Source organism: Silene latifolia, chromosome 11 (genome assembly GCF_048544455.1).
Source record: "Silene latifolia isolate original U9 population chromosome 11, ASM4854445v1, whole genome shotgun sequence".
NCBI classification, from domain to species: Eukaryota; Viridiplantae; Streptophyta; class Magnoliopsida; order Caryophyllales; family Caryophyllaceae; genus Silene; species Silene latifolia.
The window spans coordinates 48,326,488-48,398,576 of NC_133536.1; the positions used below are offsets into that span (position 1 = coordinate 48,326,488).

At 40.8% G+C, this 72,089-nt stretch overlaps 3 protein-coding genes and 1 non-coding gene across 5 annotated transcripts in view; 2 read left to right on the forward strand and 2 right to left on the reverse strand.

Annotated features, from left to right (window-relative positions):
* Positions 1 to 854, forward strand: part of LOC141611603 (cyclin-D3-1) — a 6,793-nt gene extending 5,939 nt beyond the window's left edge. The window contains exon 4 of the mRNA XM_074430180.1: positions 270 to 854. Within this exon, the coding sequence (XP_074286281.1) occupies positions 270 to 611 (342 nt within the window). The 3' untranslated portion in view covers positions 612 to 854. The remainder of the gene's footprint in view (positions 1 to 269) is intronic.
* Positions 855 to 16,105: 15,251 nt separating this feature from the next.
* Positions 16,106 to 21,172, reverse strand: LOC141611604 (DNA-directed RNA polymerases II, IV and V subunit 3-like). Of its 2 annotated transcripts, XM_074430182.1 has the most exons (4): positions 20,882 to 21,141; positions 20,601 to 20,707; positions 19,359 to 19,596; positions 16,106 to 16,729 (listed from the first exon to the last, which is right to left on the reverse strand). In XM_074430182.1, exons 1-4 carry the CDS (start codon positions 21,053 to 21,055, stop codon positions 16,469 to 16,471), a joined length of 780 nt encoding a protein of 259 aa, XP_074286283.1. In that variant the 5' UTR covers positions 21,056 to 21,141; the 3' UTR covers positions 16,106 to 16,468. The 2 variants fall into 2 exon arrangements, with proteins under 2 accessions (XP_074286283.1, XP_074286282.1); XM_074430181.1 differs by having other exon boundaries at positions 20,601 to 21,172.
* A 47-nt stretch (positions 21,173 to 21,219) lies between these two features.
* Positions 21,220 to 21,290, forward strand: TRNAG-GCC (transfer RNA glycine (anticodon GCC)). The gene has a single exon. It is a non-coding gene; the product is annotated as a tRNA-Gly (tRNA).
* Positions 21,291 to 22,046: 756 nt separating this feature from the next.
* LOC141611606 (transmembrane 9 superfamily member 3) lies at positions 22,047 to 27,589 on the reverse strand. The gene is made up of 7 exons (XM_074430183.1): positions 27,112 to 27,589; positions 25,515 to 25,555; positions 24,835 to 25,420; positions 24,599 to 24,736; positions 24,041 to 24,197; positions 23,286 to 23,770; positions 22,047 to 22,443 (listed from the first exon to the last, which is right to left on the reverse strand). The coding sequence occupies exons 1-7, from the start codon at positions 27,261 to 27,263 to the stop codon at positions 22,224 to 22,226; spliced, it is 1,779 nt and encodes a 592-aa protein (XP_074286284.1). The 5' UTR covers positions 27,264 to 27,589; the 3' UTR covers positions 22,047 to 22,223.
* Between the last annotated feature and the right edge of the window lie 44,500 nt (positions 27,590 to 72,089).

The window sequence follows — 72,089 nt, forward strand, 5'->3', positions numbered from 1 at the left end:
AAGCCGGATTTACACTAATATTATTGTTGTTATGTTTGTGAATTTTTGTATTTTGTATGAAAAAGATGGTGATATTAACTCATTTTACCCTATATAAATAGTTCCTTTTTTTTTTATGACGAGGGGTTGAATCCCCGGGCCCATGCATTTCCGCACCACCACATGGACCATGTAAGTCACCCCTTCGAGAACTGCAGTGACCAAGTGATCATCGCCCCAGCTGATAGTCCTTATTACTAACATTTCATCCCCTATTATTTTGACTACAGGAGAAGGTGAATGATTGCTATGAATTGATTGTAGAGAAATTATCATGGAGCACCACCGAAAAGGGCAATCCCAGTTCCAAGAGGAAGTTTGATGAAATGACCACAATTCCAACTAGTCCAAGTGGAGTGATGGATGCATACAACTTTAGTAGTGAGAGCTCAAATGATTCATGGACAGCTAATAGTAACACCATTTCCGGGCCGTTATTGTCGGCCTCCTCGTCAGTTTCCTCCTCTCCAGTGATGAGTCAGAAGAAGGGAAGAGTTCACCAACAGCCAATGCCACTGCAATTGCCTCCTCTCTCTCGAGTTTTTGTGGATTTAATTGCAAGTCCTCGTTGAGTGAACTGTCTTCTCTCCACCCGTCTCTCTCGGTCGTCGAATTTTCGTAATGTTAAAAAACTATTAGCAGATTCGTAGATCTCTTCATTTCATTGTTATCCTAGTTTATATATATACTTTAGAAAATGAGCAAAAAAAATAAGAACTTATTATTCTAATTTCGATTAGCATTATATATAATGAAAAAAAAATGTGTACGTCGACGTATAAATCCATGAATTGGTACGTAGTACATATGAAAAATTTGTGTGTCCTTCTAAGGAACCGTAATCCCTACACCTAAGCTTTTATAATATTCTATTCAGTGAATTGCCGTATAAAGAGGACGGTATTTTCGAAGAACACAAGAATTTTTCAGTACGTACCAGTACTAGTTCTACGTATTGGTGATATGTATATGTTGGTGCATGGGGAATAATGAAATGAATAATTGAAAAGAAAGGGTTTGCCTGCCTTTAATACAAAGTTTGCAGGTGAAGAAAAGAAACATGGTGTGGGGTCAAGTGAGGATATTTGGGGGAGCAATACTTGAAAATAATCAGGTGCGAGTGTGTTATGGAGGTTTGACCTCGGAATAAGTGGGCCACCATACAATGTTTGTTTTTTATACGAGTACTCCGTAGAGAGGTGAAATAGTAACTGAAGGAGCGTAGTCAAGTCCACTCTAATTTACCTAATCCAACCTTTGTTTTTTTTTTTTTTTTTTTTTTTTGGTGCGGGCCTAATCCAACCTTTGTCGGGACCGGATTATCCGCTCTGTCGAACGTAGATTGCATCAGTTCCTCCACTTTTCACTTTTTGTTTTTCAATTAATTTTTTTTTTCGAAACACTCCCTCCATTTAACTCCACAAGGCCCTTTTCTTTTTTCACGTTTGTCAACGCGTGTTTTACGCGGTAAATATCGTTAGCTACGTATTTGCAAAAATTATAAAAGTTAGATATTTTTAATATACTCGTAAAGACGAATCAAACAAGATCTCACATGAATATATTTTCACTTGCGTATTGAGAGAAAATTGATAGTGAATGCTCACTTGTGAATAGTGTGTAAAATAGAAAAGGACTTTGTGGAGTTGAATGGAGGGAGTATTAATTTACTTAATGTAATAACTATCCAAATTTAAACTATTCAAATGTGAGGTATTTAAAATGAAACTATACTAGTATTGTTGCTCGGCCCCGTCCGAGCTACCTTTATTTAGCATTAAAAATTTTCTACGATTCTATAACTCATAAATTTATCATTAATATATTTTTCTATGACATATCTTAAAATTACGATTAAATACTTTATAAGACAATTCACTACTCCCGCTATTAATATTTTACTTAAATCGACTAGTTAGCTAATTGTTCATATATTATTATTGTTACTTGTATTACATTCGGTGTTACTACTGTTACTTTCAATACTCCCACCGTAATTATTGTTCTTTCACTACTGTCACATTAATATTAATAATTTCAATACTCCCGTTGCTACTTCTATTACTTTCACTACTCTCGTTCGCTGCTAGTATTGTTACTACAATTCTTTTCAATACTAACAGAATTAGTTTTACTATTTAGGTATGCAATTGTAAAACGTTTATATATTTATATAAATAGGTTTGGTGCCCGGCTACGCTCGCGCTACCTATATTTACCATTTAAATTTTATTTTCTATGAAATCTAATTCACTAAATTGGGTTAACACATACATTTACAATTTATATCTTAAAATTATGATAAGATGTAAAACTAATCTAACAAATTGTGAAACACGTTCACCACTCTCGCTGTTAATATTATTACTTTCACTACATCACATGATAATACTATTGCGTTCACTACTTCTTCGGTTACTATTATTTGTTTAAATATAGTCCTGCTATTTTTACGGTTAACCCGTTAGTTTTGTCAAACTCATATATTTAAATAAATTAATATTTTCGTAAAATTGAATTGTTAGTTAATTTTTCACAATCTCTCCGTTTTTCCTACTATTACTTTCATTACATCTGTTGTGACTACTATTACTTTCACTCCTCCAGCCGTCATTATTTTTTCTTTCACAACTCCCACATTTATTATTGTTAATTTCACTACTCTTGTTACTACTAGTATAACTTTCACTACTCTCGTTACTATTATTGTTGCTTTTACTACTCACATGGGGGGTTACTATCATAGTAGTTGATTATCTAGTTGTATTAGAGCTATATAGTTAAATAAATCTGAAATATTAGATTATAATATTATTTAAGAGCAATCATTATTATTTACTAATTAAATTAAAAATCTAATGAGTTATGGAATATTATATTTTTTGGAAATCTAGATAGATTTATTTATCTTTTAATAATTTCCAAAATATAACGAACTTAGATTATATTTGTGTATGTTAAATAAACAAAATCTTTATACTAATTAATACCATAATTAGGGTCTGTTTGTTTTAAGGAAACTCGCCATATTCTGGTGTTCTCTAAATTTATACTCCAACTAAAACTATATAATATTTACATTGAAGTCCTGTGTTTAGGTCCATGACACAGCACTAGAATTATTACAGTATATAGTGTAATTAATTTGTATAAATTTATTTAATTACATAGAAGTCCCTTGGTTTCTGGAATACATATATAGTATTGATTGATTGATTGATAGATTACATATATGCATTAAATCAAATCGAAATAACCATGGAATTTTTGGAAATCTAGCTTGATTTATTTACCTTTTAATAATTTCCAAAATATAACATACTTATATTATATTTGTGTATATTAAATAATTAACATCTTTATACTAATTAATATCATAAGTGGGACATGTTTATTTTAAGGAAAATCACCATATTTTGATATTCTCTAATTTTATACTTCAACCAAAACTATATAATATTGACATTGAAGTCCCTTGGTCGGGTCCACCACACAGTGCTATCGATTAAAAACTATATAGTATAATTAAGTCGTATAAATTTATTTAATTACATTAAAGTCCCTTAGTTTCTGGAATATATAATTGATTGATAAGAAATTTCGTCAGACCGTAGACTCCCATCATTAAATATTTCCTTTTATTTAGTTGTTCTACTTATAATATCCGTGCCATTAGGGATCCGTTGATCGCCGTTGACTGACCTTAGACTCATGTCTAGACTCATGTCTAGACCTCTGGAAACCCTTTTAGTTCGATCTTACATTATGTTAACTTTTGGGATTAGGAAACTCGATCTAGCATAGGCTACTCGATCAATAGCCCAATGACTCGATTGAGTAGAGACCACTCGATCAAGTAAGTCTCATACTCGATCGAGTAAGTTAATTTCAGCGGTAAAATATAAATCGTGAAGTCGTGAACCCAAAATCAGTTTTCATTTCATTTCTTCCTAAACCTAATCGTCAATACATTTCCTTTCAGCCAACCTTCACCTCTTAAGATCCTTTATGCTTGGTGACACCATGGGAGCGGAAGCTTGAGTCGAGTCACGGTCTTGTTGCAGGAATGCCGAGTATAGGTAAGTCATCGTCATCATACCTAGATTTGTTTATGGTTAGGGTTGTTAGTAATAGGGTTTTTCCTACTGTTTTGATAGTTATCTATAGTGGTTGCCTTGTCTTCGCACGACTATATGCGATGTTGATGCTGATTGCTAAAGGTAGGTTTTCCTACTCGGTATTGTCGATTGTTTGTCTTGTGTGATGTGTGGTATCATTGATTGTGATAGTGATGTGGTGTGTGTATATGGGGTGCGTCCCTGGTTGAGTGGAGTGATCTCGGGAATGACTTTCACGCCCTTGATTAGCCCCTTGTGGTTCCCACCACAAGGGGGATGTGCACATTAATGGACTTGAGTTATTCGCTTGATGGAGATGAGCGGGGCTTAAGTGGGAACGACTGCGGTCCCCCAGTGGCGGTGTGGAATACCTGTTGCGATGGGCATTTTATCTAGGCTACACACTTTAGTGTGTAGTTAGATGATTGGTGATGTGACGGTTGTAACACCCCATTCTTACCCAGCCAAGGTAATTGGGAGATGTTACCATCTCAGTTTCCCGAGGCAGTGAAATCGGAATTACAATTAAGAAACTTTATTAAATAAATAACAAGTTTAGTTATTACAAACACAAACTAATGAATAAATGAAATACAACTCGTCTATGACTATGTCATCTACCTAGTGAGTATGTATTCGACTCCAAAGTCCGTTGCGCGGCCTGAATCCCGATCACGTCAACAAGCAAACCTGTACTGAACCTGCTCCCCATATGATCGAAAATATCATATGGATCGACACAGGTCACCCTGGAAATAGGTGACAATTACACAGATAGACAAACGTCAGTTTCAATAAAAAAAATACAGTGTGACTCAACTTAAATTGTGTGAGTATGCAACATGACTAAAACATAAATGAGACGATATCAAACAACAACCTTTCCGGTACCGGAACATGCCCAGACGTACCCACAACCACCACAGTACCGGAACACGCCCAGACATACCGACAACCACACTGGTACCGAGACACGCCCAGACATACCAACAACCACAAATAGGTATCGGGACACGCCCAGACGTATCGGGTCCGGAAGCCAACCGGATCCCCTGCCAGACGTCGTTTCTCAACCACACACGTCCCTCCGTAACTCAAGCCATTAATGTGCACATTCATCTTTGAGTGGGAAGCTCCAAGGGGCGACTTAAGCGTAAGACGGTTTCCCAACCATCTTACATCTTCTCAATAGCCAAGTAACACCACCAATGATCTCCAACACAACATAACAATGACCATACATGGAAAATGCAATACAACACCAATTATATAACTCATCATGAACTCAATCCCAATATATCATGGATAAAACTTCCTCAAATACCAACACGATATCCAAATCGACTCATACTCGTAATGATGATAAAAGATATACAAATATGCACACAAAAATATTGAAACCGAGTAGGATAAACCTACCTTTTAGCATTATTTATAAGCTACTAGAATCCCAAAAGATACCATCTCGCAAGACCGTCATAATGCTATACAAATCATGTAATACCATCACCAATACATCCTAAACTAATATGCAAAACAAACCCCTTATTATTACCCACTAATTACCCATATTACATATACTAATTACTACCTAATTAACCCAAATGAAAACCTTAAAGATTAGGGTTAAGACTGAAACAAGGATGAGTGGAAATCGACTTACAAGTGTGGATGGTGAAGAATAAGGTGAGATGTTCCTTAAATCAAGCTTGGATCCATGGAGGAAGAGGTTTATGGGGGTTTTAGAGAGAAGGGAGAGGATTTGGAGTGAGAAAGAAGAAGATAGAATTAATGAGGATAAGGGGATAAGATTTCCTTATCCCGTGTTCTGATTCAGCGCCACTCGGTCGAGTGTCACTCACTCGATCGAGTGCCGAGTCCATTCGTTCGAGTGAACCTCACTCGGTTGAGTGCGACGCATTTCTCAGCAATGACCATTTTTCGTAAAACAGCCCTATCTCATTCGTTTCTAGGTCATTTTGGGCGTGTGACCTACTGTTGGAATCGTAAGAGAACAAGCTATCACCTACGATTATAATTACATTAATATCATGTCTAGATCTCAAGTTATGACGGTTTTAAGATGACCCTTCTATAGGCGGACATTATAATAACAACTCCACTAAGTCTAGTATAGGTTATACTCGGCCCACTTTATAGTCATACTTCACTCCCGAGTGATCTCTAGTCTAGTCTAAGGTTCTGTCATGCATCCCAAGGCTCTTTTCTGGGTAATACAATCTTCCCCCCTTAAAATGAACTTCGTCCCCGAAGTTCGCCTCACTCTCTCTTTTCACAATTATTCCTCAATCTTCTCTCAAGTCTCATTACCGGTTCTCATGTACTCTCTCGCCATTTTACTCTATGATAAAGTCCGTTAAGGTTCTTATTGTCATTATCACTCTTATTAACCACACATGTTTATCGTACTTATACCAAGGTTCTTTGCTCAATTCTCATTACTTCCTCACGTGTCGTACCCTTTCTTTCCTTAATTTCGAATTATTACATCCACTCCCCCTAAAAGAGAACTTCGTTCCGAAGTTCAACTATAAAACTTCATAATGTGCTCCCATATGCTCATTACCAATTCCACAAATGACCATGTTCCGGGTTCAATACTCTCTCTTAATTATTGCAATTCTGTAATCAAATCTCGTATAGTTATAATTCCATTGATTAATCCCCCATCTACAAGCCTCCCAAAGGTCAAGTGTCATGTCAAACCCATGGTTCTAATTTATAATCCCATAACTAATTCTCATTCATGTTGGTTATGTATACATATCTATCACGGGGTATAACTCGATTATTATCACGTATCTATATCACGCCAAATATCGTACATTAACATGTATGCACATCAATCACGAATATGCGGAGTCTAGGAAACGGTCAATCAATGCAAAAAAATTATTGGTTATGTGACTCAACCATATCCAACATTCCCATTTCCGAACATCATGCCACGCATGTACCGCGTCAAATCCACCACATGATCACACATGTCTTTCCATATCCGTTCTCGTCTATCATCAACACTTCCGCTCCAACGGAAGACCACAATCACAATCATGCAAACGACCATTTACTTTACTTTTACACGACAAATAAAAAAAATCATGTCGATTAACACACATCAAACAAGATTATCACATCATTTATGTCATCAATCCACTCGAATCAACAAGTTCCATTTACTTTGCAAATGCCACACCATATAGTCAAACGTAAACAATTCACAAAATATCACCCATGTAAGGTCAACATGTTCATCCAAACACCAGTCAACTAATATAAACCGTGAAACTAAGGGTATATACTCCATATTTGGTCGAATAACAGCAAAACAAGGGTCAAGGCAGACCACTCGGTCGAGTGTAGGCGGACACTCGGCCGAGTAGGTGACCACTCGCTCGAGTGCATGGGTAACTCGATCAAGTGTCACCTGGGGTAAAATGTTTTCATTCTCAACTCGGTTCCTAATTTGCCTATTTCATCACGCAAATGCTAATAGACTCCGATGGTGACTAATACATCATCAAATAACCTAATTAAAACTAACGCACGGCCATATGGCCATTATTACAACCCAACTAAAACAAAACATGATATAGCATGGTATTAATACCACCTAAAACAATAATAACATTTTAACTCAACAAAATACTACAACAAGCTCACGATGTATACCACGGACGCTTTACTTAACGATTGGGAGGCAATTTTACAAACAACATCCAAACCACCTCTCATAGGGTCAAAGTCTCACATAACTATTTTCACACTTATACTCACCTACTTAAATCAAACGGTCATACGATATAACACAAGTGATCAAAATAACCTAACCACACAAGGCCCACCTACATCACATATCGCATTCTAAATTCACAACCATGGAAACCAATTTGGTAGTGCTACACCTACAACTCTATCTCGCAAAATAACATTCCTCGAAACCCGACTCTCAATAGACAACCTCGTCTTTTATTTCACAAAGTAATGCTCCTCGAAAAATCGTCGTTGGTATAATAATATAACCATCAATTACCATATCACGCATGTACAATAACTTCTTAATAGTTTCACCATTCATTTCTTACTACGACTTTAACTAGACATCTCTCACCGTCCAATCTCATTGATCATCTCAAGTTCCACCTAGCACTCTCTTATATTCTTATTTCATAAATTCTTGTTGCCATCTTTCAATTCTCATCAATCCTTAAATTCCATTTACACATTCCTACAACTATGAACATCCCAAGTTATCATCTTATTTCACCCTTGGATACCTCAATTATTTTCTCATTGTTCCACCAAAATTTCCAAGTCATGTTCAACAATAATATTCCTTAATATGCAACCCAAAACTCATTCACTATCCATAAGTTCAAACACTCAACAAATACTCAACCTGGGTCACTCATCACTCATTATCCACAATTACCTCATACAATTATCTTACTCAATTCCAAAACACTCTACGCAAGCTAAAGTCACTTCCTACTACCCATACTTTCCAAACATGAATCATACATCTACCTACTTACACGGTCCAAATCAAACTCAAACAAAACTTACCTTAATCCCAATAAAACACATGTTTCACACTCATAACCCTCAAATACAACACCACTCATCACCAATTATTAGCATTTGCCCAACTACTCTCATCAAAACTATCACTTAACAATTATCTACGCGTCTTTACTCATCAAAACTATACAACCCGAAAGGTAAACAAGGCATTGATCCATATTTAAGCAAAACAACACATTATTAACAGACATTGCAACACTGCGAAATAATGGAACTACGTTTCAAATACCAAATTCAAAACTTAATCTTATACACCATGGTATGTATATAAAAAAAATGTTGGGAAAAATTTTAAAGTTAGATTCTCGATTTAAGACCATTCATAGCATTATTAACAAAATTGTAGGCTTACGGCACAATAAAACCAAGTATTAAGCATGAAATAAAATTTGAGCATCAATACTATAATTTTTTTTACAGATATAACCATTAACAAGGTTGGGGCACCATGAGACAATTAAGACATGTTTCAAATGTAAAAATAAACATTTAGCGATGTACACATGATATCTCAAAAAGAAATTGGTTCACTTTTAAAACGGAATTTCGATTTACACTATATTATTAAAGTGATACTCATAAAGATTATTGCATTAAAACACTGTTAAGCCAACTTTAAGATAAAAGAAAGAATCAAAATTTGGTCAAGATTTTAAGGCGGCATTACCAACTTAAGACAATACATAGCATTATTAATGGAAATTGAAGTATCATTACTCAATTAATTCAAAAAGACTTTAAAGCAAAAATTTTAAATTTTAAGACCATACCTAACATCATTAAGCCACATTTGAATCTTTACAATATAATTAGACAAAATAAACGGAGTATATAAAACTACATCAAAATCATTCATTTTTAAAATGAAATTTTAAAAGATTTTGGGCAACATCTCAAGATGAAATTTTAAATTCACGATAATATATGCCGTTACCAACAGAGAAAACCAAACTTAAGCGTGGGAAGATTCTTGAGCCTCATTAGTCAACTAAACTAAGTCTTTAAACACGAAAAATCAAAACTTACGCATGAACATTAAGGTGTCAAACTTTTTGGAACAACATTTTCAAGACACGATTTCAACCATATGACAAGAATTAGCAATAAAAATCAACTTTAGTCCTTGTTAAACAATTAACCAAGCAATAAACACAAATTAAATTATCGACTCGAGAATACATATTTTCGAATTCATAAAATTTTCGGGCAAAATTCAATACGAAAATTTACACTTGACATCATAAATGATGTTAAAATGTGATTAATGTCATGAATTAACAAAACATGGAATTAATTGACAAAATTTGAAGGGAATAGCGTGGATTTAAACAAAACCAAATTGGGGAAAATTAAGGACAATGAGAAAACCACTCAAACTGTTTAACTAGCAAGAATTAAGAGGATAAAATGGAGTATAAAGTTTAAGTCCAAGCAACAAACATCAACAATGGAGTTTAGGGAAAATTTTAAAGACATTTTGGTATTTTGTTATGAGAAATGATGAAGAAATGCAATAAATAAGGTAATAATACAAATCTTGTGAATTTCACAACCCAGAAAATGGCACTCGGTCGAGTGCTGAGTCCACTCGGCTGAGTGCCTTCTCCACTCGGTCGAGTGACTCACTTCCAGAAATTTTGAAGTTTCTGGAAATTGGTCCACTCGGTCGAGTGGTAGGGTTCACTCGGTCAAGTGACTGGTACTCGGTCAAGTGACTGGTACTCGGTCAAGTACTAGCTCGTACTCGGCTGGGTGCCTCTCTATGGTTTGCAATTTCTGACTAAGGACAACTTCTTATACTAGCGATTATTTAACTAACAACTATTACTAATCATATTCTAACTATAGCATTAGGGAAATTCAAACATATATGCGATACTAACATGCCAAAGGATGGTGTTAGTCCTCCTCACACACAATCACGTAATAACCTCTTCCAAAATATGTTACACACACTACTCTTTTCATCAAAGTTTCACATTTTAACATGTACCAAATGAGTAACTACATCATGTAAGAATCCTATCAATTATGCCATTTACGGTTTCAAACTCATCATATTCAAACACGCAACAATCATACAAACAATTCCATTTCACATGAGCTAATCCTATCAACTCGTTATATAATACATGTACTCACACCACATTTCACGTGGTTTTCACACATCGACACATAACAACCGGTCAAAAAAAAACATGCCACGCTCCTCGATTATTTCATCCAACTTCTAAACATGGTCACATTTCATTTGAGTGAGTAAATCATGCAAGATGTTCAAAAAAATTATAACACAAGCATACTCATGCAACATTTCACTTCATATTTTCCGACTCGTAACCACCCAAGTAATAACTAACGGAAATAATATGATCTAGTTTCGGAATGAGAGTTCCTTCTCACCCAAAACCGACCTCCTATTGTACTCATGGCAGGTTCATTTTATTAGACAATTCTAGATTTATTTTGGTTCATTGGTTTAGGTTCCAAAATCGTCACTCTGATACCACTTTGTCTAGAACATCATAGATTGCACAATGAAATTACATTGTATTTAAAAGTGGCCAAAATGGCAGGCTGACCCAGCTTGGTTCGACCTTTTGGTTAGGCAGTGCTATAACCCGACCTGGATTAGGGATGGCAGTCTCACCCTTACCCCGTGGATATCCATCCACCTGAAATTAAATGGGTGGATATGGATGATGAATTTTTTTCGAATTTAGGGTAGGATATGGATATGGGTGAATTTAGGGTGGGATATGGATTATCGTCTCTCACCCGCTTAACCACCCTGTGGATATCCGAAATTAATATTTATAATTAATTTTTTATTAAGTCAATAATTATTTAGCTCATTAATGATTTTCCTTCAAAAGTATATTTTTTTTATCAGAAATTTTACTAAATTTTAATATCATACTGTTATTTAGGAAAAGTAAAACTTGTGTTTATGTGGATATTGTTATTTTCACTAATCAAAGAAATTTACTTTTGTTAGTTTAATCAATAATATAATGCGTTGGTGGTTTCTTTGTAGTTGGCGTGACGTATTTGTATGGTCACTGCTTGCTTTCAAAATGACTTTGTTGTTGGATATATACTTTGGTTCTTTATTTAACTAACACATATTGTTACTTGAATTATGTATGCCTTTTAATTTTATCGCCACAATTTTTTTACGATATATTATCTTTAAATTTTATAAGCTGTGAAAATATCCAACGGGTACCCGCTCCACCCACTTCACCCGGTGAATATGGATATGGATGGATGGAAAAATATTAAATGGAAGAGGGTGATACATATTATCATCAAATTTTCATATATTTTTCTTGTAAAGTAGTAAATCATCTTCATATTTATATATATTTTTTTTTTGAAAACTATATTATCATCAAATTAAACAAACACGTAGAAGATGCCAAATCTAAGAGACAGCTGCAAAATCAGCTTTAAACATTTGCATTTAATAAAGACGTTACGTTATTTTCAACAATAGAATATCAAGATTTTGGTAGTAATGGATTTACTCTTGAAATGGTCCTTAAAAATGAGGCTGAGTCCATTCTACAATTTTAACATTATTGGTTTATGCATGACAAAGCCCTCCTTTGTGGTCCAATTCTCTCCTAACTCCTTAAATTCTTATGACACATTTGCCTCCTTGAGGTGTTTTTACATTTCAAATTTTTGGCATCATTATCTTATAATCACTAATTTTGATGCTTTAATCACAATAGCTAAAGGATGTTTGTTCTATTATACACACTTTTAGATGGACAAAGAGAATAAGGAGAGAATATCAATCAGAAAATGACTTGTCCCTCTAAGTTTGTAGCCAAAACCTCAACTCTTTAGGCGAAAATTAATGTCTCGTTTATTCTATTAGATTTGTTTACATTTGCGGTTTGAACGAGGTTATAAGAGATATACAAGCAAGTATAGATCATTATACACATGGTGGGGCGACCCTCTTAGCACATGGGATAGATTACGAAAGACTACGAGCAATTTTAGTACTTCTAGAGAAGAAAATCAACAAGCAATCGAATGAAAGGACTAAAGTGGAAAATGTAAATAATTAAAGAAATTCAAAGAGGAAAATGTATAAAAGAAATATTCAACCTAGTGATCCAAAATATCATTTCCGCGGAAAATCCAACTAAACTATTTTGGAATAGGAAAATCCAATAAAAAATTGACCATTACATAGACCTGACAAACATGTCGTGTCCTGTCAGATAGGTATGAATTTATGTTTGTGTCACCTATAAACAGGTCATCTACTCCTCAACCCTAGCCCAACCCATTTACTAAAACGGGTCATACACCTCAACCCTAACCAACCCAATTAACTTTCTTATAACCCAACCTGATCTATTTAACTTATTTTAAACAGCTTAATTTTATCTTAATCAACCAATCTAATCCAAATGATCTTTTTAACCCAAATGACATGTTCAAACTTTTTCACATGTAAGTTGACTTCATCAAAGTGTGAAAAACAAAACTAATACTTTCTTTTTTAAATATGCATAGTCTAGTAAAAATGTATGATTTCAACTTGTTGAGATATATCTTTAGCTCGGTCTAGCTCTATGATTCTGTTATTTTGGACTTAAAGTCATTAAATTTAAGTTTACTTCAGATTCTATAAGTTCAGTTCAGTTCAGATCAGATCCTATTAGTTCAATTCAGATCCTATAAGTTCGGTTCAGTTCAGACCCTATAAGTTCAGTTCAGATCCTATAAATTCAGTTCAGAAAAGTTACATACGGAGTATTATTTTTAAAATCCGATGCAAAAACATTTGACGTTAATTATTCGATACATATATACATTATTATTTATAAAACAAAATTAGCACCTCTCATTATTTTTTATCGTAATGTAATAGTAGTATAATGTATGAATAAAGCAATGTATATAAAGCGGAAAAATGTTATTATCTTACCTTGTGTTTTAGACTATATTTTCTTATCAATGTTCTCTCTTGACTGCCCACTAATTTCTTGTAAAGATTTTGTTTAATCTCAATAAAAGTTTGCATTTTTTTTATAATAATAATGATAATAATAATAACAATAACAACAACAACAATAATAATAATAATAATATTTAAGTTAAATTAATTTAAGTTAATTTAAATTCAGATCCTGTAAATTCAGTTCAGGTCCCATAAGTTCAGTTCAGTTCAAATCCCCTATCAGTTCAGTTCAGATCCTATAAGTCAGAAAAGTTCAGATCTATAAGTTAAGTTCAGTTCAATTCAAATCCTATAAGTTCAGTTCAGTTCAGATCTGTTTCAGTCCAAAAGAACAGGACCTATATATGATGTATAAGGTTATATAGGTTAAATGAGTTATTCATGTTCGGTACGTGTCGTACGACCCCAACCCTAACCAGCCGCTAACTTTGTGTCGAATTCGTGTCGTGTTATCGGGTCGGATCACTATTTGCCATCTCTACCATTACATCATTACATAAACATAAATAGTTAGGTAATCTATTATCTTTGTTCATCATACTTGAAAGTCAAAATAAATGCTCTCTTTGTGCACTCTTGAAAATGTAACCAAAGTAGACCATGAAACCATTAATTTGTGGTTAGATAAGTAATCACTGAAATAAGTGAAACAAGGAACTTTGGGGGTAGAGCCGTAGAGGTGGTCCAACTCCAAAGCAAAGGTATGTGACCATGGCCTCCCTTGGTATAATTGTGCGATAGAAGACCATACATCTCTAGAAATGGGTCACTCACACTATTACAGATATGATATGCAGCTAAAATCTTCATTTAAGTATTGCATTCACAAGTCCCTATTTCAGGTGTCAGAAGATAACGACACTTTGGTTTAATATTGACATAATCTAAGGCTATGGACTTGCCCATGTTTGTTATGCTTGTCACCATTTTCAGATACTCTACTTGCTTGCATTTATGTCACCATCTTTTGCTTCCAGGACAAACATCCCAGTGTATTCACACCCTACCCAAATTAATACTCAGTCCTCTACTTCCATTTACTACAGCTTGGACATCGTCTACTCGATATCTGATAAGATCCGTGGGATACAAATCTATGTACCCAAAAACTCCTTCCTTTCTCGAGTAGTCAAGCATAACACAAACTATATCAACGGTCCTATACGAGTGACAAGCCAAATTGTCTCGTAAAAGACTTGCTTAACAAAATGGCAGCTTTAAAATCATTGTCTTACATGTGAGATTGTCTCCTACAAAATCACTAAACTAGACCTGGCAAACGGGTCGGATTTGGGATGTTCAGGTTTGCAATACTAGGGGCGCGCTGGGTTTTTATTGGGTGGGTTGTTATCAAGTTATTTGGTAATAATAGTCAGCATGTAACAATAAACATTCGGGCCGAATTGAATACGGTCGAATCAATTCAGGTTTCAGGTCAGAAACAAGTCCTCAATTCGGTGTGGGTTAAGTTCGGGTGGGGTTATTCAGGTCGGGTCAGTTTTGCCAAGTCTAAGTACAACATTAGTAACATTACAGTGCCTAACACATCTAAGAATTGCCGCAGCAAAGTAGCACAGGTACAGGTTAGCTAGGCAGCCTACTAAAGAGCTACAAGCAAAAGTGGTTGAGAACTCTCAAGTGACCAAAATACAAGTATACAACTATGAAGCTTGTCTTTGGTTAAAAGACACAATAATTGAAGATGTCATAGTTAAACAAGGACAAGCCTTGGCACCTAAATCTGGGGATTAATTGGACCACCTCCTTATTTTCACAGAGTACCCTCGTGACTGGCACCACAAACTACATACACTTATTAGAGTTGGCCTTGGCCTATAACACCAAATTTACTCGTCAGGAACTGGGGTATGACTCTTCCTTGCCTGACACTGTGGTACTCACACCTTTATTATGCTACAACGAGCGGGAAGTTTTTTTTTTTTTTTTTTTGAATTGATGAAAAACAGCTCATTCAGTATACGGAAAATCAATGGTGCTTCGTAAGTATATCCACAGAATACACACACTAAATAACAACAGCCAAAACCAACAAAATGCCACAACCTATGTTACTCTACACTTCGTATCACTTCCATGTACCTTATGAGACCAAGGCAAAGGCCACCGTCTCAAACCCCGCCCTTGAATTAGGCTGGGAAAGCCAGCAGAGATGCTGGGTCAATTCCATGCCCTAAACTCAACACTCGGATATAGGTTTACTTAAAGACGCTCCATCTCAGTCCAAAAGCATAGAGGTGTTAATATGCGTGTCTAATACATCTATCTCTGACTGATTAACATAGGCCGCAACATGAACGATACCACCATAATTATCTAAACAATTATGACACATCAATTTGTAAACCATCAAAGGAAAATCTAATCACACAATTTCCATACACAAGGTACAAAACATCACTATCCTTCATATGGGGATGTGAATTTAGGCGAACAAGTAAAACAAGAAGATGACTAAGTAGAAGATGTACATTGCACATTATACAGGTTGCGCATAATAGCAGTGGTCTATGCCAAGTGATTGTTAGCTAAAGTCAAAACGCAGGCCACCTCTTAAAAACTAAGATCAGCATTACATTATCTAAAGTTGAACATTTCCAACGAATGAAACAGGTTAGAATTATACTGCCATGGTCATATATTAGGATTGATGGAGATTAGCACATTAAGAAAGTTACCAGTTAATCATCAATCATCATCCTCACATATGAGCACCTAAGGCTCCCAAATCATCAGCATCCATCGCGTCCTCAGCCAAGCGAACAGCATCCAGCTTTTGCTTCAGAATTTCAATTGCATTAAGCACCAGTTGAGATGCCTTGATTCCACCCGTAGACTCAACGGTGAATATGAAAGAGTCCTCTCTAGGATAAATCTCAACAAGTCCCGGCTTTCCCATAGCTTCTGCTTTCTTAATCACCTCATCATCATACGTATAGGCCTCAGGATCAACCACCACAACCTGACATGAAGGAAACAAATAAATATTTAGTCCAACTGTCCACATATATATCACATTACTCAAAAGTAAACTTGGAAAAGGCAACATATACATGTATCGGAAAAAAATTAGTCATGTTCGTATAGAAAGTAGCTGAATATATGGGCTGAGACATCAACACAAATATGTTGGACATACCGATTTCAGTAGCACGTATGACGATTATAAGAATATCTCACAAACATTGGAGACTTATTTAATCGCAATCAAATTTCTGACACCAGTTCTGTTTTAATGTAAGTGCATTGTCTCTTTTAAGGGTAATACCTCATAATCATCCTCCCTCAGTCCTATAAGATTGGTCACCTCTCCAGTTTCGCTTGTCCCATAATGAACCACTTTAAAAGGTTAAAGTGATAATAAATCATATTTTATCCTCAATGAAAATAATTACACTGAAATGAGTAAAATGCAAGGATAATCTTCCATAGGAGTGTAGAAATGTTTAGTCTTTCCCCTATATTCTTCAAAATAAGCAAATAGGGAAGAACCCAACGATCCACACTTGCAAGAGTCTAAACTCTGAATCAAAAGTGATCAATATTTTTGGTACTTGTGGAGCATTTTTAATCAGGCCCTCCCTCCACAGCCATTCCCAAAGCATGACTAATTGCAAATTATCAGTAAAATTGGTGTACCAGCACCCTCGTTCAGAATAGTCTATTACTTGATGAATTTTGGTTAAACAGATCAGTTCAGAGACATTTATAGACTATATTCACTGGTTAAAGTCATTCAAAAACGTTTAACAGACTTTATATTGTCCTATCCCTGCCATGTATCCTGGATTGGAAAAAAATTGACACGAAGTGACTCGCAAAATCCTGAAGTGACACGATGCAACGGGATTTGAAAAGGCTATGCACCTAGGTTCCGGAATTTATAGCAACAATAACAACTGAAAAGACGACATGTCGACATCTATATCAGACTCCATCCTTTTCTATACTTCCCACTTTCCCTTTGAGGAAGTTGATTATTTTCTACCCACTTCTCTCTCTTTTGATCAGGTTTTTTGAATCTGTCCTAACCTATTCATTAAAGTTTACTAATCTCATTAGTATTTATCTATATTTTTTTAAAATTTGGTTCACTTAACTACAGTCACGCTAACCCCATATGATTAATCCTATCAACTCCCAAACCAATATCAATGACTAATTCTTCCACCTTCTACTTCCTTCGTAATCCCCTTCTCACCAAAAAAACACCTTCTCCATCCAGATTGGCAGCCTTTTTCTCCAATCACTGTCCTCCCTCTCCGATGGTGCACATGATCACAATGCAGAAGTAGAGGGCATCGACGACAGGATGCTCTCTCCATGCCTAAGAACTTGTCCCTGTTGAGTCTGTACACCAGCACTCCCGAAATCAGGGACACATTCAAAAGCAGCGTAGCTTGATTCACCATATCCTGTACATTGGATTTCAACTTAATACAAATTTCTTCGGCGTTGTCGTCATCGGCTAGCTCGGGATCCTTGACTGCATGGGTAACTCTTTCATCCACTCTCTATCAGCACTCCCGAGGCGCTAAGGGGCCGAGGCGGAAAGCGCAAGGCGAAGGCGCGCGCCTTTTTGACGCGAGGCGCCTTGTTTTTTATATAAAATTTGTAATTTCTAAATAAAATTTTGGCACCAATAGCATTTTTAGGAGTTTTCAAGTTGGCTAACATGACAAGGAGCGAAGTTAAGAATAATGGGGAAAAGAAACGGTGAGCCTTATCTAAAAGATATGGAAAGTGCGTACTAGTTAGCCTTGTTAGGTGAGCCGTGTCTAAAAGGCGCGCCTAAAATGGACCGAGGCGTTTTGGCTAGTGCCTCATCCAAGGGCGCCTTAGGCGCAATCAAGGCGCGCTTTTTTAAACTAAGCTCATAGAATGTTAAAACAATTTGTGGCGGCAAAGTCGTATAATGGCTTGCTACGTTAGGATATAGAGGATTCGAATTCTTGGTGAGTTGGTGCCATTGCCACTAATATAAACTCATAGCCTAACTCAGAAACCGCAACAAACTTTTAAGGGAGCAGCGGATGAAGAGTTGGGATGGTGGACAGTTGTAAATGACTAGCTGTTGGGGTGGGGAAATAGAAAAGATTGAAGTTGGTATGAATAGTGTAGATTGTAGAAGATAATGGTGTCTATTGGAGAAAATGGGAGATTGAGATAAAATGGCGCATCGTCGCAGAATGATTCCTCGCAGTAGATCTGGAGAATTCCACCATTATTTCCGGTGAAGGTGGATTACAGTGTAGTTGCTCCTCGTGTAAGGGTGAAAGCAGTTATCATAGTCCTCATAGAAGACAGCTCCACCATATAAAGATTCTAATTGTAAAGATTGATTTTTGTTTTTAAATTTTATTTGTTATGTGTTGGTAACACCACAGGATATTTTTTGTATATTTTGCCTCGAGAATAGTAACTGTTCACTCTGTTCTCTAGCAGTAATAAAAAAAATACGCATATATTCTTAGCTGCAAAAGACATTTTCCTCAATTGGTCCGCAAAAAGTTGTCTATAAACAACCTATTTCATCTATTGTAGAAGAAAAGACTTACGATAACTTAGTTATAATCAGTTGTACTACAAACCTGTTGAGAATTAGGATCAATGTCAAAGACTTTCGTAGGACTGCTTTCAACCCACTCTTTTTTCTGCTCAAGATTCAAGCTTTCCATCATATCTTCATTAATATGAATCTCTGGTTCATACATAAATGTGACAGTCGCGGCAGGAGACCATTTGGCATGATCCTTCCCAATACCCTTCCTGGCTATTGCTCTCAGCCTCAATTCCTGGCCTTTACGTAACTTCACAATTATGATTCCTCTGCACGACACCAAAAACAAATTCAATCTACCAAGTTAACTATCACAGGCAGAAAGATATTGCTATAATGCGAGTTAGAGAAAAACAAAATTATCAGCTGCAGCGTTCAGCATTTGATAACCCCCAAGACCTCTGAACACAGAGAAAGGACAAAACATTTTCAAACCCGAAAACATATTACCCTATAATGCATCAAAATCTCATAACTAAAAGTCACAACTAAATTTTGACATGATATATTGCATCAAGATTAGCAACAAAAACGATCTTGCAAATAAGCCCAAACCCTAAAAAAGATCACTTTCTCACATCATTCTCTACTGCATTTCCACCTCAACACTTCTATCAATTTAATAAGCCCTAGAATGTCCATAATCTCAGATCCTGATCAAAGAAGTTACGATGTATGCTTCAGATTTTTGATACCAAACATATACAGTACAATGCAACATCTTAAACTACAAAATTTCCCAAAACATAGCATATCTAACAAAAAACTCCAAAATAAAAAGATCAAATTTGTGCATATACATTTTTTTTTTTTGGTACATAAATTTGTGCATATACATAAATATGAATCTTCTACACTCCACCAATTCAAACCGGAAACGCCCTACAGCATAACACCCTAAATCACAAAAGTATCTTCCTTTCATCCAAATGCTTCCTAAGTTCAAACAATCACTCCTCTATCCCATTTCAGTTTTCCCAATTCAACTTTGTACATCGATTTTGACCAATATTTCATCACAATACATAACAGTTGCAACTTCCAAGAACCTTAAAAGAAACTCATTACACTATCGCTTCAACGCCAAACAATTAGCCAGTGGTAGAATTAAGGAGGATAGCAGGGGTAGTGGCCTTGTAGTCAAAATTTTCGACTTTTCACAGTTTCCCTTTCACTTTCACCTCTAACTACATTTCCTAGTTTCGTCTCAGCAATCAACAAAAAAAGTACATAAAACACCAAAACAAAAACTGGAGAAAGTAAAATAATGAACCTGCCATCAGAAGCGCCATCAGTAGACGGAAAATCAGAGAAATCAACAGGAGTAACAGTATGATCAGAAGTAATCAAATCCTTGCTAGTAACATCTAGGGTTTGATCCTGAACACATTTAGCCCTAAGATAAAACTCAACAGAACAAAACTCGCATTGTCCATCACCATCGCATGCGTCACAGTCACGCGAGAATCGCATAGCCATGGCGCGTTCGCTGGTGAGAGGGATGAGACCTAGCCTATGAGCTATAAACTCGTCGTTTAACACAGATGAATTAACCTCGATTTCGACGAGGTCAATGGCGATTGTCGGAACTTCGGAGATCATGATGCGGCGTAATGCGTTAGCCATAGACGCGTCAGTGTCACGGAGCTCGAATTTCATGAAGTCGTTACGCATTTCACGGACTTTGATGCGTGGGAATCGTTGGTAGGTTGTTGCTCCGCCCTCCATTGTTGAAGAGCTTGTGGTTTCTAGGGTTTTGTGGAGGTTTTCTTTGCCTGTCTTCTGTGGTGGAGTGAAGAGTGTTAAACCTTTATGAAGTTAGGTTTGAGGGGAGGAAGTTGTAGTAGGTAAACTATGAATAAATTGAAATATTTGAATGGCAATATCAAATAGCACCAGTGGTCTAGTGGTAGAATAGTACCCTGCCACGGTACAGACCCGGGTTCGATTCCCGGCTGGTGCATTTTTTTTCCTTTTTTTATTCTTTTTTCCCAGAAATAATTTCTTGTTAAAAAGGACCAAGGAATATGTCAGGTATGAACTCATATGCGCATTGCGGAGTAAAATTTATCTCAGGTAGTTACACCGGGAGAATAAATAACAAAACGAAGGTGAACATGATTGACTACTCCCGTAATTATAGTTCTAAAAACTTTGCTCAGATTTTCCTTATTTTGTTACAGCGAAAATAAATCTCACTATTTTAAGGTGTAGACGAGTGAGACTGTGCTTGATAGATGAAGCATACAGCCGGAAAACATCCATGGTTTGATATCTGGTCTCAACACCAAATAGACACTAATAAAGATCCCTAAGGTGTCCCTTCGGGGACATCCGATAAAGAACCCTAAGGTTTTCATAATTACTTTTGTAAACTGTTTAAGCAGCACAACAGCTGTGAGCAAGCCCAAATGGCCAATTCCAATTGAAGAACAAATTTTCACACAATTGTCTCTCATCTCGTCTTCTGTAGACGAACGTTCTAAGTTCTAACACATCTGTGACCTACACTGCTCAAAAACCATTCACCTGAATATGATCACACTTTCAAACATAAGTCAAGGAAATAAACAAAGAAGATTGATTGGAGATGAGATACCGCCACTCATGATCTGCACTGGCCAATTACCAGACTTAAACTAGTACGAAGTATCTAATTCCATGACCACATCTATCTAGAAATTGAACAAGGGCTACCAAATGATTGGAACAACAAAACTGGATCTCAAATTCTCAACAGATATTGCAGTAAATTAATTCAAAGAATATCTGAAAAATGATATACTAGTACTACATAACATGGCGTAATTCCCTAAGCTCAGAATTTTATCCTCTATCTTCCTGTTCTGACAGAGGATGTCATTACCGTACACAACAATATTGTAGAGCCTTCTATCTACTCACATTTGATTGATCGGTAGATATGGCGAACGAAAAGTAGCGATGCACGGAAACCAACAGTCCCGAGCATGAGGAAGAAGCCGTAGCAAATGCAAGCCATGTAGCCAAAGAAAAAGGATGTTTGCATGAAACCTGACATATCTGAGCGTGCATAGTAGTAATATAAGCAATAGCCATAGATGAACAACCCCGTGGAACCACCGCATAGGAACGACCTGGCATTTTAATAATTAAACAAGTTAGATTGATAAATTTATGTTACTCAGATTAGGTTAGAATAATCAGAGATGCGTTTGTGTGCCCAAGTATTCCACCCAATTATTTTAGGTGCCCAAGTATTCCACCCAATTATTTTAGGGAAAAACATCGGATGTTTTTAACCAACCATGAAGTTTTCAAGTGTCACACACCCTAACCCATGTTTGACTGTTTGAGTACCAAGAATCATACAAAAGTACAAGAGGTAATATGAAGAGACGGAGCAACATATATAGGTGAGAAAGGAGGTGAGTAGAACATGTTGCAAACAAGAAAAGTATGTTGATTGAAATGTGTTCTCACGTTCAAGTCAGGAACATTGTCCACAAGCACAAACCCTCAGTGCTGAATCTTATCCCAAAAACCAGGAAATATTCCAAAATCAAAACCAGACAAGTGAAACTAGTCTTTTGTAGCAATCCACTACTTACTTTTCACAATTAAACAAGTGTTTTTCAGAGTAACACATCAACGCCTTGGAAATTTATCAATTCAACATTCCATCAAAAAGACCCGGTAACCATGCTGAAGAACAAAAAAATGAACACCGCCCTCATGGCCTCATTGAGACAAGAACAGAAGATGAGAAACTAAAAGTTTGTCTAAGAATAAAGTGGGTAAGAGCTCAATACACAAGTCATCAATATCACCACCCAATAATTTGGCTAGTTGCTAAGGGCGTGTAATAGACAAATAAAAAAAACAACTGAAGGCAAACTGACATGACATACTTAAAAGGCAGAGTAAGGATTTATTTTAGAATTAAAAAAAAAAAAAAAAAAAAAAGTTTAGTGCATACCTCCACCACCATTCATGATCTTCAGCAGCAAGTTGGAAGTATGTCAACGCCACAGTAATGAAAGCAGTAACTATAATCAATATAATAAAGACGATGAACAAGATGCTGTATATAGTGTAAATCCTGTGACCCCAGACACTGGCAAATATATAGTAAAGTTCTATGTATATTGCACTGAATGGCAGAAAACCAGCCATTGCCATCTGAGGAAGGCTTCCCCTGTACCATGGGAGAGGGGGGATTTCTCTAGGGTATTTTGTAGTACGACAAGGAGCTTGGAACTCAGCCTTGCTGTTCTTTCCAGCAATTCCACCCAATACAAGTAATGGCGATGTCACTAGAGTCCAGATAAGTAAAATCACGACTATTGTTCCAAAAGGCAGAGCAGCAGTGGCATTGTATCCAATTGCAACCGTGTTTAGGAAACAGAATGTCAGAAGCAGTGGCCCACAAAACAGGCAACCTGTCAACAAGAGGTTCCTCACCTGATCAACAAAACATTAACTTAGTCAATTATCATTTCCAATATTCTCTGCAGATATATTTTCTTACAAAGTCTCTAGCAAGACGGTTTTAGACTAAGATATTGATAAAAGATTGCGCGCCATTTACCCAAGTACCCATGTTAAACAACTTTTAAGTAACTACATTTTATAGGGTATTTGGGTAAATAGCACGAGGTATTACAATGATGTACATGTAAAACCACATTTCACAAGTATTTGTGTATCTATTTATCATTCATCAGCTCGTACCCAGTTTGATCCTTCCAGCTGGCAGTAAAAGGACGTTGCTGTGTAGCCAGCGATTCCTGAGGTGAGAGCATAAATGACGACAAGGGCAGTGAACAAGGCACCTCGATTGTAAGGATAAAACACTCCAACTAGAGCAAGTAGAAATATGAACACCGTACTGACAAGCACACAAGATATATCAATGTTAGATACCAGTGGCAACAAGAACAAGAACAAGAATATTATTCCAATGCCACGAGAACTCCCCAAAACTACAAGGTAAAATGGGTCAGAGGTATGCAATTTTACGGCTGTGTTAGCAAGTACACAGAGATGAAAATTGGAGATTGGGTCGAGAATTGCATCAAATGACCGCTACTTCACGTGCAACCAGTTTAGTGAGTAATTTTGCTTTATCTCATCATAATTTATAACCAAAGAATAGAAGTTTGCGAGCCATTTTGTGTTATTCCATCATCAAATTAAAACTTTGCTTTAGATACCATTGGCATAAATGTAAATATAAAAGGTATTTTAAGAATGGATAAATAAGAAGAAACAAAAACAGAAGAAACTTACAGAGTAAATAGCTGCGTGCCAGACCCAAGAGAAGCTGCAAGCAATGACTTGTACTTTGGAAACCTAAATACATCCCCATGGATATATTTCCACCCGGTTTCTTCTTGGTCTTCAGCTGTTTCTTCATCATGTGCATACCTACATTCCTCAGGAAACAGAAGGTGACCAAAAGAACAGACAATAAAAAATATTGAGATTATTATAAACCAAGAAGAAAAAAAGCTCTCATTTCTTACTTGACAAAATCATTCTTGAGAACTCGCATCAGAATTGTGGCAAGGAATCCAGTCAAAAGTAGTACAGTGACACACGAGTTTATGATGGAGAACCAATGGATTTCTAGATGATGTGGAAGAGAAGATGACTGTGAATATTTATCCATTCTTTTGTCAAAAGGGGTGTCTGTCTCCTTCCAATTCACGGTGTACATAAATTCCACCTCAACATCTTTATCTTCAGTAATGTCCACTAAAGTGTTGGGGTCAGTCCGAACATTGATTTCAATAACACGATCCTTGTTGTAAAGTATGTCAAAATGAATATGCTTATAAAGATAATATTTGTACTCGCTTGGGTCTAGTTTGCCTTCTTTGTCAACTTTTCCTAGGAAACCCCATATTGGCAAATCATCATAATACATTTGGAAGTAGTAATCCTTTGATACTGCATCTCTAAATTTAACTACTTCTTCCTTTGATAACTTTTTCTTGCAAATGACTTCTGAATCCTTGTCAACCAGGAAGTCTAGTTTGTAAGGAGCGCTAACCAAACGATCCCCATTCAATACTTCACCGAGAGCTTCCCTTTTCTCTTTCACTTGATCTGATGGAAAGATGTCAGTTCTAGGCTGTCAAATACTTTGACTAAGAAAAAATCAAGTACAAAGCAGAAAAATCCTATCCAAGGAGAGTTATACCTGGAGAACAAAATGGCAGATCAAAATAGCGATATGTTTCACTGCAAAGAAAACCCAATACGTATTAGATTGCGTTACAAATGCGATGAGCAAAAATCAGTCCCAAAAAAAACATCACAATTCACATCTAATAGACCAATGCGTCAAACAAATGCACTTAACCCTTGTTCTCTAGGATAATTCTTGTTTCAGGAGGTTCAGATAAGAATAGCACTCACAACTTCCAACTTCCAAGTAAGTTTCAAAATGCTCAAATTAACCATGAGCACAAATGCATATCATATTATCTTCATAGATTGATACTAGTAAGTTTGAGGTTGACCTTCATTATGTACGAATGTCTGGACAAAGTTTCACCGAATTCCAGCCTTTCGCACTCAATAAGGTTTTTAATCTTATGACTACAGTGGCGACAAGCGAGATAAAAGAGAGACAAAAATTCGACTGAAGTAGGTAGCAAGGGTAAAATAAGTTAACAGCATTCAGACGGGGCTGAACACAGATCATAAGTATCACCATTCAACGACTTTATCAGACTAATCAGATGTAAAGCTATGAATGAGAAGCGTGGTAACTACGTCCACCTGACTCTATGGCCATTACGATGACGACCCAGCTCAAAATTTAAAAGGGGGGCATTTACCCTTTTATGGTATGAAATGATTCTGAGCAAAATGGAGGGGATGAAAGAAAAGGAAAATAAATCTTTAGTCTGGATAGCAAAACAAATTGGAGGGAAGTGGAGGGATTGATTATCCATCCTACTAGACAGATTAATTTCCTTGAAGTTGCTATCCGTATTCCATCCTAATGACTTCAGCCCTTCCTTGAAACCGCTATCTACTATCAGCTCCATTTTTAACCTTCAATAAGCTTCTATCTCTATTACCTCCATTTTAGAGATAGCAAGAAACAAAAGTGCTTCCTTTTGCCTCATTTCATGTATAGCCCCTTCCCTCCTTTCCCCCTCCCTCCCTTTTGCTATCTAAACAACAATCTCCAACCGCTTCTCCCATTCCCCTCCCTTCCTTACCGTCTCCTTCCTCCCTAAAAAAAAGCTCAAAGTATGCGTAACCAAACACACTCTGAAGGGCAGCTCAACTCAAATCATCCATATCCTCACAATAACAAATATATGCATAAGATCCAAGACTGCAGATCTATCGTCTCATCTCGTCTCATCATCCCACAACCTTCTCCTATTGACTGACGTCCCTTTTATGTAAATTACATAAAGCCGACAACGTGTTAAAAAGTTCATAGGACTAGACATTAGACACAGTCACAGAACATCTACTCTGAATAAAGTATGTCAAAAAGGAAGGAAAACGACATCGATAGCACAGTGTAACGATTTCAGCATTCCAACCAATCAAATCTTAAGAAACGAAAGTCGAATCTGCATCACTCCACATATTCACTAAATTAATATACTCAGCTCATAAATCAAAAACAAATCATAAATCTTATAATCAAGCAAGATCCACAAAATCAGCAAGTCAACCGACAAGAAACCATGAATCGAATCACCTAGATTAGCTAATCTAACCGAAAAAAAAAGATCAAATCTTTGAAGAAGATTAAAAAGAAAACAAACCTGGGATTGTGAAAGGGACCAACTTTATTAGCATAAAGAGGGACTTGATCTCCAGCTTTGTAACGATGATCAGAGCCATCAGATCTCACTCCAATCAGATTAACAATAACAACAACAATGGCCACCATTAATGTGGCCCTTAATTTCTCCATGATTGATTTATTAATTAAACCACCTTGTTTAATCAGGGAAATTGTGAAGTGGGTTATAATTATAAAGAGGGAAAATGTAAACGTAGAAGAGAATTAAAGGGGGAGAATAATTAATTAAAGAAGGGAGAGAAGAGGAGGAAGAAGAAGAATGAAAGAGAAGGTGTGCCTAAAACGAGATGTAATACTCCCAACCCACCGACGTTTTGGTTTGTTAGTTGCTGTGGGATTCTTCTACTACTACTACTGTTGGGTGGAAGTTCACATATCACATTTCACAAGCCTAGATCGTGAGATCCATGTTTTGAGTTTATTATCATGTACGGAGTATGTATGCATTCATGTCTAACAACGTGGGTCTAAGTTTGTGTTCATCCGCGGAAATTCAAACTCGTGATCTATTGTCACTATATTTCAGTTTTAGTTCTTAGACTAAGATCTTTTATTTATGTGTATGATATGTGATAAGTTTTTATTTTTTTATTTTTTAAGAAAGCACCTCGAGGGAACACTATATTAATAAACGATCAGCCAAAACGCCATTGTTCGCATTCGGAGGTAAGACATCCGACAACACACATCTACCAGCAACTCTAGTGGACTAAAACGTAAACTTTGAAGAAAACACACGAAATGGATGCAAATAAGGACTGAAATTTGGACAGTTTAATGATTGGAATTGAGTGAAAGATATGATTTAATCCGAACACGAAGCAATAGGCCTAAGGATTAGCCCAAGCACTAAGCAAAGGGTTCACCCAACTCCAAGCACTACGCAAAGGAGTCTCTTCAAGCACTAAGCAAAGAAGAATTAAGAATAAAGCAAACCTTCAACTTGTGTTTATAATTCATCAAATCTGATTTTTACATAAGGCCGACTTTGCTTTTATAGGTCAAGCAAAGCAATCTCCACCCTACATTCAAACACACATCTAAGGGCTCACAAAGGCCTAAAAAAACGGTACAATAACTGGTCCCAAGGTGTAATACCCGTCCTTTTAGGGACCCGTTGACCGTCGTTGACTGACCTTAGACACATGTCTAGACCTTTGGTAGCCTTACGAGTTTAGTCTTGCGACATATTTACCCTTGGAGTTTAGGATGCTCGATCTAGCGGAGGCTACTCGATCGAGTAACTCAGTCACTCAATCGAGTAGAGGCCACTCGATCTAGTAAGTTACATACTCGATCGAGTAACTAGCGTTCAACGGTAAAATATAAATCGTGGAATTGTGAAACCAAAATCATTTCGTTTCATTTTATCCTAAACCTAACTGTCGTCATACATCTCTCCTTCACCCATATTCATCCTTTTGGAGCCTTTACGAGTTGAGACATCATGGGGATGGGAAGCATGAGTCGGGTAGTGGTCTTGTCGCCGGAATGCTATGTATAGGTATGTTGTCATCATCATCATCATCGTCTTCCTTAGTTCTGTTTGTGGTTATGGTAATAGTAATAGATTGTCATGCTGTATGTATAGGTGGTTGTGGTGGTTACTTTTCGTCTTATGGTCGTATGCGGTGTTGCTGCGGATTTGCTAGAGGTAGGTTTTCCTACTCAATACTGTTGGTTGATTAGTATGTCGTTAGTAGTGTCTGATTGTATTTCGTAATGTGATTGGTAGTGTGGATTGGTTGTAGTTGGTTGTTGTATGTTTGTCTGTGGTTCGCGAGGCGCATCCTCGGCTGAGTGGAGTCACTTGCGGGAGTGGCTTCACGCCCTTGAGTTTCCCTCTGTGGAAACCGCCACATGAGGGGATGTACACATTAAGGAACTTGGGTTTTCGCTCGATGCTGATGAGCGGGGATTTGGTGGGTACGGCTGCGGTCCCCCACTGGCGGCGAGGATTACTGGTTGCGATTGGTAATCTGGCAGGACTGGTCCTTCGGATAGTCAGTGGAGTGTTGGTGATTGGAGGAGGTGCGGGGTGTATGCTTGCTGTATTTAGTTTGTGTGTTCGTTCAGTTACTAACCTTGTGTGGTGTTGTTTGTGTTTTCTTCTTGTGTTGTGTCTGCCGTGATCCATTATGGTGAGCAGTCGGTCTTATCAGGTTGATACATGGATCCTAGCTGGGTGCTTGGAGGGATGAGTCTACCACAAGTCATGGCAGAGATAGTATCACGGAGTTGTTAGATTTCACGAGTTGTTTTCTCTTATTTTGTTAATAACTTGTAAATAAACATAATTGTTGTTTTATCGACATTTGATATTTATTATTCCTCGGGGAACCGAGATGGTAACTCCCTTATCTGCTGGGGAAGGTCTTGTTAAGGCTCCTTGGTAGATGAGGGTGTTACACAAGGACCTTACACAAGTTGAAAAACATAAACTAAAAACAAGGAAAAGTAAACTAATGAGACAATGATTATTAACATAAAGTAAACTCCTTGGAAAGCCTCACAAGGACCGGCCAAGCTTAGCATAAGAGTCATAGAGCAGTAAAAAGGAGATTTGGGGTTGTCTTGGGTAGTTTAGGAAGGTTGAAAGTGACTTGAAAGCGACTTTTGTACCTTCTCTTGCAAACCGTGCTTCTCATGGACCACCCGGTTTGTTGCCCCTTTTTAATTTATGATAGGTACCTCTTCAAGACAAAAGTCCCAGACAAAAGTGCTCTAAACTCATCATAGAAGGTTCCGAAGCCGTTAAATGCCATATGTTCTTAGATGGAATTTGAGCTGGACCTCAAATTAGAGGAGGGTCCAAAACCGGGTGAAGGGCTCGTTTTTTATGGCTCATGATTTGCTTCAATCTACCCTTCATGAAAAGGAGTTGCCCTCAAATCCTCAACATTTTCATCATTTTCCTCATAATAAGGACTCAAATACCCAATGTTGAAGGTGCCATGAACTCCATATTCTCCGGGAAGATTAATCTTGTAAGCATTGGACCCAATCTTCTCAATGACTTCAAATGGACCCTCGGCTCTTGGCATGAGCTTGTTTTTCCTCTTTTGAGGAAACCTCTCCTTCCTCAAGTGTATCCAAACAAGGTCTCTGGGTTCAAAGCTCTTAGCTTGCTTAGGGCCTTTGGAACGAGCCTTGTAAGCTTCATTGGACTTCCCATGGTTGGTTAGGGATGGGTAGTGGGGTGTATGGACCCGTTTGGAAGTAGGACTTGTATTGTTGACAAGGAGCACACCTCTTGATCACATCTTGAACATCTCCAAGTATCTTAAGCCAATAGAATTGCTCTTGGAGTATGTCATCAGTATTTTGGATACCAAAGTGACCGGCAAGTCCATTGGAATGTACTTCCCTCACCAATAAGCTTCTATAAGGGCCCCTAGGTATGCATAACCGGTTTCCAAAGAACAAGAACCCCATTTTAAACCAAGTATGGGCTCCCCTTCTTGATTTAGCCGGATTGTAGTAGCTCCCATTCCTCTTTGAAATCCGGATCCTCTTCATATAGCTCTTTCATGTACTCAAACCCAAGCACTCTTTCCTCCATGTAACTTAATATAATAAACCTTCTTGACAAAGCATCGGCTACAACATTATCTTTTCCCTCTATGTACTTGCTTGAAAAATTGAATGATTGTAGGAATTCTACCCATTTAGCATGCCTATGATTGAGCTTGTGTTGGCCATTGATGTACTTGAGAGCCTCATGATCTGAATGGAGCAAAAAGGGCCTTGGTTTCAAGTAGTGACTCCAATGAGTCAAGGCTCTAACAATGGCATAGAATTCCTTGTCATAGGTGGAATAGTTGAGCTTGACACCACTTAATTTCTCACTAAAGTTAGCAATAGGCTTGCGTTCTTGCAATAACACGGCTCCAATGGCAATCGCACTAGCATCACACTCATCTTTAAACAACTTATTGAAATCGAGTAGGGCAAGTATAGGAGACTCACAGAGCATTTCCTTGATGATATTGAAGGCACTTTCGGCTTTGTCACTCCACTTGAACTCTCCTTTCTTCATACACTTGGTTATAGGAGCTATAATGGTGCTAAAATCCTTGATGAACCTCCTATGGAAAGAAGCTAGCCCATGGAAACTCTTGTGGACAGCGGGCCGCCCACGGGGGCGCTTGGTGAGAAACGAGGGACAAGCGTTTTCATTTTGTATGGAGTCGCCACCAATTTTTATGGGAAATTGGAACCGTTCGAATACCTCGTGTCATGTCAAGACACAAAGTAGTGACATGAACACTAAGCAATCGTTACCCTTAGCATTCTATGTCTAGAATGACTCTCGTGGATGCCAATGAACACGGGTGCTCACGGAGATCCGGGTAAGGGGGTGAGGGTACGTATTAGGAAGCTCTTTTGATCGAACACCTAATCCCGCCCGCCTCGATAGCGGCCTCTACTAATGATTAGGGAAGTTGTCTATACTCGATATATCGTCGGCTATATGCATGCAATGCAACATCCAAGTTTTAATCCTAGCATGTGAGAATTTAACTAAGTCGGTTAACACGTAATTAGCATACAATTGGGGTCGAAGTAGGATTTAATGTTGATTTACATGTGAAGGCAAACAAACAATAAAAGATATAAAGATTACAATGATAGAAAATTACAATAATTACAATGGAATAGGCGATTTATGTCGAAAATACCTTTAAAACGGATAATTTGATAAAAAGGAATAAAAGAATAAAAGAAAGAATTAAATAAATAACGAACAGAAATTAGCGTGATATTACGGATATTAGTTAATTAATTACGTAAGCTAAATAACTAAGTCAAGGCAGAAAGGAGTTCAGAGACAGAACTCAACTGAACAAAGCGCAGAGAGATCGCCCTGCGGAAGAGGCGCAGCGGCGATTCTTTGCGTCGTTTCCAAGGGTGAGTTCTCGGGCCGTGTGGCCGAATCGCAAATCGTTAATGTTAATTGTTAATTTTTAGGGATTGATTGATGATATTACTCGGATAGAAGTGATTTAATGTATTATTTACATATGAATGAGTCATAAAAGCAGTAAAACATGGATGAGACGGAATTATACGGATTAATTACATGAAGGGACGATGTTAATGAATGAGTAATTAGTGACATCGGTGAATAGAACAAACTAAACATGATGAATTAATAATGAACATATGAATATGGATGCAAATATACCAACAATGAATCCCAGAAACTCAATATGAACGAAATTGAATCTCTAAAACCCGGATTGAATATTAATGACGAAAACCCATAAATATTGATTACTTAAGATTTAAGTCGGAACAATGATGAATTAAGACATGTGAATTAATGATGATGAATATAATACATGTGAATTATTAGTGATGATTATCAAAGAATTGACGAAAACAAATAAGAACAAATAAGAACAACGAACTAACAGAGGACGAGGAAGAAGAAAGGAAGCGAGAATCTGCGGCGGCCTCACGAAGAGGCGCGGCGAATGCGCTCCTTCGAAGAGGCGCAGCGATTCTTTGCGTCTTTTCTCGACGTCTGTCTCTGGAAATCCGCAAAACAGGTTTTAAAGACGGTTTTTTGAAATCGGTTTTAATTAGATGTTTTCGACATAAACCTTACAACGATGAATAAATAAAATACAATAAATAAAGAGAATTATACACCCTCAGACTTACATGTTGACGAAACGAGATGAACTAAGTATCGACTAGTGAATGCTCGACGCGAATGCAATGAAAGTGCCCTCGTAAGAGGAAAACGATTGATTAATTTAGATTGATTGAGTGTAGTTGGTCAAATTGGTCGGTCATGCAACGGAGAGGTGGTACCGGAAGGATCCGAGCTTACGTGGTCGGAAGTCCAAGCACGTAGGCGCCAATTAGTAAGAACGAAGTCTAGAATGCAAAGGGAGAAGAGAAGGGCGGACACTCGCGTGAGAAATATGAGGAACGAAAGCTCCTATTTATACTAATCACACGGAGGAATAGGGTTTCGGAGACTCTTTGGAAGTGAATCTCGGAAAGATATAAAAAAGATACGTAAATCATGCAAAGAAGGGCACTGGGAAGAGGCGCAGCAGCCATCATCGTCTCTTGGAAGAGGCGCAGCAGCCCATCTGCGTCTCTTGGAAGAGGCGCAACACTGTGCGTCTATTCCCGTGAGGTTTCCTCCTGAAGAAAGATTTCCGCGTTTGAGTTATGGTAGGACGGAAATAATTCGATTATCTTTTGAATATTACGGGATATTATTTTCCAAAAGATAAAATTTGGTGAAATATGGAATAGAAATATCCTAACATTCCAAACATTCGACTCGGGATTTAACAATTATCGAAAAATGGAGACGGTTTTTGACCCGGACTCAAATGTACTCTAATTACCGCCAAAACGACCGTATCGGGACGTAGATGACAACTAAGAGGTTGACATTAATATTTGAGCAAACACTTGACGATAAACTTACGAATCTGTCACAAATCGTTCCGCGAATCAAACATGCGGCCCAATCATCACCGGGTGGTTTGCGAGGGTGCGAAACGAGGTGTCTCTGAGCCCCCACTTTGACCGAGGCTTGGACAAGGCGAAAGTCAAAGTATAGCCATCAGTCAATCGAAGATTACAACTTTGACGACTATGGCGACGCGAGGCGGCTCGGGGTCTCGAACCAAGGACCTGTCGTCGGGAACATTTTAGAGTCTGTCGACTATCGGGGAGGGTCGTTTAAAGTCCATTAGACTACGTAAGGAGGCTCGCCAGCCATAAGAAGAGACCATACCTGAGACTTCTTCTCGAGATGCTTTCGGAGTTGCATAGGAGCTAAAGTTGAGCGTAGGAGCTAAGGGTAAGACCTAAAAGGTAAATATTGTGCTAGGGTATGGGGACCCTAAAGGAAAGCATTGACGGGAAGGAGGCCAAAAGTAAGTTCAACCTAGAGGCAATTAAGGTTTGGGTATGGGAACCTCTGGAGAACGACACCCTGTCGAACTCCGCGGGGAAACACAAAATATAGTGAAAGCAGCAGGACGTCGGTAGAAACTGCTGGGGAATCCGCTTGCGTTGGTCTCAAACGAACTCTGACAAAACTTGAGGTTGAATCTGCTTGCGTCGGTCTCAAGCGAACTCTTGTTGGGGAATGACTCTGTCTGGATTGAATCATTTCTGGAAAATCTGCTCGTATCTGCTTTCGAACAAACTTCGTCTCTCGAGAAGTGCAATCGGCTGTCATGAACTCTCGCTGGGAATATACTGACGACTAGGAACACCTTGACCGTCATGGGAGAAACTTCGAGTGAGCGATCTTTGCAAAATACTACTGCTACTGGACAAAATAAATTTGAGCAATACTGCAAAATAATGCTGTGCTGGATATAAGGAATTCGGACAATACTGCAAAATACTGTCGCGGATAAAATGCGGACCAGAACGAAAGAAAACCATCGAAACGGACCAAAAGAATATAACAGCGTTGAAGAAGAGGCGCACCAAAGATGGGCCCACAAATAACGAACCCATAACGAATTTTTGAAAATTCGTATGGAGGGAACGCAAGGAAGAGGCGCAGCAAGAGCTGCGTCCCTTGGAAGAGGCGCAGCACCTGCTGCGTCTTTTCCCCAATTTGGCAATTCCTGCGTAAAAACGCGAAATCAGAAGGTTTATTTTCATTATTTCGAAACACATTTCCTTCGATTTCTCTCTCAAATCTTCACCATTTCCGTCGAGGTTGGATTCAAAAGCTTGCTTGAAATATGACTAATCGAGGTATGTATCTTAATCTTGCATTAATCATCCATATTTGCCGAATTTTGAGCCGCAAGAACTAGGGTTTTCGACCCACTTGATCGAAAATTTGGGGCTTTTCCCCCAAATGGATTTGCTTTGCCAAATTGATGCTAGAAATGGATAGTAGGCAATGTTAGGAACATAACCATGTATTTGCTTTGAATTTTCGTCGAGTTTTGAGCCCTTGAGCGAATTTTGGGACGGTTTTACAGCTGAACCGTAAATTGCTTTGAAAATAGCCTTAGGATTACCCATTGGCGGTGAAATTTGATATTTGGGACCCTTGGATGATGGGTAAACTTTCTGCCATCTCGAAATTTTGGTTTGTGACAACTTTTTCAGGGCACCTTTCTAGGGCATAATCGCATTTATAACGAAATGCTGCCGAATTTTCGACTCGAACCCGGAACTAGGCTTTGACTTGGACTTGACTTTGACCCAATTGATCACATGTGCGATTGGATTGGCGGGAATATGGCCAAAGATGGCCAGAAAGGGTAGTTTTCAGGGCTTTGGAGGCTCGAAAACTCCTTAACAAAGGCTTGTCGTCGTGTGACGCGGCCTAAATTTACTTTAACGTTGCGGGCGATGGGGCTTCTACTTCGGGAGGACTCCCATGGAGATAGACGCCATGCGATTGAGGAGGCTTTAGAGCAAAGCTTTCACCGACGCGGTCGCGGTGATGGCCACTGGAGATGAGGCGCACGAGGAGGCGGAGGAGGAGGCTCCGAGACGGGCCAACGTCGGTCGAGGAGGTCGTCGGTGAGGGGAGCTCTGCGTGGGGGCGAGACACGGGAGAGTAGGCACCTTGTGTGGGCTGCAGAGGGTCACCCGTCCTACAGACGGTGAAGAGCTTGGTAAATAAGAATTCACTACTCATTACCTATTCCCTTTCATTCTTTTTGTCCAAACTTCTTGCAAATTTCCATTCAAAACTAAAGATAGCTTTGTTTCCAATCATTATAGGAGGCCGGAACATCGGGTCGTTCTCGGGCTACACGACAAATGATGGAGCACTACGAGCGGCTGTCGGCGGAGGAGAGGGCCATGATCGAGCGCGGAGCGTTCGGTCCTCTGGTTCAGTGCCGGAGGGATATCGTGAAGAGGAAGTTGCGGGCCAACCTCGGCTGGTCCGCGCTTTCTTGGATCGATTTCGGGATACGACTTCCACGTTTCACCTGCCTTTTGGTGAGGTGGGAGTCACTCTGGAGGATTACGGCATGATTTACAGTGCAGTGCGGGACCGAGGAGATGGTGTGGCGGGAGACTCGCTATGAGAGCGGATTCGGCCGAGGCGAGGAGATTGATTGGTTGGAACCCGTCGCCGAAGGTCTGTTGCGATCTTAGGGCTTGGTACCCAGCACCTATGTCCGAGACTACTTTGCGGGGAAGACCCGAGTTGGTGACGATCGATGGGAGGGAGACTCGCTCCTCCTCCTTGTCTGGTGAGCGGAGGGCTCGTCTGTGGCTTTGGTGGTTCCTGTCTTCGATTTACCTCGGAGACAAGGGCGAGAGGCTATCGACGAAGCTTCTCCCCTTTCTTTCTGACCTGAGTTCCCTAGGGCGCTGGGACTGGGTCACTGCTGGTTTTGCGGTCCTCATCCGCTTCATGAGGGCCATGGTTCGTCCGGAGTTGATGGAGAAAGGGACTTCTCCTGGCGCTGTCGGACCTGGGCTGCTGTTGGAGGTATGAACCTTCTTAAGCAAACTCCTTTCTTTATTAAAATACGAAAGATCGTCATTGATTATTATGTTTTACAGGCATGGGCGTACTCTTACTTCCCGAGTCTTGCGCCGAAGAGGACAGAGCCGCTGGAGAAGGCCTATCCCGTGGTGAGGGATTGGGTGATATGCCGGACGAAGAGCAAGCGCTCTTCTCACAATGTCTACCGGCGGGATGTGAACGCCCTTCAGCTGAGTAGCGTGAGTATCCCACTCGTATTCATATTTTTTGTACTTTGATTTCATTTGACCATAGGAATGATCTTTGCCTTTATATTGTCGTAGTGGGTGCCCAGACCTTGGGCGGAGTACGCTGGAGCGCCTCCTTTTGTTGCTGAGGTCCTTCGACCTAGGAGTCCGAGCCGGCTGCTGTTGTGGACGTCGATGGGTCCTGTGTGGTATCTGGGCGAGCGTTTGGCTCGTCAGTGCTCTCGGGGCGCGTTGACGGTTCCCATTGATCCTCCGAGGACGATGTTCAGGGAGCCTACTGAGGCTGAGAGGGAGGCGGACCTAGCTGGTGCTCGTGGCGACGACCTTCTTCTCGCCTGGCGAGGACTACTCGCGTTCCTTTACGGGAGGTTGGCGTCGGCGCAGTGGTGAGTATCCTTTACTTTTCTTGATTTGATTTCGAGAATTACGATGAAAGATCATCGATTGATGAGAGCTATTTGTCTTTGCAGGAGGTCGAGGCGGCGGGCGTCGAGCCCCCAGTGTACCCCGAGACTCTTGAGTACACCGACGCGACTGGGAGGACGACGATCTCCGAGTTGCGTGACTTTGACGTAGGCCGTGACGGATCTTTGGCCTAGACGACCGCGATCATCGATTCGGAGGGTGAGCCTCCAGCTTATGTACCTTTCGTGTAAGAACACATTTGATTAAATTTGTTCAATTTACTGAGAATTCTTTTGAAATGTAGGTCGCGCCATCTCGGTTCGTGGCACTTTGGAGGGTGGCCAACCGGCTACGGGCTACCGCCATCGAGGCACTCGTCGGTGGCCGAGGTCGTCAGGTACGAACTTCGTTTGCTTTCTTTCGATTTTTTGATTTTCAGTTTTGTTTGAGTTGATTGTCATGAGCCAATTTCTTGTTTATTAGGGTGATCGCGAGCTGGAGCGAGAGTTGGCCCAGTTTCGGGAGGAGACGGCTCGCTTGTCGAGGGAGCTCGAGTTTCGGGACGCCGAGATTGCTGCTCTTATGGCGAGAGTTGCTGAGTTGGAGGGTGCCCAACAGTAGTTCTGCGTAGTTTTGTAGACTTGTACATCTGATTTTGAACATTTTTGGACTTATTTGGGGCGCAAGCCCCCAGTTTGCTTGGACTTTGGATTTGACTCGGGGTGCAAGCCCCCAGTTTGCTTGTACATTTGTATATATGATGGCCTGAGTGCCTTTGCTGCTGGGTTGTGTCGCTTGTACTTGCAGGTTAGTTCTTGAACAGGTTTGGTAGACAACGGTTTACGCCGTCATGCTGCCGAAATTTACATGGAAATCACGCAAAACATACATTTTATACAAATAAGGTCTTAATTAGCGTAAAAAGAGACTCAAAAGGATACAAAAAATGCAAAAATTTTGACGGAAATGACCGGACGATTTTCTCTTGAGAATTTATTTTGGGAGTTTTTATGTGGATTCACGGAGAAGAGACGGAAGAATTATATGATTTAAAGCTTCGTCGACGCTTCTATTTATACTAATTGCGGTTTCCAAAAATTCGCCAGGAGAGACAAGCTTGGGAACAGGCGCAGCTCCTGCTGCGCCTATTCAAAGCAACGCAGCTCATGCTGCGCCTCTTCCCCAGGCTCGCTCTCTGTGATTTCCGCGTTTGGATCTTTCCTAATTCTATAGCGAATAATTTCCTATTCCTACGGGATTTTATTTTGGTAAATACGAGCAGTTTACCATATTTCAAATTTCCTGAATTCGCGGGCACGCATTTCGAGGCGACGTCGACACCTTCGCCATTTTCATCGCACTTAATTCTTTTACTTTTTTTAATTCTTTTATTTATTCTTAGGAAATAAAATTTCATTTTAATTAAATTACATAAGTTACATTTCTAATTTCATTTTGTTTTTAGGAAATAATTCTCTTTTATTTTCGTTTCAACATTTTCATTTCTACACTTATAGATTTCTCTTTTCTTTTTTTTGTAGGGGTAACCCTCCCTACCGTCCGGTCATTTCCGTCAAAATTTTTGCATTTTTTGTATCCTTTTGAGTCTCTTTTTGCGCTAATTAAGACCTTATGTGTATAAAATGTATGTTTTGCGTGATTTCCATGTAAATTTCGGCAGCATGACGGCGTAAACCGTTGTCTACCAAACCTGTTCAAGAACTAACCTGCAGGTACAAGCGACACAACCAAAGAAAAAAGGCACTCAGGCCATCATATATACAAATGTACAAGCAAACTGGGGGCTTGCACCCCGAGTCAAATCCAAAGTCCAAGCAAACTGGGGGCTTGCGCCCCAAACAAGTCCGAAAATGTTCAAAATCAAATGTCCAGATGTACAAGTCTACAAAACTACGCAGAACTACTGCTGGACACCCTCCAACTCAGCAACTCTCACCATAAGAGCAGCAATCTCGGCGTCCCGAAACTCGAGCTCCCTCGACAAGCGAGCCGTCTCCTCCCGAGACTGGGCCAACTCTCGCTCCAGCTCGCGATCACCCTAATAAACAAGAAATTGGCTCATGTCAATCAACTCAAACAAAACTGAAAATCAAAAATCGAAGGGAAGCGAACGGGGCTCGTACCTGACGACCTCGACCACCGACGAGTGCCTCGATGGCGGTAGCTCGTAGCCGGTTGGCCACCCTCCAAAGTGCCACGAACCGAGATGGCGCGACCTGCATTTCAAAAGAATTCTCAGTAAATTGAACAAATTTAATCAAATGTGTTCTTACACGAAAGGTACATAAGCCGGAGGCTCACCCTCCGAATCGATCTTTCCCGATCGTCTAGGCCAAAGATCCGTCACTACGTCGTCAAAGTCACGCAACTCGGAGATCGTCGTCCTCCCAGTCGCGTCAGTGTACTCAAGAGTCTCGGGGTACACTGGGGGCTCGACGCTCGCCGCCTCGACCTCCTGCAAAGACAAATAGCTCTCATCAATCGATGATCTTTCATCGTAATTCTCGAAATCAAATCAAGAAAAGTAAAGGATACTCACCACTACGGCCGAACGCCAACCTCCCGTAAAGGAACGCGGAGTAGTCCTCGCCCAGGCCAGAAGAAGGTCGTCGCCACTAGCACCAGCTAGGTCCGCCTCCCTCTCAGCCTCGCAGGCTCCCGAACATCGTCCTCGGAGGATCAATGGGAACCGTCAACGCGCCCGAGAGCACCGACGAGCCAAACGCTCGCCCGGATACCACACAGACCCATCGACGTCCACAACAGCAGCTCGGACTCCTAGGTCGAAGGACCTCAGCAACAAAAGGAGGCGCTCCAGCGTACTCCGCCCAAGGTCTGGGCACCCACTACGACAATATAAAGGCAAAGATCATTCCTATGGTCAAATGAAAGCAAAGTACAAAAGATGTAAATACGAGTGGGATACTCACGCTACTCAGCTGAAGGGCGTTCACGTCCCGCCAGGTAGACATTGTGAGAAGAGCGCTTGCTCTTTCGTCCGACATCACCCAATCCCTCACCACAGGATAGGCCTTCTCCAGCGGCTCTGTCCTCTTCGGCGCGAGACTCGGGAAGTAAGAGTACGCCCATGCCTGTAAAACATAATAATCAATGACGATCTTTCGTATTTTAATAAAGAAAGGAGTTTGCTTAAGAAGGTTCATACCTCCAACAGCAGCCCAGGTCCGACAGCGCCAGGAGAAGTCCCTTTCTCCATCAACTCCGGACGAACCATGGCCCTCATGAAGCGGATGAGGACCGCAAAACCAAAGCAGATGATCCGATCCCGGCGCCCTAGGGAACTCGGTCGAAAGAAAGGGGAGAAGCTTCGTCGATAGCCTCTCGCCCTTGTCTCCGAGGTAAATCGAAGACAGAACCACCAAAGCCACGACGAGCCCTCTGCTCACCAGACAAGGAGGAGGAGCAGCTCCTCCCATCGATCGTCACCAACTCCGGGGTCTTCCCCGCAAAGTAGTCTCGGACATAGGTACTGGGTACCAAGCCCGATCGCAACACCTTCTTCGGCGACGATGTTTCCAACCAATCAATCTCCTCGCCTCGGCCGAATCCGCTCTCATAGCGGTCTCCGCCACACCATCTCCTTTCGGTCCCGCACGGCACTGAAATCATGCCGTAATCCTCCGAGTGACTCCCACCTCACCAAAAGGCGGGTGAAACGTGGAAGTCGTATCCCGAATCGATCCAAGAAAGCGTGGACCAGCCGAGGTTGGCCCGCAACTTCCTCTTCACGATATCCCTCCAGACCTGAACCAGAGGACCGAACGCTCCGCGCTCGATCATGGCCCTCTCCTCCGCCGACAGCCGCTCGTAGTGCTCCATCGCTGTCGTGTAGCCCGAGAACGACCTGATGTTCCCGGCCTCCTATAATAATTGGAAACAAAGCTATCTTTAGTTTTGAATGGAAATTTGCAAGAAGTTTGGACAAAAAGAATGAAAGGGAATAGGTAATGAGTAGTAAATTCTTATTTACCAAGCTCTTCACCGTCCTGTAGGACAGGTGACCCTCTGCAGCCCACACAAGGTGCCTACTCTCCCGTGTCTCAGCCACGCAGAGCTCCCCTCGACGACCTCCTCGCGACGTTGGCCCGTCTCGAGCCTCCTCCTCCGCCTCCTCGTGCGCCTCATCTCCAGTGGCCATCACCGCGTCGGTGAAAGCCTGCTCTAAAGCCTCCTCAATCGCACTGGCGTCTATCTCCATGGGAGTCCTCCCAGAAGTAGAAGCCCCATCATCTGCAACGTTAAAGTAAATTTAGGCCGCGTCACACGACGATAAGCCTTTGTTAAGGAGTTTTCGAGCCTCCAAAGCCCTGAAAACTACCCTTTCTGGCCATCTTTGGCCATATTCCCGCCAATCCAATCGCACATGTGATCAATGGGGTCAAAGTCAAGTCCAAGTCAAAGCCTAGTTCCGGGTTCGAGTCGAAAATTCGGCAGCATTTCATTATAAATGCGATTATGCCCTAGAAAGGTGCCCTGAAAAAGTTGTCACAAACCAAAATTTCGAGATGGCAGAAAGTTTACCCATCATCCAAGGGTCCCAAATATCAAATTTCACCGCCAATGGGTAATCCTAAGGCTATTTTCAAAGCAATTTACGGTTCAGCTGTAACACCGTCCCAAAATTCGCTCAAGGGCTCAAAACTCGACGAAAATTCAAAGCAAATACATGGTTATGTTCCTAACATTGCCTACTATCCATTTCTAGCATCAATTTGGCAAAGCAAATCCATTTGGGGGAAAAGCCCCAAATTTTCGATCAAGTGGGTCGAAAACCCTAGTTCTTGCGGCTCAAAATTCGACAAATATGGATGGTTAATGCAAGATTAAGATACATACCTCGATTAGTCATATTTCAAGCAAGCTTTTGAATCCAACCTCGACGGAAATGGTGAAGATTTGAGAGAGAAATCGAAGGAAATGTGTTTCGAAATAATGAAAATAAACCTTCTGATTTCGCGTTTTTACGCAGGAATTGCCAAATTGGGGAAAAGACGCAGCAGGTGCTGCGCCTCTTCCAAGGGACGCAGCTCTTGCTACGCCTCTTCCTCGTGTTCCCTCCATACGAATTTTCAAAAATTCGTTATGAGTTCGTTATTTGTGGGCCCATCTTTGGTGCGCCTCTTCTTCAACGCTGTTATATTCTTTTGGTCCGTTTCGATGGTTTTCTTTCGTTCTGGTCCGCATTTTATCCGCGACAGTATTTTGCAGTATTGTCCGAATTCCTTATATCCAAAGACACGTGTTTTTTGCGATATTGCTCAAATTTATTTTGTCCAAATAAGTAGAGTATTTTGCGATCTCGCTCACTCGAAGTTTCTCCCATGACGGTCAAGGTGTTCCTAGTCGTCGATATATATTCCCGAAAGAGAGTCATGATGGTAGATTGCACTTCTCGAGAGACGAAGTTTGTTCGAAAGCGGATCGAGCGATTTTCCGAAATGATTCTATCCAGACAGAGTCATTCCCCAACAAGAGCTCGCTTGAGACCGACGCAAGCGATTCAACCTCAAGTTTTGTCGAGTTCGTTTGAGACCAACGCAAGCGGATTCCCCCAGCTTTCTACCGACGTCCCGCTTTGCTTTCACTATATTTTGTGTTTCCCCGCGGAGTTCGACAGGGTATCGTTCTCCAGAGGTTCCCATACCCAAACCTTAGTTGCCTCTAGGTTGAACTTACTTTTGGCCTCCTTCCCGGTAATGCTTTCCTTTAGGGTCCCCAAACCCTAGCACAATATTTACCTTTTAGGTCTTACCCTTAGCTCCTACGCTCAACTTTAGCTCCTATGCAACTCCGAAAGCATCTCGAGAAGAAGTCTCAGGTATGGTCTCTTCTTATGGCTGGCGAGCCTCCTTACGTAGTCTAATGGACTTTAAACGACCCTCCCCGATAGTGGGATACTCACGCTACTCAGCTGAAGGGCGTTCACGTCCCGCCGGTAGACATTGTGAGAAGAGCGCTTGCTCTTCGTCCGGCACATCACCCAATCCCTCACCACGGGATAGGCCTTCTCCAGCGGCTCTGTCCTCTTCGGCGCGAGACTCGGGAAGTAAGAATACACCCATGCCTGTAAAACATAATAATCAATGACGATCTTTCGTATTTTAATAAAGAAAGGAGTTTGCTTAAGAAGGTTCATACCTCCAACAACAGCCCAGGTCCGACAGCGCCAGGAGAAGTCCCCTTCTCCATCAACTCCGGACGAACCATGGCCCTCATGAAGCGGATGAGGACCGCAAAACCAGCAGTGACCCAGTCCCGGCGCCCTAGGGAACTCGGTCGAAAGAAAGGGGAGAAGCTTCGTCGATAGCCTCTCGCCCTTGTCTCCGAGGTAAATCGAAGACAGGAACCACCAAAGCCACAGACGAGCCCTCTGCTCAGCTGTACTAGGAGGAGGAGCAGTTTCCCTCCCATCGATCATCACCAACTCCGGGGTCTTCCCCGCAAAGTAGTCTCGGACATAGGTATTAGGTACCAAGCCCGGCACTGCAACAGCCTTCGGCGACAGGTTCCAACCAATCAATCTCCTCGCCTCAGCCGAATCCGCTCTCATGGCAGTCTCCGGCCACACCATCTCCTCGGTCCCGCACGGCAGACCAGAAATCATGCCGTAATCCTCCAGAGTGACTCCCACCTCACCAAAAGGCAGGTGAAACGTGGAAGTCGTATCCCGAAATCGATCCAAGAAAGCGTGGACCAGGCTGAGGTTGGCCCGCAACTTCCTCTTCACGATATCCCTCCAGACCTGAACCAGAGGACCGAACGCTCCGCGCTCGATCATGGCCCTCTCCTCCGCCGACAGCCGTTCGTAGTGCTCCATCGCTGTCGTGTAACCCGAGAACGACCTGATGTTCCCGGCCTCCTATAATGATTGAAAACAAAGCTATCTTTAGTTTTGAATGGAAATTTGCAAGAAGTTTGGACAAAAAGAATGAAAGGGAATAGGTAATGGGTAGTAAATTCTTATTTACCAAGCTCTTCACCGTCCCCAGTAGGACAGTGACCCTCTGCAGCCCACACAAGGTGCCTACTCTCCCAGGTCTCAGCCCACGCAGGAGCTCCCCTCAGCTGACGACCTCCTCGCCTGACGTTGGCCCGTCTCGGAGCCTCCTCCTCCGCCTCCTCGTGCGCCTCATCTCCAGTGGCCATCACCGCGACCGCGTCGGTGAAAGCCTGCTCTAAAGCCTCCTCAATCGCACTGGCGTCTATCTCCATGGGAGTCCTCCCAGAAGTAGAAGCCCCATCGCCTGCAACGTTAAAGTAAATTTAGGCCGCGTCACACGACGACAAGCCTTTGTTAAGGAGTTTTCGAGCCTCCAAAGCCCTGAAAACTACCCTTTCTGGCCATCTTTGGCCATATTCCCGCCAATCCAACCGCACATGTGATCAATTGGGTCAAAGTCAAGTCCAAGTCAAAGCCTAGTTCCGGGTTCGAGTCGAAAATTCGGCAGCATTTCGTTATAAATGCGATTATGCCCTAGAAAGGTGCCCTGAAAAAGTTGTCACAAACCAAAATTTCGAGATGGCAGAAAGTTTACCCATCATCCAAGGGTCCCAAATATCAAATTTCACCGCCAATGGGTAATCATAAGGCTATTTTCAGAGCAATTTACGGTTCAGCTGTAAAACCGTCCCAAAATTCGCTCAAAGGGCTCAAAACTCGACGAAAATTCAAAGCAAATACATGGTTATGTTTCTAACATTGCCTACTATCCATTTCTAGCATCAATTTGGCAAAGCAAATCCATTTGGGGGAAAAGCCCCAAATTTTCGATCAAGTGGGTCGAAAACCCTAGTTCTTGCGGCTCAAAATTCGGCAAATATGGATGATTAATGCAAGATTAAGATACATACCTCGATTAGTCATATTTCAAGCAAGCTTTTGAATCCAACCTCGACGGAAATGGTGAAGATTTGAGAGAGAAATCGAAGGAAATGTGTTTCGAAATAATGAAAATAAACCTTCTGATTTCGCGTTTTTACGCAGGAATTGCCAAATTGGGGAAAAGACGTAGCAGGTACTGCGTCTCTTCCAAGGGACGCAGCTCTTGCTGCGCCTCTTCCTCGTGTTCCCTCCATACGAATTTTCAAAAATTCGTTATGAGTTCGTTATTTGTGGGCCCATCTTTGGTGCGCCTCTTCTTCAACGCTGTTATATTCTTTTGGTCCGTTTCGATGGTTTTCTTTCGTTCTGGTCCGCATTTTATCCGCGACAGTATTTTGCAGTATTGTCCGAATTCCTTATATCCAAAGACACGAGAGATTTTGCGATTGCTCAAATTTATTTTGTCCAAATAGCAGTAGTATTTTGCGATCGCTCACTCGAAGTTTCTCCCATGACGGTCAAGGTGTTCCTAGTCGTCGGTATATTCCCAATGAGAGTTCATGATGTTCGTTGCACTTCTCGAGAGACGAAGTTTGTTCGAAAGCGGTCTGACGATTTTTTCCGAAATGATTCAATCCAGACAGAGTCATTCCCAACAAGAGTTCGCTTGAGACCGACGCAAGCAGATTCAACCTCAAGTTTTGTCAGAGTTCGTTTGAGACCAACGCAAGCGGATTCCCCAGCAGTTTCTACCGACGTCCTGCTGCTTTCACTATGTTTTGTGTTTCCCCGCGGAGTTCGACAGGGTGTCGTTCTCCAGAGGTTCCCATACCCAAACCTTAGTTACCTCTAGGTTGAACTTACTTTTGGCCTCCTCCCCGTCAATGATTTCCTTTAGGGTCCCCATACCCTAGCACAATATTTACCTTTTAGGTCTTACCCTTAGCTCCTACGCTCAACTTTAGCTCCTATGCAACTCCGAAAGCATCTCGAGAAGAAGTCTCAGGTATGGTCTCTTCTTATGGCTGGCGAGCCTCCTTACGTAGTCTAATGGACTTTAAACGACCCTCCCCGATAGTCGACATACTCTAAAATGTTCCCGACGATAGGTCCTTGGTTCAGACCCCTTGAGCCGCCTCGCGTCGCCGTAGTCGTCAGGTTGTAATCTTCGATTGACCTGATGGCTATACTTTGACTTTCGTCTTGTCCAAGCCTCAGTCAAAGTGGGGGCTCTGTAGACACCTCGTTTCTGCACCCCTCGCAAACCACCCGGTGATGATTGGGCCGCATGTTTGATTCGCGGAACGATTTGTGGCAGTTCGTAAGTTTATCGTCAAGTGTTTGCTCAAACATTAATGTCAACCTCTTAGTTGTCATCTACGTCCGGATACGGTCGTTTTGGCAGTAATTAGAGTACATTCGGAGTCCGGGTCAAAAACCGTCTCCATTTTCTGATAATTGTTAAATCCCGAGTCAGAATGTTCTGGAATGTTTCGGATATTTCTATTCCATATTTCACCAAATTTTATCTTTTGGCAAATAATATCCCGTAATATTCAAAAGATAATCGAATTATTTCCGTCCTACCATAACTCAAACACGGAAATCTTTCTTCAAAGAGAGGAAACCTCCGGGAATAGACGCAAAGCAGTCTTGCGCCTCTTCCAAGAGACGCAGTGGCTGCTGCGCCTCTTCCCAGGCCCTTCTTTGCATGATTTACGTATCTTTTTTATATCTTTCCGAGATTCACTTCCAAAGAGTCTCCGAAACCCTATTCCTCCGTGTGATTAGTATAAATAGGAGCTTTCGTTCCTCATATTTCTCACGCGAGTGTCCGCCCTTCTCTTCTCCCTTTGCATTCTAGACTTCGTTCTTACTAATTGGCGCCTACGTGCTTGGACTTCCGACCACGTAAGCTCGGATCCTTCCGGGTACCAGCCTCTCCGTTGCATGACCGACCAATTTGACCAACTACACTCAATCAATCTAAATTAGTCAATCGTTTTCCTCTTACGAGGGCACTTTCATTGCATTCGCGTCGAGCATTCACTAGTCGATACTTAGTTCATCTCGTTTCGTCAACATGTAAGTCTGAGGGTGTATAATTCTCTTTATTTATTGTATTTTATTTATTCATCGTTGTAAGGTTTATGTCGAAAACATCTAATTAAAACCGATTTCAAAAAACCGTCTTTAAAAACCTGTTTTGCGGATTTCCAGTAGACAGACGTCGAGAAAAGACGCAGCAACTGCTGCGCCTCTTCGAAGGAGCGCAGTTCCTGCTGCGCCTCTTCGTGAGGCTGCCGCAGTTCCTGCTTCCTTTCTTCTTCCTCGTCCTCTGTTAGTTCGTTGTTCTTATTTGTTCTTATTTGTTTTCGTCAATTCTTTGATAATCATCACTAATAATTCACATGTATTATATTCATCATCATTAATTCACATGTCTTAATTCATCATTGTTCCGACTTAAATCCTAAGTAATCAATATTTACGGGTTTTCGTCATTAATATTCAATCCGAGTTTTAGAGATTCAATTCATTCATATTGAGTTTCTGGGATTCATTGTTGGTATATTTGCATCCATATTCATATGTTCATTATTAATTCATCATGTTTAGTTTGCTGTATTCACCGATGTCACTAATTACTCATTCATTAACATCGTCCCTTCATGTAATTAATCCGTATAATTCCGTCTCATCCATGTTTTACTGTTTTCATGACTAATTCATATGTAAATAATACATTAAATCACTTCTATCCGAGTAATATCATCAATCAAGCCCTAAAAATTAACAATTAACATTAACGATTTGCAGTTCCGGCTTCACAGCCAGAACTCACCCTTGGAACAGACGCAGCAACTGCTGCGCCTCTTCCAGAGGGCGCAGTCTCTGCTGCGCCTGTTCCAGGTTGAGTTCTGTCTCTGAACTCCTTTCTGCCTTGACTTAGTTATTTAGCTTACGTAATTAATTAACTAATATCCGTAATATCACGCTAATTTCTGTTCGTTATTTATTTAATTCTATTCTTTTATTTCTTTTATTCCTTTTTTCTCAAATCATCCGTTTTAAAGGTATTTTCGACATAAATCGCCTATTCCATTGTAATTATTGTAATTTTCTATCATTGTAATCTTTATATCTTTTATTGTTTGTTTGCCTTCACATGTAAATCAACATTAAATCCTACTTCGACCCCAATTGTATGCTAATTACGTGTCAACCGACTTAGTTAAATTCTCACATGCTGGGATTAAAACTTGGATGTTGCATTGCATGCATATAGCCGACGATATATCGAGTATAGACAACTTCCCTAATCATTAGTAGAGGCCGCTATCGAGGCGGGCGGGATTAGGTGTTCGATCAAAAGAGCTTCCTAATACGTACCCTCACCCCTTACTCCAGATCTCCGTGAGCACCCGTGTTCATTGGCATCCACGAGAGTCATTCTAGACATAGAATGCTAAGGGTAACGATTGCTTAGTGTTCATGTCACTACTTTGTGTCTTGACATGACACGAGGTATTCGAACGGTTCCAATTTCCCATAAAAATTGGTGGCGACTCCATACAAAATGCAAACGCTTGTCCCTCGTTTCTCACCAAGCGCCCCCGTGGGCGGCCCGCTGTCCACAGTTTGGCGACTCCGCTGGGGACAATGACAAAGATCTTAGATCATTTCTCCAAGTCATCGTGCCTCAAGAGGGGTCTCTTTTACAGCATACGGTGGTGAAAGAAGTCCTAGTAGACAGATGATCCATGGCTCATGCCTTGCCTTTATGTGCCTTCATCATCCTTGCAATTATTCTACCTTTGGAACCGATACGCATTGTCACCCACACTTGGCTAGGGGTTGCGCATACATAAACAAAGTCTGTCAAAGTCATCCTTGTGTCGCGTCAAACCTAAGTTAGTGTTGCGTCAGTCCAACCTACGTCTACCTTTTGCGTCCGTATAAGGTCTGTGTCATGACAAGTCCTATGTCTAAAGCCCATTTGAATATGCATAACGCATTACAAGCGATAAACTTCTTTGAACAAGTTTTAAACGACTTTTATAAAGAAACAACTTTTGCAAAGCCTATGTGTTTCCTCATTCGAGGTCCATGTGATAATTGCTTACGTGCATATATTAGATTGCATTCTTGTGTGGCTACTAACCATGCAGGTAAGTATCCAAAGACAAAGATATATTTTGCATATTGCTCAAATCCTTGTATCCAAATAAGAAGAAGATTTTTGCGATATTGCTCAAATCCTTATATCCAAATAGCAGCGATATTTTTGCAAGATATTGCTCAATTCCTTATATCCAGTAGCAGTAGTATTTTGCAAGATCTTTCTCACTCAAGATTTTTCCCATGACGATCAAGATGTTCCTAGTCGTCAATATATTCCCCAAATGAGTTCATGATGCCGATTGCACTTCTCGAGAGACGAAGTTTGTTCGAAAGCGATCTGACGATTTTCCGAAATGATTCAATCCAGACAGAGTCATTCCCCAACAAGAGTTCGCTTGAGACCGACGCAAGCAGATTCAACCTCGAGTTTTGTCAGAGTTCGTTTGAGACCAACGCAAGCGGATTCCCCAGCAGTTTCTACCGACGTCCTGCTGCTTTCACTATATTTTGTGTTTCCCCGCGGAGTTCGACAGGGTGTCGTTCTCCAGAGGTTCCCATACCCAAACCTTAGTTGCCTCTAGGTTGAACTTACTTTTGGCCTCCTTCCCGTCAATGCTTTCCTTTAGGGTCCCCATACCCTAGCACAATATTTACCTTTTAGGTCTTACCCTTAGCTCCTACGCTTAACCTTAGCTCCTATGCACCTCCGGAAGCATCTCGAGAAGAAGTCTCAGGTATGGTCTCTTCTTATGGCTGGCGAGCCTCCTTACGTAGTCTAATGGACTCTAAACGACCCTCCCCGATAGTCGACAGACTCTAAAATGTTCCCGACGACAGTCCTTGGTTCCAGACCCCTTGAGCCGCCTCGCGTCGCCATAGTCGTCAGGTTGTAATCTTCGATTGACCTGATGGCTATACTTTGACTTTCGCCTTGTCCAAGCCTCAGTCAAAGTGGGGGCTCTGTAGACACCTCGTTTCTGCACCCCTCGCAAACCACCCGGTGATGATTGGGCCGCATGTTTGGTACGCGGAACGATTTGTGACAGTTCGTAAGTTTATCGTCAAGTGTTTGCTCAAATATTAATGTCAACCTCTTAGTTGTCATCTACGTCCCGATACGGTCGTTTTGGCAGTAATTAGAGTACATTCGGAGTCCGGGTCAAAAACCGTCTCCATTTTCTGATAATTGTTAAATCCCGAGTCAGAATGTTCTGGAATGTTCCGGATATTTCTATTCCATATTTCACCAAATTTTATCTTTTGGCAAATAATATCCCGTAATATTCAAAAGATAATCGAATTATTTCCGTCCTACCATAACTCAAACGCGGAAATCTTTCTTCAACAAAGAGAGGAAACCTCCACTGGGAATAGACGCAGCAGTGTCTTTGCGCCTCTTCCAAGAGACACACGATGATCGCTGCGCCTCTTCCCGAGCCCTTCTTTGCATGATTTACGTATCTTTTTATATCTTTCCGAGATTCACTTCCAAAGAGTCTCCGAAACCCTATTCCTCCGTGTGATTAGTATAAATAGGAGCTTTCGTTCCTCATATTTCTCACGCGAGTGTCCGCCCTTCTCTTCTCCCTTTGCATTCTAGACTTCGTTCTTACTAATTGGCGCCTACGTGCTTGGACGTCCGACCACGTAAGCTCGGATCCTTCCGGGTACCAGCCTCTCCGTTGCATGACCGACCAATTTGACCAACTACACTCAATCAATCTAAATTAATCAATCGTTTTCCTCTTACGAGGGCACTTTCATTGCATTCGCGTCGAGCATTCACTAGTCGATACTTAGTTCATCTCGTTCCGTCAACATGTAAGTCTGAGGGTGTATAATTCTCTTTATTTATTGTATTTTATTTATTCACCATTGTAAGGTTTATGTCGAAAACATCTAATTAAAACCGATTTCAAAAAACCGTCTTTAAAAACCTGTTTTGCGGATTTCCGATGAGAGATGACGTCGAGAAAAGACGCAAAGAATCGCTGCGCCTCTTCGAAGGAGCGCAGTTCCTGCTGCGCCTCTTCGTGAGGCTGCCACAGTTCCTGCTTCCTTTCTTCTTCCTCGTCCTCTGTTAGTTCGTTGTTCTTATTTGTTCTTATTTGTTTTCGTCAATTCTTTGATAATCATCACTAATAATTCACATGTATATTCATCATCATTAATTCACATGTCTTAATTCGTCATAAATCCGACCTTAAATCCCAAGTAATTCATATTTGCGGGTTTTCGTCATTAATATTCAATTCGGGTTTTAGAAATTCAATTTGTTCATATTGAGTTTCTGGAATTCATCGTTGATATATTTTCATCTGTCTTTTGTCATATTTATCATTAATTCATCTTGTTCAACCTAATTAATTTGTTTAGTTGTTTATTAATCTCATTCATCATAATTTCATGTAATTAATCCGTTTAATTCCGTCTCACTCATGTTTATCGCTTTCATGACCATCATTCACATGTAATTAACCTGTTAATCACTTTCATCCGAGTAGATATTATCAATCAATCCTAAAAATTAACAATTAACATTAACGATTTGCAGTTCCGGCTTCACAGCCAGAACTCACCCTTGGAACAGACGCAGCAACTGCTGCGCCTCTTCCAGAGGGCGCAGTCTCTGCTGCGCCTGTTCCAGGTTGAGTTCTGTCTCTGAACTCCTTTCTGCCTTGACTTAGTTATTTAGTTTACGTAATTAATTAACTAATATCCGTAATATCACGCTAATTTCTGTTCGTTATTTATTTAATTCTATTCTTTTATTTCTTTTATTCCTTTTTTCTCAAATCATCCGTTTTAAAGGTGTTTTCGACATAAATCGCCTATTCCATTGTAATTATTGTAATTTTCATTATTGTAATTCATAATCTTTATATCTTTTATTGTTTGTTTGCCTTCACATGTAAATCGACATTAAATCCAACTTCGACCCAATTGTATGCTAATTAATTGTTCACCGACTTAGTTAAATTCTCACATGTTAGGGTTAATCTAATGGATGTTGCATTGCATGCATATAGCCGACGATATATCAAGTACGAATAAACTCCCTAATCATTAGTAGAGGCCGCTATCGAGGCGGGCGGGATTAGGTGTTCGATCAAAAGAGCTTCCTAATACGTACCCTCACCCCTTACTCCAGATCTCCGTGAGCACCCGTGTTCATTGGCATCCACGAGAGTCATTCTAGACATAGAATGCTAAGGGTAACGATTGCTTAGTGTTCATGTCACTACTTTGTGTCTTGACATGACACGAGGTATTCGAACGGTTCCAATTTCCCATAAAAATTGGTGGCGACTCCATACAAAATGCAAACGCTTGTCCCTCGTTTCTCACCAAGCGCCCCCGTGGGCGGCCCGCTGTCCACAGTTTGGCGACTCCGCTGGGGATAATACACTTACGTGTAGCTAGGGTGAAACTCGAACAAGGTTAGGGAATAGTTTGTACAAGACAATTGTCGGTTTTCATAACTCGGTCTTCCTAGATCGTTTAATTCGGCCTTCCTAGGCCCAACCCAACCCATTCGACCAATCGTCCCGTCTAAACGGTCCTAATTCTTATTTGGGCCTAAGGATGGATAGCGATTGACGTCATCCATACCATGATGCTTACTCTTGTTTGTATTAAGGGCCTTCACTACTTGAGGAAATGGACTAGGAATCGGCCTTACTCTTGTTTGGCACGAGCCTCTCCACAGACTTCGGGTTTGATGGTTCGGTATGGCAACCCACCCTTTAAACCAAAACCCTTCTAAATGCACTCAGCATCCCGTTATAATGCTTGTATGAATGTTTGTACCTTACGTGATCACCATTTCTAAACAAAACCATGACGATTTTGCAAAAATCAAAACCTTCTTTTAATGAAAATTTCGAAAAAAAGATAGGCCATTGATTAGCGCAAAACCCAGTCAAAACTCTGTCCATTTGTCGAGTCAAACTTCGGGCCTAAAACCCATTTCATAACTAAATAAAAAAAAACAAAAAAAAAACAAAGAAAAAAAGACAAAAAAAAGAAAAAAAAAGACAAAAAAAAATAAAATAAAAAAAAAAAAAAAAAAAAAAAAAAAAAAAAAAAAAGAAAGGTGTCTTTTACTCGTAGGATGACGGACTCCCCGAAATGGCGGATCGCGGTTGGATTTCCTATTATCCAAACCCAAGATGATCTCCCCTAAGCACAAGCAAGCTGGGCTCCTGCGCAGCTCCATTTGCTCAATAAGACCCAAAAGACGGGGATCACCTCGCAAATCCTCATCAACGTGTCCATGGAAGACATACACATGCAGCAAACAGAAGCCAAAGGCTCTCCTCCTGGCAACATAAGAGACGTGGGGTCGGCTCGTGATGAATCGGTCTACAAAAGTCCAAAGATTCTCACGCCTTTCGGGGTAACCAAGCGATCCACCTCGAGTCTAGTCAATCCAAGCAGGTCTCTGAATTTGCTCTTATACCCTTGTGAAGTGAAAGGAATAGCGGGTAAGTGCTCGGGATCCCACCCACCAATAGCGAAGAACTTCCTCCTAAAAGGACAAATGTCACCACCGGGAACGCGAAAACATGACAATTTGGGTCCCGATGAGTCAAGACAAGCATCCAAGAACGGTTTTACAACCTTAATGAGTTTCAAACTCAATAGAGACCCAAGGTTATGAGCACCCATGTCGTGCTTCTCAACATTCGAAAATTCATTAGTCCATTCCTTCAAGCGGATCTCCAGAGTGTTCATGATGACAATTTTCTCTTGAAAATTTATTTTGGGAGTTTTTATGTGGATTCACGGAGAAGAGACGGAAGAATTATATGATTTAAAGCTTCGTCGACGCTTCTATTTATACTAATTGCGGTTTCCAAAAATTCGCCAGGAGAGACAAGCTTGGGAACAGGCGCAGCTCCTGCTGCGCCTATTCAAAGCAACGCAGCTCATGCTGCGCCTCTTCCCCAGGCTCGCTCTCTGTGATTTCCGCGTTTGGATCTTTCCTAATTCTATAGCGAATAATTTCTTATTCCTACAGGATTTTATTTTGGTAAATACGAGCAGTTTACCATATTTCAAATTTCCTGAATTCGCGGGCACGCATTTCGAGGCGACGTCGACACCTTCGCCATTTTCATCGCACTTAATTCTTTTACTTTTTTTAATTCTTTTATTTATTCTTAGGAAATAAAATTTCATTTTAATTAAATTACATAAGTTACATTTCTAATTTCATTTTTTTAGGAAATAATTCTCTTTTACTTTCGTTTCAACATTTTCATTTCTACACTTATAGATTTCTCTTTTCTCTTTTTTGTAGGGGTAACCCTCCCTACCGTCCGGTCATTTCCGTCAATGTTTTTCCGTCAAAATTTTTTGCAATTTTTTTGCATTTTTGCATTCTTGTATCCTTTTGAGTCTCTTTTTGCGCTAATTAAGGCCTTACGTGTATAAAATGTATGTTTTGCGTGATTTCCATGTAAATTTCGGCAGCATGACGGCGTAAACCGTTGTCTACCAAACCTGTTCAAGAACTAACCTGCAGGTACAAGCGACACAACCCAGCAGCAAAGGCACTCAGGCCATCATATATACAAATGTACAAGCAAACTGGGGGCTTGCACCCCGAGTCAAATCCAAAGTCCAAGCAAACTGGGGGCTTGCGCCCCAAATAAGTCCAAAAATGTTCAAAATCAAATGTCCAGATGTACAAGTCTACAAAACTACGCAGAACTACTGTTGGGCACCCTCCAACTCAGCAACTCTCGCCATAAGAGCAGCAATCTCGGCGTCCCGAAACTCGAGCTCCCTCGACAAGCGAGCCGTCTCCTCCCGAGACTGGGCCAACTCTCGCTCCAGCTCGCGATCACCCTAATAAACAAGAAATTGGCTCATGTCAATCAACTCAAACAAAACTGAAAATCAAAAAATCGAAAGAAAGCAAACGAAGTTCGTACCTGACGACCTCGACCACCGACGAGTGCCTCGATGGCGGTAGCCCGTAGCCGGTTGGCCACCCTCCAAAGTGCCACGAACCGAGATGGCGCGACCTACATTTCAAAAGAATTCTCAGTAAATTGAACAAATTTAATCAAATGTGTTCTTACACGAAAGGTACATAAGCTGGAGGCTCACTCTCCGAATCGAATCTGCCGCCGTCGTCTAGGCCAAAGATCCGTCACAAATACTACGTCAAAGTCACGCAACTCGGAGATCGTCGTCCTCCCAGTCGCGTCGGTGTACTCAAGAGTCTCGGGGTACACTGGGGGCTCGACGCCCGCCGCCTCGACCTCCTGCAAAGACAAATAGCTCTCATCAATCGATGATCTTTCATCGTAATTCTCGAAATCAAATCAAGAAAAGTAAAGGATACTCACCACTACTGGCCAGTACGCCAACCTCCCGTTAAGGAACGCTGAGTAGTCCTCGCCAGGCAGAAGAAGGTCGTCGCCACTAGCACCAGCTAGGTCCGCCTCCCTCTCAGCCTCAGTAGGCTCCCTGAACATCGTCCTCGGAGGATCAATGGGAACCGTCAACGCGCCCCGAGAGCACTGACGAGCCAAACGCTCGCCCAGATACCACACAGGACCCATGGACGTCCACAACAAAGAAATGGCTCGGACTCCTAGGTCGAAGGACCTCAGCAACAAAAGGAGGCGCTCCAGCGTACTCCGCCCAAGGTCTGGGCACCCACTGCGACAATATAAAGGCAAAGATCATTCCTATGGTCAAATGAAAGCAAAGTACAAAAGATGTAAATACGAGTGGGATACTCACGCTACTCAGCTGAAGGGCGTTCACGTCCCGCCGGTAGACATTGTGAGAAGAGCGCTTGCTCTTCGTCCGACACATCACCCAATCCCTCACCACGGGATAGGCCTTCTCCAGCGGCTCTGTCCTCTTCGGCGCAAGACTCGGGAAGTAAGAGTACGCCCATGCCTGTAAAACATAATAATCAATGACGATCTTTCGTATTTTAATAAAGAAAGGAGTTTGCTTAAGAAGGTTCATACCTCCAACAGCAGCCCAGGTCCGACAGCGCCAGGAGAAGTCCCTTTCTCCATCAACTCCGGACGAACCATGGCCCTCATGAAGCGGATGAGGACCGCAAAACCAAAATGACCCGGTCCCGCGCCTAGGGAACTCGGTCGAAAGAAAGGGGAGAAGCTTCGTCGATAGCCTCTCGCCCTTGTCTCCGAGGTAAATCGAAGACAGAACCACCAAAGCCACGGACGAGCCCTGCGCTCACCAGACAAGGAGGAGGAGCGATCTCCCTCCCATCGATCGTCACCAACTCCGGGTCTTCCCCGCAAAGTAGTCTCGGACATAGGTGCTGGGTACCAAGCCCTAAGATCGCAAACACCTTCGACGAGGTTCCAACCAATCAATCTCCTCGCCTCGGCCGAATCCGCTCTCATGGCGTCTCCGCCACACCATCTCCTCGGTCCCCGCACGGACCGTAAATCATGCCGTAATCCTCCAGAGTGACTCCCACCTCACCAAAAGGCAGGTGAAACGTGGAAGTCGTATCCCAGAATCGATCCAAGAAAGCGCGGACCAGGCTGAGGTTAGCCCGCAACTTCCTCTTCACGATATCCCTCCAGACCTGAACCAGAGGACCGAACGCTCCGCGCTCGATCATGGCCCTCTCCTCCGCCGACAGCCGCTCGTAGTGCTCCATCGCTGTCGTGTAGCCCGAGAACGACCTGATGTTCCCGGCCTCCTATAATGATTGGAAACAAAGCTATCTTTAGTTTTGAATGGAAATTTGCAAGAAGTTTGGACAAAAAGAATGAAAGGGAATAGGTAATGGGTAGTAAATTCTTATTTACCAAGCTCTTCACCGTCCTGTAGGACAGGTGACCCTCTGCAGCCCACACAAGGTGCCTACTCTCCCAGGTCTCAGCCCACGCAGGAGCTCCCCTCGGCTGACGACCTCCTTGCCTGACGTTGGCCCGTCTCGGAGCCTCCTCCTCCGCCTCCTCGTGCGCCTCATCTCCATTGGCCATCTCCGCGTCGGTGAAAGCCTGCTCTAAAGCCTCCTCAATCGCACTGGCATCTATCTCCATGGGAGTCCTCCCAGAAGTAGAAGCCCCATCGCCTGCAACGTTAAAGTAAATTTAGGCCGCGTCACACGACGACAAGCCTTTGTTAAGGAGTTTTCGAGCCTCCAAAGCCCTGAAAACTACCCTTTCTGGCCATCTTTGGCCATATTCCCGCCAATCCAATCGCACATGTGATCAATTGGGTCAAAGTCAAGTCCAAGTCAAAGCCTAGTTCCGGGTTCGAGTCGAAAATTCGGCAGCATTTCGTTATAAATGCGATTATGCCCTGAAAAAGTTGTCACAAACCAAAATTTCGAGATGGCAGAAAGTTTACCCATCATCCAAGGGTCCCAAATATCAAATTTCACCGCCAATGGGTAATCCTAAGGCTATTTTCAAAGCAATTTACTTGTTCACCAGAAACCCCCAAAATTCGCTCAAGGGCTCAAAACTCGACGAAAATTCAAAGCAAATACATGGTTATGTTCCTAACATTGCCTACTATCCATTTCTAGCATCAATTTGGCAAAGCAAATCCATTTGGGGGAAAAGCCCCAAATTTTCGATCAAGTGGGTCGAAAACCCTAGAATTCGCGGCTCAAAATTCGACAAATATGGATGATTAATGCAAGATTAAGATACATACCTCGATTAGTCATATTTCAAGCAAGCTTTTGAATCCAACCTCGACGGAAATGGTGAAGATTTGAGAGAGAAATCGAAGGAAATGTATTTCGAAATAATGAAATAAACCTTCGATTTCGCGTTTTTACGCGAGAATTGCCAAATTGGGGAAAAGACGCAAGCAGTCTTTGCGCCTCTTCCAAGGGACGCAGCTCTTGCTGCGCCTCTTCCTCGTGTTCCCTCCATACGAATTTTCAAAAATTCGTTATGAGTTCGTTATTTGTGGGCCCATCTTTGGTGCGCCTCTTCTTCAACGCTGTTATATTCTTTTGGTCCGTTTCGATGGTTTTCTTTCGTTCTGGTCCGCATTTTATCCGCGACAGTATTTTGCAGTATTGTCCAAATTCCTTATATCCAAAGACAAAGAAAGATATTTTGCAGTATTGCTCAAATTTATTTTGTCCAAATGCGAGTATTTTTGCGATCGCTCACTCAAGTTTCTCCCATGACGGTCAAGGTGTTCCTAGTCGTCGATATATTCCCAAATGAGAGTTCATGACAGCCGATTGCACTTCTCGAGAGACGAAGTTTGTTCGAAAGCGATACGAGCAGATTTTCCGAAATGATTCAATCCAGGCAGAGTCATTCCCAACAAGAGTTCGCTTGAGACCGACGCAAGCAGATTCAACCTCAAGTTTTGTCAGAGTTCGTTTGAGACCAACGCAAGCGGATTCCCCAGCAGTTTCTACCGACGTCCTGCTGCTTTCATTATATTTTGTGTTTCCCCGCGGAGTTCGACAGGGTGTCGTTCTCCAGAGGTTCTCATACCCAAACCTTAGTTGCCTCTAGGTTGAACTTACTTTTGGCCTCCTTCCCGTAATGCTTTCCTTTAGGGTCCCCATACCCTAGCACAATATTTACCTTTTAGGTCTTACCCTTAGCTCCTACGCTCAACCTTAGCTCCTATGCAACTCCGAAAGCATCTCGAGAAGAAGTCTCAGGTATGGTCTCTTCTTATGGCTGGCGAGCCTCCTTACGTAGTCTAATGGACTTTAAACGACCCTCCCCGATAGTCGACAGACTCTAAAATGTTCCCGACGGCAGGTCCTTGGTTCAGACCCCTTGAGCCGCCTCGCGTCGCCATAGTCGTCAGGTTGTAATCTTCGATTGACCTGATGGCTATACTTTGACTTTCGCCTTGTCCAAGCCTCAGTCAAAGTGGGGGCTCTGTAGACACCTCGTTTCTGCACCCCTCGCAAACCACCCGGTGATGATTGGGCCGCATGTTTGGCACGCGGAACGATTTGTGGCAGTTCGTAAGTTTATCGTCAAGTGTTTGCTCAAACATTAATGTCAACCTCTTAGTTGTTATCTACGTCCCGATACGGTCGTTTTGGCAGTAATTAGAGTACATTCGGAGTCCGGGTCAAAAACCGTCTCCATTTTCTGATAATTGTTAAATCCCGAGTCAGAATGTTCTGGAATGTTCCGGATATTTCTATTCCATATTTCACCAAATTTTATCTTTCGGCAAATAATATCCGTAATATCACGCTAATTTCTGTTCGTTATTTATTTAATTCTTTCTTTTATTCTCTTATTCCTTTTTCCCAAATTATCCGTTTTAAAGGTGTTTTCGACATAAATCGCCTATTCCATTGTAATTATTGTAATTTTCATTATTGTAATTCATAGTTTATTGTATATCTTTTATTGTTTGTTTGCCTTCACATGTAAATCAACATTAAATCCTACTTCGACCCCAATTGTTTGCCAATTACGTGTCAACCGACTTAGTATTAATTCTCACATGCTAGGATTAAAACTTGGATGTTGCATTGCATGCATATAGCCGACGATATATCAAGTACGAATAACTTCCCTAATCATTAGTAGAGGCCGCTATCGAGGCGGGCGGGATTAGGTGTTCGATCAAAAGAGCTTCCTAATACGTACCCTCACCCCTTACTCCCGGATCTCGTGAGCACCGTGTTCATTGGCATCCACGCGAGTCATTCTAGACATAGAATGCTAAGGGTAACGATTGCTTAGTGTTCATGTCACTACTTTGTGTCTTGACATGACACGAGGTATTCGAACGGTTCCAATTTCCCATAAAAATTGGTGGCGACTCCTTACAAAATGCAAACGCTTGTCCCTCGTTTCTCACCAGCGCCCCCCCCGTGGGCGCCCGTCCCACATTTGATCGCTGGTCTACGAAACCGTAGATTCTGGTTCGATCCCCTGGAGTCGCCAAACGTGGACAGCGGGCCACCACGGGGGCGCTTGGTGAGAAGGTCGAAAACAAGCGTTTGCATTTTGTATGGAGTCGCCACCAATTTTTATGGGAAATTGGAACCGTTCGAATACCTCGTGTCATGTCAAGACACAAAGTAGTGACATGAACACTAAGCAATCGTTACCCTTAGCATTCTATGTCTAGAATGACTCTCGTGGATGCCAATGAACACGGTGCTCACGAGAGATCCGGAGTAAGGGGTGAGGGTACGATTAGGAAGCGCTTTGATCGAACACCTAATCCCGCCCGCCACGATAGCGGCCTCTACTAATGATTAGGGAAGTTATTCGTACTCGATATATCGTCGGTCATATGCATGCAATGCAACATCCAGGTTTTAATCCTAGCATGTGAGATTAATACTAAGTCGGTGAGACAAGTAGTTTATCATGCAATTAGGTCGAAGTAGGATTTAATGTTCAATTACATGTGAAGGCATTCAAGCGATAAAAGAAATATAATAATTATAAATTACAGTAATGAAAATTACAATAATTACAACGGAATAGGCGATTTATGTCGAAAATACCTTTAAAACGGATAATTTGAGAAAAAGAATAAAAGAAATAAACGAATGGGAATTAGCGTGATATTACGGATAATAGTTGATTAAACGTAGACTAATTAAACTAGGTCAAGGCAGAAACGGAGTTCAGGGACAACTCGGCTGAACAAAGAAAGAAGATAGATGCGCCCTGAAAGAGGCGCAGCGATTCTTTGCGTCTGTTCCAAGGGTGAATTCTCGGTCGTGGCCGAATCGCAAATCGTTAATGTTGATTGTTGAATTTAATGATTGATTACGACAATTGACTCGGATGAAAGTGATTAATGGATTATTTACACATGAATTGGGTCATGAAAGCAGTAAACATGAATGAGACGGAATTAAACGGATTAATTACATGAAGAGACGATGTTAATGAATGAATAAACAAACAAACTAATTAGATTAAACATGACGAATTGATGACGAATTGATGAAAAACAGATACAAATATGTCAACGGTGAATTCCAGAGACTCAATATGAATGAATTGAATCTCTAAAACCCGAATTGAGTTTAATGACGAAAACCCGCAAATATGAGATTATAAGGGATTTAAGTCGGATTTAAAGACGGATTAAACATGTGGAGGAGTGATGAATTATGTACATGTGAATTATTGATGATGAAGAATTAAAGAACAAACATATGAAAACAAATAAGGAAGACGGAATTACAGAGGACGAAGGAAGAAGAAAAGAAGCAGGAACTGCGGCAGCCTCACGAAGAGGCGCAGCAGTTGCTGCGTCTTTTCTCGACGTCTGTCTACTGGAAATCCGTAAAAAAAGGGTTTTAAAGACGGTTTTTTGAAATCGGTTTTAATTAGATGTTTTCGACATAAACCTTACAATGGTGAATAAATAAAATACAATAAATAAAGAGAATTATACACCCTCAAACTTACATGTTGACGGAACGAGATGAACTAAGTATCGACTAGTGAATGCTCGACGCGAATGCAATGAAAGTGCCCTCGTAAGAGGAAAACGATTGATTAATTTAGATTGATTGAGTGTAGTTGGTCAAATTGGTCGGTCATGCAACGGAGAGGCTGGTACCCGGAAGGATCCGAGCTTACGTGGTCGGAAGTCCAAGCACGTAGGCGCCAATTAGTAAGAACGAAGTCTAGAATGCAAAGGGAGAAGAGAAGGGCGGACACTCGCGTGAGAAATATGAGGAACGAAAGCTCCTATTTATACTAATCACACGGAGGAATAGGGTTTCGGAGACTCTTTGGAAGTGAATCTCTGAAAGATATAAAAAAGATACGTAAATCATGCAAAGAAGGGCCTGGGAAGAGGCGCGCGGCGAGCCCATCGTCTCTTGGAAGAGGCGCAAAGACTTTTTCTGCGTCTATTCCCGTGGAGGTTTCCTCTCTTTGAAGAAAGATTTCCGCGTTTGAGTTATGGTAGGACGGAAATAATTCGATTATCTTTTGAATATTACGGGATATTATTTGCCGAAAGATAAAATTTGGTGAAATATGGAATAGAAATATCCGGAACATTCCAGAACATTCTGACTCGGGTTTTAACAATTATCAGAAAATGGAGACGGTTTTTGACCCGGACTCCGAATGTACTCTAATTACTGCCAAAACGACCGTATCGGGACGTAGATGACAACTAAGAGGTTGACATTAATGTTTGAGCAAACACTTGACGATAAACTTACGAACTGCCACAAATCGTTCCGCGAATCAAACATGCGGCCCAATCATCACCGGGTGGTTTTGCGAGGGGTGCGAAACGAGGTGTCTCAGAGCCCCCACTTTGACTGAGGCTTGGACAAGGCGAAAGTCAAAGTATAGCCATCAGGTCAATCGAAGATTACAACCTGACGACTATGGCGACGCGAGGCTGCTCAAGGGGTCTGAACCAAGGACCTTTCGTCGGGAACATTTTAGAGTCTGTCGACTATCGGGGAGGGTCGTTTAAAGTCCATTAGACTACGTAAGGACGCTCGCCAGCCATAAGAAGAGACCATACCTGAGACTTCTTCTCGAGATGCTTTCGGAGTTGCATAGGAGCTAAAGTTGAGCGTAGGAGCTAAGGGTAAGATCTAAAAGGTAAATATTGTGCTAGGGTATGGGGACCCTAAAGGAAAGCATTGACGGGAAGGAGGCCAAAAGTAAGTTCAACCTAGAGGCAACTAAGGTTTGGGTATGGGAACCTCTGGAGAACGACACCCGGTCGAACTCCGCGGGGAAACACAAAACATAGTGAAAGCAGCAGGACGTCGGTAGAAACTACTGGGGAATCCGCTTGCGTTGGTCTCAAACGGACTCTGACAAAACTTGAGGTTGAATCTGCTTGCGTCGGTCTCAAGCGAACTCTTGTTGGGGAATGACTCTGTCTGGATTGAATCATTTCTCGAAAATCGCTCAGATCTGCTTTCGAACAAACTTCGTCTCTCGAGAAGTGCAATCGGCTGTCATGAACTCTCGCTGGGAATATACTGACGACTAGGAACACCTTGACCGTCATGGGAGAAACTTCGAGTGAGCAGTCCTGCAAAATACTACTGCTACTGGACAAAATAAATTTGAGCAATCTTTGCAAAAATCTTTCTGCTTGATTTGGATACAAGGATTTGAGCAATCTTTGCTAAATACTCGTCTTTGTCTTTGGATACTTACCTGCATGGTTAGTAGCCACACAAGAATGCAATCTAATATATGCACGTAAGCAATTATTACATGGACCTCAAATGAGGAAAAACATAGGTTTTGCAAAAGTTGTTTCTTTATAAAAGTCGTTTAAAACTTGTTCAAAGAAGTTTATCGCTTGTAATGCGTTATGCATATTCAATGGGCTTTAGACACAGGACTTGACACGACATAGACCTTATAGGGACGTGAAATGTAGACTTAGGTTTGACTGACGCGACAGCGACTTAGAATTGACGCGACACAAGGATGATTTTGACAGACTTTGTTTAAGCATGCGCAACCCCTAGCCAAGTATGGGTGACAATGCGTATCAGTTCCAAAGGTAGGAGAATCTCAAGAAAGATGAAGGCATATAAAAGCAAGGCATGAGCCATGGATCATCTGTCTACTAGGACTTCTTTCACCACCGTTTGCTGTAAAAGAGATCCTCTTGAGGAACGATAACTTGGAGAATCGATCTAAGACTTTTGTCATTGTCGAGACCGAGTACTAGCTAGACTTAGAGGAATAAAGGAAGGATGGCATCTTGGAAGAGAAGCCCCCAGGATGAGAAGATGACTCTGGACTTTTGGTAAAAAGGGAGACTGGGCGACAATAAGGAGCCCCCAGTATAGAGGTGTTGGTTGCGGAAGGGATGTTTAATTGAGATTGGAAGGTTGAAAATTGATGGTTGAGGTGGTTGATAATTGTGGTGGTTGAGGTGGTTGATAATTGAGATTGAAAGTTTGAAGTGGGGATGGTTGTGTCCTTGAGGACTGCCTACGTATTCACGTGAAGTGAAATCAAACCAGATCGTAGTTCTGAGGTTTGGTTAATTTGTTTGGGTGTTGTGGTTGTATCCTTCTTGTGTAAGAAAAGACTGCCTACGTATCCACCTGAAGAGATGAAATCAAACCAGATCGTAGTTCAAGTGTGTGCCTAAGCTATGCTGTTAGGGCCTTAAAGTGCAGGGGTCACAAGGGTAATATTCCTTTGGTGACTCGAAGAATCGATTTGAGATAACTCCCTCCGATCATAGACCAAAGAGGTATAATTAAGTTTGTAAAAATTTCCTTGTCGCGTGAGCACACCAGAAGTGGACCCTAAGGATGATATGGGTATGTCCCGTTCTACGTAGCAAAGTATTGAAGACTCCGTGTCTGGGTCAAGGTGAAACTGGATTGGATGTTTAGAATGTGGAGCTCGGTTATAAGAGGCTTTGATGAACAAATCTCTGGAGCTTTGATTTTGTGGAGTTAAGGCGTTATGGGGTTATGGCTTATAATATGGCTTGGAAATGGAGTCTCTTGGCTTGATGTAGCCTGAGCACATAAAGGTAGGTTAAAATGACGTGGGTTCAAGTTTCCATGTCTTGGCCCTAAAGGATGGGTATATTTGACGAGCTTGAGAGGATTCTCAAAATTCCTAACTATCTCCCTGTAACGGTCTCGAGAAGGACTTAGGATGTATGATGTGGAAGGCTAAGTGAGGGTGCTAGCTGACCATCTTCATTGATGTTTTGAGTCTATAGACTTCAACAGTATTCCGTATAGCATTTGATTTCGGGGTTGTTCTTGATTCAGACTCAAATTCTTGGTCTAGGATATATTTCGGCTTTTTGCTCAGATTCTTGATTCAGGTTTTTGAAGATAACTTTGACTTTGGATATTGACTCGCTTGATCGAGCCTTTTCTTTTGACTCTTTTGTCTTGGATTACGGGCACAACCGCGCCCATGGATATTGATCTCGGTTTCTCTTGATTGAGCCTTTGGCTTTGAGCATGGCTCGTATTGTCTTGGATTTGCTTGCTACCATGGATTTGGGTCAGACTAGCACCTTTAGTGTGAAACGGGTTGGTCTTTAGTAACACGGGTTGTTTATTGTGGGGAATGGGCTTGCCTTCCGTCATGGATCGTTAACAAGGGAGATGGTTTGGATTCGTCCTAGAATCACTTGAGATATGCTCGTGCTAAAATGGGGTTATATTGTGGTTTCTTTTGCCAGACATGGAATAGGTAAGAAAAGAACACGGAGTCTCAGGTCCTCTACAACTTAGAACGGAACATCATCTAAGTGCACTCACATTGACTTGGCATGCATTGTTGTTCATTTTAAAATGTCTCAAACCAATTCTTGTTGTCACAGGAAAAGGATAAAGGAAGAGATATGATAGAATACGTGGATTGAAAAGTGTACTTTTATTGAAATGAAGAATGAAGGTATTTAACATAGATATGAGAAGACACGTGACTCATGGGACAGCCCCCAGGTTGTCACTAGGAATGAAAATGGACACGAAGAAAGACACTAGAACAAATATGAGATGGAAAGCCTAAGACTCGGACTCGGACTCGGACTTTGACGCGATCTTAGATCCAGACTCGTAATCATCGGCCCACGCTTGAACATTTTCTCTTCCAGCAACTGGCTTCGACATCCGGCTTTGAGCATTCACCTATTTGAGCACCTCATCTTCGTCATTGGGAACATTGAAAGGATAATAGTCAAGAAGAGTTTCTGGATAATTGGTAAATCCATGAGGATTGCCTAAGTTACCTTGTGGGCTAAAGTTTGAGAGGGACAACTTCCCGCTTTCGATCATATCCTGAATGACATGTTTTAATTTGTAACATTTCTCCGTATCATGCCCTTTGCCTTTATGGTATTTGCAGTACGAATTCTCATCCCAGAATTTGGATTTCTTTTCGGGTTCGGGAGTAGGTCCTATAGACTTCAACATTCGTTGTTCCATGAGTCTCTGAAGGACATCGGTGTATGTAATACCAATGTTGGTAAATTCCCTAGGAGGTGTGCCTCTATTTTCGGAAGCCTTTGTAAACGACCTTGGAGGGTTGTTAGGTTTCTTTGATGAAGGCTCCATGAGGTTGCCTTTGTAGATTCCGATTCTTGGATGAGAAGAACCAGGAACAGGTCGCTCACTTATTGCTTTCTCCTCGAGACCATGAGGTTGAGGGTTTGTCTGGACATTCTTTATCTTGAAAGATTGGGTCTCAAGCTTCCTATCCATTTCAGTAAATTGATTCCCCATGTGGGAAAGCCGAGAGTTTAGAGTATCAATGGCTCCCTCTATCTTGGAAAGCATGAGCATTCCACTTTGGACATCGTCCTGCTTTGGTGCTTTGATTTCTTTGTCATCACGAGGATTGAGAAGATGAGAAATGTCTAGGAACGATCCTTCATCGTATTTAGTGCTATTAGACCCAGGAGGGTCGGTCCCATCGAATTGCTCCACAAATGGTGGCGATCGAAGCTTGCCATCTTCGATCATATCCTGAATGGTGTGTTTCAAGAGAAAACACTCTTCAATATCATGGCCTCTACCTTGGTGATATAAGCAGTATTTGTTGCCCTTCCAGAGGTTCACTTGTTTCTCTAAAGGTGGATCCGGAGTCGGACCTATTGGATGTAGCTTGCCTTGGGTAGAAAGTCTCTTCAAAGCATCGGCATAAGACATGCCTAAATCAGTAAGCACCCTTTGATGCCTCCCAGGCTTCCTTTCAGCTATTTTTGGCTTTCTAAGACGATGGTTATTGCAAGAGGAAAGCTTTGGACGACCTAGACTAGAGGTTTCTCTAGGTGGGATGTTCTTTTCCACCATTCCATTTTCAAGGGTGAGGACGCGAATGCTCAAATTTTCCACTGTAGCTTGAACTCGTAGGACCATGGCATAAACGTCCTGGAGAGACATGGTGATTGTGGCTTGAACCGCTTCGTGACCTTGCTGATTGACGGAACTTGTTGGATTCCTACTTGAAAGAAATGACGCGCATTATAACTTGATTTGACATGGGATCACGCATACTAAGGCAAACAACAAAGGAAGGGATAAGATGACACATCTAGACTTGACTTGTGAATTCGTGAAATGTCGTGAGCGACTTCTCGTGTTTGGATTCACGGTGCTTGACTTTAATTTAGACTCGAGTGTTGACTTTGACAGAGTGATGTTTATGGGATTGACCTTATTGACGAGATTGATGACACGTGTTGATTCTGGACTCGAGGTTTGCTTATAGGTGTTAAGAAGACTGCTGTAGTTTAGACTCAAATATGAGGCCCATTGAGACTCGTGTGTTGAGCCTCGGAACGTGTGACTCGAGTGTTTAGATCCTAACTGAATTGGGGTAGGGGGTCCAAAATGACGGCGTGACGCCTTAGGACTTGACTTGAATTTTGAAAAGACCCAAAATATAAAGGAAGACGGGTTTATGACTCGAGAGAGTTCCGACTAGGACGTAGTCGGTTTGACCTTTGACTCTAACTTAGCCCAATTGAATTTACATATTTACATTTACATGATTTGAAAATATTTTGAACAAAACGTTTTTTTTTTTTTTTTTTTTTTTTTTTTTTTTTTTTTCGTTTTTTTTTTTTTTTTTTTTTTTTTTTTTTTTGTTTTTTTAGTTTTGAAATGGGTTTCAGGCCCGAAGTTTGATTCGACATATGGACAGAGTTTCGACTCGGTTTTGCGCTAAATAAAAGCCTACTTTCGAAATTTTTGTTTGAAAAAAGGTTTTGATTTTTTTTTTTTTTTGAAAATTCGTCATGGTTTCGTTTAGAAATGGTGATCACGTAATGGTACAAACATTTATACAAGCATTATAACGGGATGCTGAGTGCATTTAGAAGGGTTTTGGTTTAAAGGGTGGGTTGCCATACCGAACCATCAAACCCGAAGTCTGTGGAGAGGCTCGTGCTAAACAAGAGTAAGCCCGATTCCTAGTCCATTTCCTCAAGTAGTGAAGGCCCTTGATACAAACAAGAGTAAGTACCATGGTATAGATGACGTCAATCGCTATCCATCCTCAGGCCCAAATAAGAATTAGGACCGTTTAGACGGGACGATTGGTCGAATGGGTTGGGTTGGGCCTAGGAAGGCCGAATAAACGATCTAGGAAGACCGAGTTACGAAAACCGACAATTGTCTCGTACAAACTATTCCCTAACCTTGTTCAAGTTTCACCCTAGCTACACGTAAGTGTATTATCCCCAGCGGAGTCGCCAAACTGTGGACAGCGGGCCGCCCACGGGGGCGCTTGGTGAGAAACGAGGGACAAGCGTTTGCATTTTGTATGGAGTCGCCACCAATTTTTATGGGAAATTGGAACCGTTCGAATACCTCGTGTCATGTCAAGACACAAAGTAGTGACATGAACACTAAGCAATCGTTACCCTTAGCATTCTATGTCTAGAATGACTCTCGTGGATGCCAATGAACACGGGTGCTCACGGAGATCTGGAGTAAGGGGTGAGGGTACGTATTAGGAAGCTCTTTTGATCGAACACCTAATCCCGCCCGCCTCGATAGCGGCCTCTACTAATGATTAGGGAAGTTATTCGTACTCGATATATCGTCGGTCATATGCATGCAATGCAACATCCAAGTTTTAATCCTAGCATGTGAGATTAATACTAAGTCGGTGAGACAAGTAGTTTATCATGCAATTAGGTCGAAGTAGGATTTAATGTTCAATTACATGTGAAGGCATTCAAGCGATAAAAGAAATATAATAATTATAAATTACAGTAATGAAAATTACAATAATTACAACGGAATAGGCGATTTATGTCGAAAATACCTTTAAAACGGATAATTTGAGAAAAAGAATAAAAGAAATAAACGAACGGGAATTAGCGTGATATTACGGATAATAGTTGATTAAACGTAGACTAATTAAACTAGGTCAAGGCAGAAACGGAGTTCAGGGACGAACTCGGCTGAACAGCGCAAAGATAGATCGCGCCCTCGGAAGAGGCGCGGCGATTCTTGCGTCTGTTCCAAGGGTGAATTCTGGTTGTGAAGCCGGAACTGCAAATCGTTAATGTTGATTGTTGAATTTAATGATTGATTACGACAATTGACTCGGATGAAAGTGATTAATGGATTATTTACACATGAATTGGGTCATGAAAGCAGTAAACATGAATGAGACGGAATTAAACGGATTAATTACATGAAGAGACGATGTTAATGAATGAATAAACAAACAAACTAATTAGATTAAACATGACGAATTGATGACGAATTGATGAAAAACAGATACAAATATGTCAACGGTGAATTCCAGAGACTCAATATGAATGAATTGAATCTCTAAAACCCGAATTGAGTTTAATGACGAAAACCCGCAAATATGAGATTATAAGGGATTTAAGTCGGATTTAAAGACGGATTAAACATGTGGAGGAGTGATGAATTATGTACATGTGAATTATTGATGATGAAGAATTAAAGAACAAACATATGAAAACAAATAAGGAAGACGGAATTACAGAGGACGAAGGAAGAAGAAAAGAAGCAGGAACTGCGACAGCCTCACGAAGAGGCGCAGCAGGAACTGCGCTCCTTCGAAGAGGCGCAGCAGTTGCTGCGTCTTTTCTCGACGTCTGTGTTGGGAAATGTGTCCTCAACAATAGTGCGATCATGTGATTTAAATATCATTATTAAATCTCATTTTAAAGAATACAATTGGGAAGTAATTTTGTTACTGTCAACTGGTCAACATATATCGGTAATGATTGGCTGACTAGAGTTTGACATTACTGTCGTGTGACGGTGGTGATCAGTTGACCCCCTAGGTCATACCTATAGGGCAATACTCTTAATTGATTATTTAATTAATCGTATAATGTTACGAGTTAATTAAATTACTTGAAAAATTGACGGACGATTTTGGAAGTAAAATTTACGTATCAAATTGAAATGTGATTAAATGAGATACGGTCTGAGTAATCGAATTGTATCATTACTCGGATGAAATTATTGTTTAAGGAAACAATTAAATTTGAATGAATTATTATAAATGCGATTTATAAACGATAAAATATTTTGGTACAAGTAATTATGAATTACTAAGTCGATTTTGTATATGACGTATTTTTACTAATACGTTGATTTTTAATACGTTAAAAATGCATAACAAATTTGTGTGACATATGACATGTGACATAAGACAAAATTGACAAAAATAAAATGGATACCATATTATCCATGTGCCGAAAATTGGAGGAGAAATAAGCTAAATATTGTGTTTGTATTATTAGTGGAAAACACAATAATTACTTACTTTAGTAGCATGCAACCCTAGTTTGCATTGTGAAGGCAAACAAGGGCATGCATTGGATCTTTTTCTTCCTCCTCTCCCCTTCTACACGGCTCCACAAAAGAAAAGGCAAAAAGGATTTTTGTCTTAATTTTTGTTAAACACCATATGCTAATGTGTGTTTTATTTTCATTCATTCAACTTATCATGCATAAGATTTTAGAAAGATAAAAATACTTCCTCTCCTATTCTCTCCCAACCGGTTTTTGGGGATCAAAATACCAAATTATTTTGGGTCATTTTTCTACTAAATTAATATTGTACTAGATCTTATGATATTAATTTTAATTAAGAGTAAGCCTTGGGTATAAAGCTTAGGGAGAGATCTTATACTTAGATCTTTGTTCTTCCATTTGGAAAGCTCAAGAACAAAAGAGAAGGAGATCTCTTTTGTGCCCATAAAACCGAAATACCATTGTAAGAATAATGATTTCTTCTCTATTTTATTATATTGTTTGCATGCATAAAATCCGTTTTAATTTTATGACAAATTAGTTTAGACATATATGAGTATGTTAAATATGTATATGAATCTACATTTCCTTCAATCGGTATCATGAGCCACGGTTGTTTGCATGCAAATTGGTTAAAAGTTTTTCCGAGTTATATGAATAACAAAATAAAACTTGTAAAATTTGTGTTATTATGATATATCACGAAATAATTACATGCATGTTAATATTTCTGGTCCTAAAGTGTTTTAGGATTTTTTGGTTAATTTTTCGGATTTTTATTGTTCATATTTAATTATAATGACATTTAAATGTGATTTTATGAGTAAAAATGTCATTTTTGGTCGAAAATTAGCTATACTTCGAATTTTAAGTTGGTTTTTGGATATGTTGTTAAATATATTATTTTGAGATAACCTGTAAATTTTCATAATTTTTGCACTTGTTATGCTCGAAAAATGAATTTTTCACTATTAAATTCGGATTTAAGAGAAAAATAGGTTAATATGAGTTAAATTTCGAATCTGGTCATAGAAAATTAATATGTTGTCACATGCAATTTTACAAGATGTGTGTAAAATAATTGGCTATAAAGAAGTCTTTTAGCATGATTTATGAATTTTTGAAGAAAAATGGCATAAATAGTGACATTATTAGTTGAAAAATTAATAAAACATAATCTATGACTTAGGAAAAACGTCTAATGTTGCATTTTATTATATTTTTCAAGATCTAAAATGAAAAGTTAATGAAAATAATTTTTCCATGTTTTTATGATTATTTTATTAAATATTGATAAACCGCAACATTGTTTTTCCTAAAAATTTTTCAAATTTTTAACCTAAGATTTTGAACATTATGAGTGTCATGGATTTTTTCCAGAATGTTCATGAATTTAAATTTCAAATTTTGAATTTATTTGAAATTTTTGGATTTATTTGAAGTTTAATAGCTTATTTTTGTAATTTTTGTCCATTTATGAACAATTTTGTAAATAAAAGTTAATTATGGTCAAATTACTAGTGGAGACTATATTTTGAGTCCTAAGAGGTTAGGGTAATTAACTTATGCATAAATATGAGTTTGTGCATTTTTGTGATTATAAAATGTTGAA

Bases quoted from the DNA above. Each gene is read 5' to 3' on its own strand.
- LOC141611604 (XM_074430181.1), bottom strand. From the start codon at position 21,055: ATGGAGGGCGGAGCAACAACCTACCAACGATTCCCACGCATCAAAGTC. The intron at 19,597-20,600 runs GTTCATTATTTT...GGTGTCGTGCAG, and splicing joins GATGGCGCTTCTGATGGCAG to AGGAATCATAATTGTGAAGT. The intron at 16,730-19,358 runs GTTTGTAGTACA...CCTTCATGTCAG, and splicing joins TTGATCCTAATTCTCAACAG to GTTGTGGTGGTTGATCCTGA.
- LOC141611606 (XM_074430183.1), bottom strand. From the start codon at position 27,263: ATGGAGAAATTAAGGGCCACATTAATGGTGGCCATTGTTGTTGTTATT. The intron at 23,771-24,040 runs GTACGAGCTGAT...TTTGTTGATCAG, and splicing joins AGCTGGAAGGATCAAACTGG to GTGAGGAACCTCTTGTTGAC. The intron at 22,444-23,285 runs GTATGCACTAAA...TTAAAATGCCAG, and splicing joins GATCATGAATGGTGGTGGAG to GTCGTTCCTATGCGGTGGTT.